Source organism: Girardinichthys multiradiatus, chromosome 14 (assembly GCF_021462225.1).
Source record: "Girardinichthys multiradiatus isolate DD_20200921_A chromosome 14, DD_fGirMul_XY1, whole genome shotgun sequence".
Lineage (NCBI taxonomy): Eukaryota > Metazoa > Chordata > Actinopteri > Cyprinodontiformes > Goodeidae > Girardinichthys > Girardinichthys multiradiatus.
Genome location: NC_061807.1, coordinates 39,257,697 through 39,329,785, shown reverse-complemented (window position 1 = coordinate 39,329,785; position 72,089 = coordinate 39,257,697). Strand labels below are relative to the sequence as shown.

The 72,089-nt window shown below is 40.8% G+C and overlaps 1 protein-coding gene and 4 long non-coding RNA genes across 7 annotated transcripts in view; 4 read left to right on the top strand and 1 right to left on the bottom strand.

Annotated features, from left to right (window-relative positions):
- Positions 1 to 14,447: 14,447 nt before the first annotated feature.
- LOC124881148 lies at positions 14,448 to 20,798 on the top strand. Its single transcript, XR_007041546.1, has 3 exons — positions 14,448 to 15,949; positions 16,463 to 17,096; positions 20,331 to 20,798. It is a non-coding gene; the product is annotated as an uncharacterized LOC124881148 (long non-coding RNA).
- Positions 20,799 to 24,117: 3,319 nt separating this feature from the next.
- LOC124880255 lies at positions 24,118 to 24,616 on the top strand. The gene is made up of 2 exons (XR_007041276.1): positions 24,118 to 24,179; positions 24,424 to 24,616. It is a non-coding gene; the product is annotated as an uncharacterized LOC124880255 (long non-coding RNA).
- A 9,513-nt stretch (positions 24,617 to 34,129) lies between these two features.
- On the top strand, positions 34,130 to 35,360 carry LOC124881382. Its single transcript, XR_007041639.1, has 2 exons — positions 34,130 to 34,500; positions 34,629 to 35,360. It is a non-coding gene; the product is annotated as an uncharacterized LOC124881382 (long non-coding RNA).
- A 9,906-nt stretch (positions 35,361 to 45,266) lies between these two features.
- On the bottom strand, positions 45,267 to 47,947 carry LOC124881350. Its single transcript, XR_007041631.1, has 3 exons — positions 45,799 to 47,947; positions 45,595 to 45,705; positions 45,267 to 45,502 (listed from the first exon to the last, which is right to left on the bottom strand). It is a non-coding gene; the product is annotated as an uncharacterized LOC124881350 (long non-coding RNA).
- Positions 47,948 to 63,489: 15,542 nt separating this feature from the next.
- LOC124880997 overlaps positions 63,490 to 72,089 on the top strand; it is an 11,298-nt gene continuing 2,698 nt past the window's right edge. The window contains exons 1-3 of one of the 3 annotated variants that reach the window (XM_047386474.1): positions 63,490 to 63,598; positions 66,796 to 66,920; positions 67,259 to 67,381. In XM_047386474.1, coding sequence (XP_047242430.1) covers positions 66,839 to 66,920; positions 67,259 to 67,381 — 205 coding nt within the window. In that variant the 5' untranslated portion in view covers positions 63,490 to 63,598; positions 66,796 to 66,838. Of the gene's footprint in view, positions 63,599 to 65,285; positions 66,051 to 66,563; positions 66,921 to 67,258; positions 67,382 to 72,089 lie in introns of those variants that run through there. The other 2 variants (XM_047386473.1, XM_047386472.1) reach the window with 2 other exon arrangements.

The window sequence follows — 72,089 nt, the reverse complement described above, 5'->3', positions numbered from 1 at the left end:
AAAACCGAGACCCCGAATCCCTCAATCCGTGGCGACCTGACTGCATAAACTTAGTAAGTTGTTCACTTATTCAACTTAGTAATTTATCTCTAGTTTTGCCTCATTAAGTTCTTTGTTTCACCAGTTCTCTTCCCCTTCCTTCCATACAGTTAGAGATTCACTTGTTCATGTTCCTGATTACTCGTTACACAATAAAACATTATTTTACCGATTTTCATTCTCCAGAGTGTACTTCTGTATGTGGGTCAGATCTATTCCGCAAACAGTGACAGAACACTCTCGCCAACCAGACCCAGCAGAAGCACTCCGCAGAACACTCTCAGGACGCGCTAATCAGATCCAATTTCATGATTCTTCACTCCGTTCCCTTTCAGAGCAACAACGACAAACAAATCAACAATTAGAACAGATTACCGCCATGTTACAGCAAACTCTAAAGTCTCAGTCCACCGTACAGGTAGATGGTGCTGCCGCATCGCCGGAATCACAACAACTTCCCCATTTTCGTGACGTCACCTCCCCTAACCAAGTTTTCTGGTGAGGTGGGTAATTGTAAAGGAGTTTTGCTCCAGTGTAACTTAGTATTCAACCGTTCTCCCCGATCTTTTCCCCATGATGATGTGAAAATCTCTATTGGTTTATTGTCTGGCAAGGCTTTGCAGTGGCCTGAAGCCCGTTTCTCTGATTGCAGAAATTTTGGTTGTTCTTCTGTGGATTTTGTCAAAGAATTTAAACAGACTTTTTCCCTGTAGAAGATAAGTCAAGTATTGGCCGACAGTTGAGAGCACTAAAACAACGTAATAGGCCACTCAATGAGTTTTCTATCGAATTTCGTACCCTGGATGTTGCCTCTGGTTGGAATAATGAAGCATTAAAGACTACCTTTTTCCACGCCTTAGACAATGCCTTAAAGGATGAGTTAGCCCTGATGGATGAACCCCCCACATTAGATGAAGTGATTACCTTAGCTACTAGAGTTGACAACAGACTAAGAGAGAGAAGAAGAGCCAGAGCGGTGAGGTCCGTTTACAAAACATTCAGTAACAACGAATTTTTCACCCTGTGTTAAAGCTCCTTCTCAGCAATCTACATCTGATCCTGAGCCCATGTTGTTGGGATGTACCCGTCTCACTTTTGAAGAGAAACAAAGACGTAGACCACAGTAAAAACACTGTCTAGTTACAGTGTTTTTACTGTGGTTCACCTGATCATTTCATAGCTAACTGTCCAACTGTTCCCGGGCCATCAAAAGACAGGGTCCACCAACTGTAAAGGGGGGGTTGGTGGACCACTCAATGACTATTAAGGCCCCCAGATTCAGCCTACCTGCAATTATTATAATAGATCAACATACTTTGTCCTTGTCTGCTTTAATTGATTCAGGATGCGAGCAGAACTTGATAGTCTCTGAGTTGGTTATCAAGGCAGGAATTGAGGTAGAGCCTCTCACTTCACCATATTCCGTCTTAGCCTTTGACGGAAAGAGACTGCAAAAAATATCTCAGCGTACCAAACCATTAGAACTTTTGTTGTCAGGCAATCAGGGAAATTATATCTTTTTTTGTGTTTCCAGTGTCCCACGTGCCATAGTACTAGGTTTTCCCTGGTTACAGAAACATAACCCTCATTTGGATTGGTCTAAGTGTCGTGTATAGTCCCGGTTCATTAAGTGTAATTCGTTTCCAGTCAGCCTTCTCCCCGAGCTCTCCCTTGCAGGTTAATAAAGAGGATGAAGAAATAGATCTATCTCATGTGCCATCCGAATATCATGACCTGAAGGGAGTTTTTAGTAAGAACAGGGCCCTTTCGCTACCACCTCACAGACCCTATGACTGCACGATCGATCTTCTTCCAGGTGCCCCTCTGCCCCGCAGTCCTGGATTGGCCTGTGCCAGACTCTCGCAAATCATTACAGCGCTTTCTCGGATTTGCAAACTTTTATAGACGATTTATCAAGGATAATAGTCTGATTACTGCACCTCTTACTGCATTAACCTCTTCCGAGGTCACCTTTTCCTGGACATCCGAAGCTGAAGCAGCCTTTCAGGCTCTAAAGGAGAAGTTCTCTCAAGCCCCCATCTTAGTTCACCCGGATTTTTCAAAACAGTTCATCCTGGAGGTCGATGCTTCTGACATCGTGTTGGAACTGTTTTATTGCAGAACTCTGGGGATGGGAGACTCCATCTGTGTGCTTTTTTTCCCTGCAGGTTCAGCAACGCCGAATTAAATTATGATGTGGGGGACAGAGAACTACTATGAATAAAACTAGTCCTTGAGGCGTGGCGCCACTGGCTAGAGGGGGCTGAGCAGCCTATCCAAGTCTGGACCGACCATAAGAACCTGGCTTACCTCCAATCAGCAAAGAGACTCAACCCACATCAGTCACGATAGTCATTATTCTTCTCTCGTTTTGATTTGTGCATTTCTTTCAGATCCGTATCAAAGAATGCTAAGCCTGATGCCCTCTCTAGACAGTTTGCCACTGATGACTCAGTGAAGGATCCAGCTCCCATCCTGCCGCCCAGATGGACGATAGGGGCACTCTGTGGGAGATAGAGGACACTACTATTCTTAGGGCCCAACAACAGGAACCTGACCCTGGCACTGGACCGTCCAACCGGTTCCATCTTAAGTCTGTTTTAGACTCACTGACTGGCTTCATACAGCCAGATTTTCGGCTCATCCAAGGTTAAGCAGGACTATAGCATTGGTTCAAAGGAGGTTTTGGTGGCCATCCTTACATAAGGATGTAAGGGAGTTTGTTGAGGCTTGTACAACCTGTGCTAGAAACAAATCAAGTAACCAACCACCTGCAGGTGTTCTCCAACCTCTCAGTATTCCTAACCGGCCTTGGTCTCACATTGCATTGGATTTCGTTACTGGACCACCATTCTCCACAGGTATGACAACCATTCTCATGATTGTTGACCGATTCTCTAAGTCATGCCATTTCATTCCCCTCAGGAAACTCCCGTCAGCTCTGCAAACTGCCAAATTACTCATTAAACATGGCTTTCGTTTACATGGAATCCCTCAAGACATTCTGTCTGACCGAGGTCCACAGTTCATCTCCCAGGTTTGGAAACAGTTTTGTTTAGCTCTTGTTTCATTTACTTCTGGCTATCACCCTCAGTCCAACGGCTAAACTGAAAGATTAAATCAGCAACTGGAATCCACGTTATGTTGTCTCACATCTGCAAATCCCACAGATTGGTGCTCCCATTTACCTTGGGTTGAGTATGCACTCAACTCGTGTGTATCTTCTGCTACTGGACGGTCCCCGTTTGAGGTTTCCCTTGGTTACCAGCCCCCCCTTGTTTTCAGCCGACGAGAAGGATTTTCCTCAGTCCATGAGCATGGAAATCTGCAAATCTATCTAGTCAGCTACCAACCAAGCTCTTCAACGTACCGCTCATCAAAACAAGCGTTTTGGTGACACCGACCTGCACCTGAATACCAGCCTGGACAGAAAGTATGATTGTCGGCACGTGATGTTCCCCTAAAGTCCATGTCCCAAAAACTGTCGCCTCGTTTCATCGGACCCTACGAGATAAAGACTGTAGTCAGTCCCTCTGCGGTTGGTCTTGGTCTACCTGCAAGTCTTCGCATACATCCTACGTTCCATGTGTCCCAAATAAAGCCTGTGATCCCAAGTGCTTCCCTATGCTGCCCAATGAATTGTGGACTCTCGTCGGCAGGGCCGTGGTTGGCAGTTCCTTGAAGACTGGGAGGGTTACGGTCCTGAGGATAGTTCTTGGGTACCCCGGTCAATCATTTGTGACTCTTCTCTGATTGATGATTATCATGCTTCCTTACCACCCACTTCTTCTGGGCCACCAGGCGGCAGCCGCTGAGGGGGGAATGATGTCAGGGTTTTGGTTTGTGTTTGTGTATTTTGTGCTTCCAACATTGTGTTCAGTTTCCCATATGGTGCTGGAGTTCTCAGGTGCGCTGGGGGACAGGTGCATCTTATTCTGCTGATTGCATGGAGGAGTATTTAAGCCGGAGGTGCCAGCACTTCGACGCGACAGTGGTAACGAACTCAGCCACCTCTAGTCTAAGCTTCACTTTGTGCTCCATGTAACTTTGTTTATGCTCCTTCGCAGGTTGAAAACCCTGATTCTTGGATTTACCTTTCTGAACTTAGACCACAGTCTCAGAAGCTCTGTGGGCTAAGACTTCCAACGTTTTTGAGGACTTTGTTTCCTGAATTGCTGACTTCAACTGGATTTCACTCTGGCTGGCAGCCTACCTAATTCCTTCATTTCCCGCATCAAGACATTAAGCGTACCCTGTCCACCCTCCCACGTAAGCCACTACATCTTGGATTACTACATGGTTTTTTCCAGTCTACCTCAAACAGCACTAGAGGATACATCAGAACGAACACTGCTCCAAAAACCGAGACCCCGAATCCCTCAACCCGTGGCGACTTGACTGCATCAACTTAGTAAGTTGTTCACTTATTCAACTTAGTAATTTATCTCTAGTTTTGCCTCATTAAGTTCCTTGTCTCACCAGTTATCTTTCCCTTCCTTCCATACAGTTAGAGATTCACTTGTTCATGTTCCTGATTACTTGTTACACAATAAAACATTATTTTACTGATTTTCATTCTCCGGAGTGTACTTGTATGTGGGTCAGATCTATTCCGAAAACAATGACACACACACAATCACGCATTTCCACCCTCATGCGTACACATAAAAACACTCATACCCACGCACCCAACGTAAAGACAAACAACAATGGACGTCGTACACTCACTCACACTCCCCATACAAACTCTATACTCCCAGGTCCAGGTGCTAATACCCCATAGGGACAACCAGCCCCTGGACCCAGGAGGTGGTCCCCTTCCCTCCAGGGGTGGAGACAGGCAGACTGCCCCAGCACCTGAACCTGGTCTGGGCTAGCCCGGGCTCGTGCCTGAACCTGAGCGACCCCGGCTCGGACCCCGCCTCCCCGCCCTGACCCCAGTCCCCAACACCCCCATCTTCATCCGGGGAGGGGGCCATGTACAAAAAAGGGTTCTAAATGGTCCAAAGAAGCCCGCCAACCAGAGCCGCCACAGAATAAAATAGTCCCAACCCCCAATGAATTTCGATCCCAACCCCATGGGCCCCCCACCCCCAATGAACCCCACATGAATCTCCCCACTGGGCCACCCTTAACCAGGACACAGATATCGAACAAATGCCCCAGAACCCAAACGCCATGAATCACCCCCCCACAGCACATGGGCACACCCCCACAGGAGAGCTCATCTCCGAAAAGCCAACGAAGCAACACCCACACAGTGCAAGCTCCACACGCAGTCCCGCTCCAAGCATCCCCGCCTCGTCCTGCCCCCACCACACAGCGCGCCGTGACAGCAAGGCAGATAAATGTTTCTCTAAAGATTCTAATATAAAGTTTAAAAAAAATGACACGCCTGGTAGTGTCTTCAGATCTTGAATCATCCCATGTGTATGCTGCTAAAGCTCCATGCTGCTCACTTTGCCTCCAAGTTTTTTCACTCAGTGCCGTATTTACTGTTACCCAGAATTTACACTGTATCTGCTCTGGATAGCAAAGCTATATTTGCTGCTTAATTTAGTGCATTTAATGTTTAATTGTTCGGTTTATAATACCTTAGTTAATGTATATAGCCAAATTGTAAACAATTGCTCATATATATATATATATATATATATATATATATATATATATATATAAAAACACGCACACACACGTGTATATAAATATATGCCTGTATTTATTGATATAGTGAGATCTACTCTGTCTTTAGAGAATAATTTTGAAAATCCAGATGTTGTTTTCATTCTGTTTCCTGTTGATGTGGTATGGTTCATTGTGATCTGGCATCTGGCAAAAACAGATTCTGGTCAAATTAGATGGCCGTCCGAACGTTGCACCACTTGTGCTCTACCATCTGATGACAGCTGAGTTTCTTCTCCTGACTGTGCTCTGTCTCTCTCTGCAACTGATTAAAAAAAATATCTAAATGAACATCAGATTCCTTGCTATGGTCTGTGTTGTCAGCCATTGTAGCAACAGTCAGTTTATGTGCCGGGGTTCCCCTTTTACGTCATAAAAGAATGCAAAGGAATAGTCTGGAAGCACCTTTTTAGTGAAATTTATGGCCAAATATCTCAACAACTGTTTATTTCAGCAGCATGGATTTACATTTTGAAATATTATCTTAATGTTTTCTTTCCATTAATGTAATTGGATTTATCATAATGATTTGATGTCACATTGCACTTTAAGAAAAGCTGCAAACACTCTACACAAAACAAAAATGTGCGAGACCACTAAGGGGAGTCATCCACAAAGGGCCAGAACCTTAGTAAAAATATTAATGTGACGCCCGAAAGAAACTTGGAGAGAGGTACATTTTCCTTCATGTCTTTTTTAAACAAGTGGCCGTAAGCATATTTAGGTTGGTAAGATTAGTGGTCGACTCCCCCCTTGTGGTCTAGTACACTTCTGTTTAGTGGAGTGAGTTTGCAGATTATCTTATCTCTGCATTTGTTTTGTTGTAGGTAGGTTTTTGCTTCTTTATTTACTGTGATCACAACATTTGTCTTTTGTGGTGTTATTCTGCTGCATTTGTGTGTTTTGGAGTTTGCATAATTGATTTTTTAGCGGCACGTTTAACACTTTGCAACTGGTTGCACCTGTCACCCACAAAATGAATAAATTAGAATAGAGCACTAGGGATAAAGGTGAAAATAATTGGTCTTTACAGAACACACATAAAATATTAATCCAGACAAGAAGCAGTCTTACCAATATTTAAAGCATTGTTTGTCTTCTAATCTGTGTATGAAACACAAAAGCTAATATTGTAGGGTCATGGCAGCACGGCCCTCATCATTCTCCAGCTGCTTCTGTCATACTCCCGTGTTCTCTCTGTGTTTCCTGGGGTTCCTCTCGGGTTTGCAGTGAAGTGGCTTCATTTTCAGATGCAGATGCAGCTGAAACTGAAACAACACCAATCAGCTTCACGACAGCTAATGTAGTGCTGTGTACAACCTGCTGCTACACTGTGGAACAGCTTTTTCAATACCTTTTGAATTCCTCTGAGCTTTAATCCCTGAGTGGTAGAGCCAGAAGAAGGCTGTGATGAGGGCCACGATGGGGAGGCATCTCAGAACAAAAGGGAGAAATTCTTCTTGGGGAACATCTGAAATTCCTGCAGAAGTTAGCTGAAACTGTCAGGTTATTGTTGAAATACAGGCTGTAATATGAAGTCCTTAGCTCAGAGAATAGACTTTAAAATACTTCTGTTAGTCTAGAAATCACTGAATGGCTTAGCACCAAAATACATTACAGACTTGTTGTCAGTGTATCAACCGCCCAGACCTCTCTGGTCTTCTGGCTCAAATCTACTCTGCATACCCAGAACCAGAACCGAACATGGAGAAGCACCTTTTAGTTCTTATGCTCCACTAATCTGGAATAAACTCCCAGAAAACAGTAAATGCACCAAAACCCGAAGTTGTTTTAAATCAAGATTAAAAACATATTTGTTTAGAGTGGCCTTTGACTGTGCCATCTAAACATTATTAAAGTTTGTATTTGAATTTTCCTTTCATTTTCTAATCCATCATTCTATTCTCTTTACTTTATTTTTATTTATTTTTTAAATTACCTCTGTTGTTTGATTTTCTGTATCATTGTAATGTTTTTCCTTATGTACAGCGCCTTGAGTGCCTTGTGGCTGAAAAGCGCTATATAAATAAACTTGACTTATCTTGTCCTGGGCAAAGGCCTTAGATGGGCCCATTTAGAGACATGAATAATCTTCTCTCTTAGAAAAGAAAAAAACCCTGACGTCTGATCGATTACCCTGCTGGGTAATGTCACTTTGTAAAATACATTTATAATCCTCTGCAGCACATGCCTATAAGGCAACATATTGTTGTGCCCCAGCCACGGGAGGAAATGTGGACTGAACTGTGGACAAACAAAGAGACTGGTAAAAACTTTGAATCCCTAAATGCCGGCTTTTAATACAGCTGAGGAAGGAGGAGTCACAGCTGGAATCACTTAATGGAGCCACGAACAAACCATCTCTCCTAGCCAGACCTCTTTCTCTTTTACCTGCGGCGATGCATCAGAGAGGCAGCTAACAACCACCTGAATGTCTTTGAAAATCACTGGGGAGTTCACATGATCTGTGATTCGTGTATCTGTCCATCAAAGAACGGCCAAAGTTAAGTCCTGATCTGCTATACAGGTCCTTCTCAAAAAATTAGCATATTGTGATAAAGTTCATTATTTTCCATAATGTCATGATGAAAATGTAACCATCATATATTTTAGATTCATTGCACACTAACTGAAATATTTCAGGTCTTTTATTGTCTTAATACGGATGATTTTGTCATACAGCTCATGAAAACCCAAAATTCCTATCTCACAAAATTAGCATATCATTAAAAGGGTCTCTAAACGAGCTATGAACCTAATCATCTGAATCAACGAGTTAACTCTAAACACCTGCAAAAGATTCCTGAGGCCTTTAAAACTCCCAGCCTGGTTCATCACTCAAAACCCCAATCATGGGTAAGACTGCCGACCTGACTGCTGTCCAGAAGGCCACTATTGACACCCTCAAGCAAGAGGGTAAGACACAGAAAGAAATTTCTGAACGAATAGGCTGTTCCCAGAGTGCTGTATCAAGGCACCTCAGTGGGAAGTCTGTGGGAAGGAAAAAGTGTGGCAGAAAACGCTGCACAACGAGAAGAGGTGACCGGACCCTGAGGAAGATTGTGGAGAAGGGACGATTCCAGACCTTGGGGGACCTGCGGAAGCAGTGGACTGAGTCTGGAGTAGAAACATCCAGAGCCACCGTGCACAGGCGTGTGCAGGAAATGGGCTACAGGTGCCGCATTCCCCAGTCCTGGGCTACAGAGAAGCAGCACTGGACGGTTGCTCAGTGGTCCAAAGTACTTTTTTCGGATGAAAGCAAATTCTGCATGTCATTTGGAAATCAAGGTACCAGAGTCTGGAGGAAGACTGGGGAGAAGGAAATGCCAAAATGCCAGAAGTCCAGTGTCAAGTACCCACAGTCAGTGATGGTCTGGGGTGCCGTGTCAGCTGCTGGTGTTGGTCCACTGTGTTTTATCAAGGGCAGGGTCAATGCAGCTAGCTATCAGGAGATTTTGGAGCACTTCATGCTTCCATCTGCTGAAAAGCTTTATGGAGATGAAGATTTCATTTTTCAGCACGACCTGGCACCTGCTCACAGTGTCAAAACCACTGGTAAATGGTTTACTGACCATGGTATCACTGTGCTCAATTGGCCTGCCAACTCTCCTGACCTGAACCCCATAGAGAATCTGTGGGATATTGTGAAGAGAACGTTGAGAGACTCAAGACCCAACACTCTGGATGAGCTAAAGGCCGCTATCGAAGCATCCTGGGCCTCCATAAGACCTCAGCAGTGCCACAGGCTGATTGCCTCCATGCCACGCCGCATTGAAGCAGTCATTTCTGCAAAAGGATTCCCGACCAAGTATTGAGTGCATAACTGTACATGATAATTTGAAGGTTGACGTTTTTTGTATTAAAAACACTTTTCTTTTATTGGTCGGATGAAATATGCTAATTGTGTGAGATAGGAATTTTGGGTTTTCATGAGCTGTATGCCAAAATCATCCGTATTAAGACAATAAAAGACCTGAAATATTTCAGTTAGTGTGCAATGAATCTAAAATATATGAATGTTAAATTTTCATCATGACATTATGGAAAATAATTAACTTTATCACAATATGCTAATATTTTTAGAAGGACCTGTATTTATTCCACTCTTTGCAGCGATTGTTACATGCAGATTACTCTATTAACAGAGGCACTACTGAATCATGTGTTTAAAAGCACAGTTATTCTTCTGAACTTAAAAGCCACTATTTAACAATTTGTTTTCATAAAATTATTATTATAAGATGGCAGAATGCTGCCATGCCAGCATTTGGTGTACGCATGTTTACAGGTGTGGTACAACTGCAATTCTCTCTTTCGTCTAGCCAACTTCCTTTATTGTTTACCAAATACTGTTAATGCTTACATTAGTATCAGTTCCAGATGTAGTGGTTTGTCACACATATGTTCTAGATCATCAAACCAATGTGAGAGGTAAGACAAAGATTACACAAGCTAACACAAATTTTTAAAGGGCATGCCATAGCATCTCACATGGTTTAAGGTCAGGACTTTGACTAGGCCACTCCTCAGCCTTGTTGTTTTCTTCTTAAGCCATTCAGAAGTGGACTTGCTGGTGGGTTCTGGATCATTGTCCTGTTGCAGAAGCCGAGTGAGCTTCAGCTTGAGTTCACAAACACACGGCCGAACATTTTCCTTTAAGATGGTTTGGTGGACAGTAGTCCTGAAGCAGCTACGTGGTAGATCACACTACCACCAACATATTTTGTTGATGGTATGATGCTACTTTTCTGAAATGCTGTGTTACTTTAATGATGGGACAGAAACCTTCCAAAACGTTCTACTTTTGTCTCGTTAGTCCACAGGGTATTTTCCTGGATAAGTCCTGGTGATCATCAAGATGTCTTCTGGCAAAACTGATAAGAGCCTTTAAGTTCCTTTTGCTCAGCAGTAGTTTTCGCCTGGAACTCTGCCATGAAGGCCGTTCTTGTCCAGTCTTTTTCTCATGGTTCATGGTGGAGTCATGAACTTAGTCACTGACTTTAACTGACTTTAAGTGAAGCCTCCAATTTTTTGGATGTTGTTCCGGGTCTTATGTAATCCCTTTGATGAGTTATTGGGTAATTTTGGTTGGCCAGCCCAATTCTGGGAAGATTCACCACTGTTCCATGTTTTCTCTATTTGTAGATAATGGTTCTCACTGTGGTTTACTGGAGTCCCTCAGCCTTAGAAGTGGATTCATAACCTTTTACAGGCTGATAGATCTCAGCTACTTGGTTTCTCAGCATGATGTCTGGCTTTAGAGGATCTTTTGGTCCCCTCCACTGTGTGGGTAGGTCTTTTTTCTTAATTGAGGACAGGTGTGGAAGTAATCAGGCCTGGGTATGGCTATACAAACTGAACTGAGCTGTTCTAAGATGCAACAACCACAGATAATTAATGTTACAAAATTACAATTTGTGTTATTATGGGGGGAAATGATATTGTCACCCTGGGCCATGTAGATTTGGATCCCCCCTTATAATAAATACAGTGGCGCAGTTGGTAGCACTGTTGCCTTGCAGCAAGAAGGTCCTGGGTTCAATTCTGGATTTTTGCATGGAGTTTGTGTTTTCTCCCCGTGCATGCGTGGGTTCTCACTGGGTACTCTGGCTTCCTCCCACAGTCCAAAGACATGCCTGTTAGGTCAATTGGTCACTCTAAATTGCCCTTAGATGTATGAATGAGTGTGTGCATGGTTGTTTGTGTGTTGCCCTGTGATGGACTGGCGATCTGTCCAGGGTGTACCCTGCCTCTCGACCATAGACTGCTGGAGATAGGCACCAGCTCCCCCATGACCCACTATGGAATAAGTGGTAGAAAATGACTGACTTATAATAAACACCTTCATTTAGAACCTTGTGCTATCATTATCTAACATTTAAATTTGTTTGATGATCTCAAACAGTTACATGTAACAAACATCAGAAAGAAATCACAAAGCAGGCAAAAAACGATTTCTTGCCACTGCAGTTGTTCACACCTCCTTTGACTTTCTTTCATTACCCTAAATCACATCCTTGCTTGCACAGTCAGAATTACTAATGATGACTTTCTTCATTTCCTCTTGATTTCAAGTCAGCCATAAGCAGCTGTTTATTTCTCTTTGCACCGATAAAGTTGGGAATGGCAATCTGTTAGACTTTAACTTCATTAAAAGAGAATGGTTTTTAATTCAGGCCTTGGTACTTTTGAGTCATTAGTAGACAGTGATGCTGTCAATTTGAAAAGGAAGAATATTCCTGAAACTATGGTAGTTAAACCAGGTATTGGTACTTCTGGCAGTGTATGCATGTGCCCTGCTGGTAAATGAAATTAACATGACTTTAGAAACTCCACACCGGACCTTAAGCAGATTATATTCAATGCCTCTCACCTCGTCCTCCAGACTCTGGGGCCTTAATTGACCACTGATCAACAGTCTGGTTTTTTTTCTCCTCATTCTAGTTAAACAGCTTCTGCTGCTGTCTCTTGTTCAGAACAGGAATGTCACATTCCTTGTGACTTGACACAAGGAATGTGACATTTTAGAAATCACTAATGTTTGAATAACTGATTGGACCATCGTTTTGTAGTTACAGCTTATAACCAGTAGGGATTGCTGCAGCCCCCTCAACATCCCAAATGTGTGCATATGTAAAATGCTGTCACATACTCATGAAAATCAACCAGATAACAGATGTATGCATGTTGTAACAATGAGCCACTGTTACATTTATATTTCAGATATCTTATTGTTAGTGATGCAGCAACTTGGATTTATCGGTTTAATTCATTATTTGGGACATGTGAGTGTATGTGTCTGGGTGTGTCTTTCACTGAGTTAGAGGTGTCTCATCTTAGCATTTCTTCTGTAAAAAGGTGAAAAGACAATAATTGTTAACTTTACCTTTCAGCATTTCAAGATATTATTGTTTTAACTGCAATAACATAAAAGCAAACTATTTTAAGGAACTAAAACATGAAGGTTCACTGTTTCCTTGAAAATACGAGATGGTGTTATATGATATGTTGATTGTGTAATAAATATTGGGATGAAATTAAAATATTTTCACTTTGTGCTGATGTCATTTTAGGCTTGTGTTTATTGCTGTCATTTGGTCCCACCTCCATGGCCCCCTCGACCAGTATGACAAGCTTGTAACTTATATGTATATATTAATGGCTGACATTGATGTAAACATCAAAACTTTTCAGAATACAGAGGTGACGCCAGCTGAAGTCCAGCACACCAAGGGCTGTTTTTAAATGAGCCGTTTTAAGGGTTATGACAAGTATAACATGTCAGAAAGTCTTCCACAATAGTAGAGAGAAGGCAATGAGAAAGAAGAAATGGGCCTCTGAGAGTGAGTTAGCAAACTGAGGATGTGGTTAACATCTACACATCCCACCAGCTACCAGTGAAGGTCTGCTTAAAGGACACACCAGTACGGGTCTACAACAGCTGACTGTCTAGATTAGTAAACCCCTTACCCTTTTCAATGAAAACAATCTAATGAAAAGTATAAAAAGAATGGCAGCTCATTGTTGCCACTATTATGATGTTAGTTTTAAGAAATGTGAAAGACTGCATGCTTTGAAGGAGGGCTGATTGTCATGGTGATAAAGCAGAACATTGCGTCTTCCATCGCACCATGATCTGTTTGTCGTGCACTGCGCTGACACAAGTCAACACAAGTTGTAGTTGGGTGAGAAATCCATGGACTACCGCAGGACTTCTACTAGGGAATCACAAAAGTTTGTCTGATGGTTTAATTTTTGTACGTTTGGTTCTCTTAAAGGTAATGAAATGAAAAGGTAAAAGCCAATGAAATCTGTTACATTTCTAAATGTTAGACGGCTAAATTCAATCTGTATTCTCAGGTATCAACAACAAATCATCTTCCTTGTTGCTGTACAAAGATAATGCCATCTCTATGTTTTTAACCACACACACTCAATAGTGTTCACTTTTCTTTGTTTAAAACGGTTTGCAGCTTGCCTGACCTCTTACCGATCTTTGAGTTTACAACCATCAAGTTCAAAATTATGCTAACAGCTATTTTCAACACTCCTATAAACCGTTGTTTCTCCCCTGCTGTCATCTATAATAGATTAGTAACTATTCCAACATTTGGGTCGTCTGTCTAATTATTTTAAAGCTTTTTAAGCAAAAACAAACTGGATTATTTTATTTTGTAGCTATGGTTACTCAGATGTAGGTCTAAGCAGAAGCCTGAGAGGTAAGCACAGAGTTAATTGTGGGCCTGACCACCAAACTTTAACACTAACCAGGAACCTAATTTTACTGAACTGCATAGGTGTGATTTCCTTTTTACACGTGTACTCTAGTACCCAGTGACTTCCTAACTTTCTGCTTGTCTTGAAAACAGGATTCAGTTCACATGATGGTAGAGAAGAAAATAAGCAAGAAAAAGATGAACAGAGAGGAGCTGAACAAGAATGTATATGCTAAGCGATTCAATTTTTGTCCAGGCTTGTTTCATGAGTCTATTTTTAAAAATAATTCTGTTGAAGCATGTTTAAAAAGCAATGTCTGACTTGCATTTGTTCATTTTCATAGAACTTTTATTCATTATTACCTTTGTCAGCTTCAAGTTATTTCTGTGACCATTGTGGGTTTTTCTTTCATTAACCGAGGGGTACCAACCATTTTGTCCACGTGTAAATATAAGGTAAACCTCCTCTATCATTGTGCCACACAGCCTCATGACCCAATTGCTTTCATTAAAAAAAGAAAAGCATCAATCTTTCATACTGATGCTAAAATAATCAAATATAATGATTACTGCAGTTAATTTATATTTTATTTTACTATATGTAGAATAAATACTCACCAAATTTAATGAATGCTTTTAATGCAATTGGCAGTCTGATCTTTTATAGTGCAACAATGAGGGTATAATAATAATATCTGGTTAATTATCAGGATGCTGCTCATAAATCATAAGATGTAGACTGAAAACCACGTTGCTTTAATTTGGGCGATAGGGATTGCTTCTTAAATTTCCACACTGTGACTGTCCGTGTTGTTTGCAACTGGAAATAATTCCCAAATGGCCTAAACTGTCTTTGTAAACATGTATAAGCCTTGTTCCAGCCAGCTGATCAGCAGTGTGCAGAAACAGGTGGGGGAGGAGCAGTTCAGGTGTAGTCTATGTTCTCTACAGCCGAAGAAAGACCCAGCTCTTTCAATGGCCTCTCATTGAAAGGACGTTAAACTGTGAGAAAGATATGGAGGAAATGTTTGGTGGTTTTAAAATCATAATTATTTAAAACTCCCAGTAACCGGCCCCTGCCCCAACCAAACTCTAAAGTAAAAATATCACTATTTGTGACTTAATTCCCAGGGGACAGGGACACTTATTATCAGTAATATGAATGTTTTTCCTAGCAACAGAGGTTTTCTGTTAGAGTGAAGATTTCACTGAATGACTTTGTGGCTGTAGGTTAAAAATAGTTTAGGCAGTTATAGATAGACTATTTGGTGACACTGGCTCAGGTGGCAGGGGTTCATCTTGTACCTGGTGGGGGCCGGTTCAAACCCCCGCTCCGTGCATCTTAGTCTTTGTGTCCTTGGGCGAGACACTTCGCCTGCCTTGCCTGCTGATGGTGGTCAGAGGGTGTCAATCTACCCCAAGGCAGCTGTAGCTACACTGTAGCTTACCACTGACAGTGTGTGAATGTGTGTATGAATGGGTGCATGACTGATTGTAGTGTGAAGCCCTTTGGAACCTTGGACTTAATTTCTTTTTGTCTGTGACTAGTGAACAGTTTGTATCTGTAAATCTGTGTAAACTTGTGATACTGTTTCAAAGAATGCGTGTACCAAACTAAAACTAATCACTACAACTAACATTAAACAGTCCTGCCATCATTTTTTACTTTTGTGACTTGATGTTTTACTTCATCTGTTCCCAGTATGTCTTAGGGATCTGCGATGCTAATAAATGAAAGAAGCACGAATCTCAGAGGCAGTTTCTGTGACTGATCTCTCTCACTGCTGTCAGTCTGAAGATGGAAAGAACAGACTCTGTCAGCTCAGACTTTTTTAAAAAAAAGCCATCTTTCTGTTTCTGTTGTGTGTGTGTTAGTATGAGAGGTTAGTGGGTGGTACTTAGAGCAGCAACAGGAGATGAATATCAGTCTTCAGTAATGAACTGAAGTGGAAAGATGAAGCTCCTGCTGAGAAGTCTGCTTCTTAGCTCTCTCTGCGCACTCTCATCCTGGAGTAAGTAGAAACACGACTCTCCATTTAATTTCACGTTTGAGCATAGCTATTTAAGCTTCAGACAAGACCAAACTACATTACCTTTGTACCTTCAGTAGGTGATGACTTTTTCATGACAAACACATTATTTTAACCATTTAGCATAGGTCCTTTAATTTAATTTGAAAGTTTTTAAATTTTTAGTTCCTAATATAGATTAATACAACATACAGCATTAAGCTCTTACATATGACCTTCCATTATTTGTGCAGTGTGTCTTTTTACATATGTTTTTTTAGGCCCACTTGTTACCCAGAGTTTGGATGTTTCAGTGAAAGCCATAAACAAATATGACGTTCATGCTCTGACCAGCACTGTATATTTTTTGTTGCCTGCAATTTAATAATTGAAGTTAAACCTTGTCGGTTCTACTAAAAAATGTAAAAGCACTTTCAGTTTCAGTGTTTGGCTCTGAAATCATACCGTTTGTGTTTGGTATGATCTAACATTATGCTCCATCATGTCTCTTTCCAGGCGTTTCTTCAGACACACTTGTCGTTACTCAGAGTCCTGATGTTTCTTTCCATGAAGGAGAGACAGGAAACATCTCTTGTTGCTGGAAGGGGAAGAATGGAAGAGTTCACATTAAATGGCTAAAAAACCAAACATTAGTAGAGAATAAGACTGTCATAAATCAGTCTACAAGTTCTCAGAATAAGCAGGCAAATAGCTGTACAGTTCTAATCTTTCCAAACTTTGCAATCAGAGATTCAGGGAGATACATCTGCAAGGTTACTGTGGAGATACCAATGTTAACTGAAGTTGAAGGAAATGGTACAACCATCACAGTTACAGCCAGAGGAAACACAACTAACTGCTTATCAGAAAGTAGGTGACTATAGAGCTACTACACATATTGCAGCCTACCTATGTTGTATCAATAATCTATTCATCACTTCACAGAAAATAAATTATCAGAAGTTTGTTTTGTTAAACAGAACAAATATATACTTATTGTTGTTCTCACCTTAATAAAATCATTCAGATACAAAGGATGAACATAAGCTGCAATCTGTGATTCTTGCTGTGGCTGTTGTCGTCCCACTCTTCCTCATTGCTCTCGCCTGTTTCTGCACTCTGAAAAGGAAAGAAGGTAAGAAGAAAACAGGTAAATCACTCCCTCAGACAAAGACAAAAATGTATTTTTTATTTAGCAAAAAAAGCATTTTTTCCTTCTTTTTTTATTTCAACTGAATTTAATAAAGATGCACAATAATTTTTTCCATATTAATGATGTTAAAATCCTGCACACACAAACAAATATTTTACTTTGGAGATCTACAAAAACTTTCATTGTATATTTTATGAATGATCATATAAAAGTTCAGAAAGACAATAATATTTATTTTATTTATTAATATTTAATTTGATGTAATTACCTCTGTGACTTTGCACAGTCGGCCTTTAAACAGTGATTCAGCTTTTGAGTATGCAACTGTTTGTGGTCATAGTTTCTTTGAAATACTGCCTCAGTTTTCTCTGTGCAGTCAACACTGTGAAATGTCTGAAAAAAACAGAACCTACGAGAAATTACACATGCAGCTTTCATCTAGTCTCCAATGAATGTTAGCGGTCATTTTTCCAAAAATTTAAATGGCCTCTAAACAACTAATCAACTTATACAATAACAAATCAATGATAAAGCATGGAAGACTACAGGTCCTTCTCAAAATATTAGCATATTGTGATAAAGTTCATTATTTTCCATAATGTCATGATAAAAATTTAACATTCATATATTTTCGATTCATTGCACACTAACTGAAATATTTCAGGTCTTTTATTGTCTTAATATGGATGATTTTGGCATACAGCTCATGAAAACCCAAAATTCCTATCTCACAAAATTAGCATATTTCATTCCGACCAATAAAAGAAAAGTGTTTTTAATACAAAAAACGTCAACCTTCAAATAATCATGTACAGTTATGCACTCAATACTTGGTCGGGAATCCTTTGGCAGAAATGACTGCTTCAATGCGGCGTGGCATGGAGGCAATCAGCCTGTGGCACTGCTGAGGTCTTATGGAGGCCCAGGATGCTTCGATAGCAGCCTTTAGCTCATCCAGAGTGTTGGGTCTTGAGTCTCTCAATGTTCTCTTCACAATATCCCACAGATTCTCTATGGGGTTCAGGTCAGGAGAGTTGGCAGGCCAGTTGAGCACAGTGATACCATGGTCAGTAAACCATTTACCAGTGGTTTTGACACTGTGAGCAGGTGCCAGGTCGTGCTGAAAAATGAAATCTTCATCTCCATAAAGCTTTTCAGCAGATGGAAGCATGAAGTGCTCCAAAATCTCCTGATAGCTAGCTGCATTGACCCTGCCCTTGATAAAACACAGTGGACCAACACCAGCAGCTGACACGGCACCCCAGACCATCACTGACTGTGGGTACTTGACACTGGACTTCTGGCATTTTGGCATTTCCTTCTCCCCAGTCTTCCTCCAGTCTCTGGCACCTTGATTTCCGAATGACATGCAGAATTTGCTTTCATCTGAAAAAAGTACTTTGGACCACTGAACAACAGTCCAGTGCTGCTTCTCTGTAGCCCAGGTCAGGCGCTTCTGCCGCTGTTTCTGGTTCAAAGGTGGCTTGACCTGGGGAATGCGGCACCTGTAGCCCATTTCCTGCACATGCCTGTGCACGGTGGCTCTGGATGTTTCTACTCCAGACTCAGTCCACTGCTTCCGCAGGTCCCCCAAGGTCTGGAATCGGCCCTTCTCCACAATCTTCCTCAGGGTCCGGTCACCTCTTCTCGTTGTGCAGCGTTTTCTGCCACACATTTTCCTTCCCACAGACTTCCCACTGAGGTGCCTTGATACAGCACTCTGGGAACAACCTATTCGTTCAGAAATTTCTTTCTGTGTCTTACCCTCTTGCTTGAGGGTGTCAATAGTGGCCTTCTGGACAGCAGTCAGGTCGGCAGTCTTACCCATGATTGGGGTTTTGAGTGATGAACCAGGCTGGGAGTTTTAAAGGCCTCAGGAATCTTTTGCAGGTGTTTAGAGTTAACTCGTTGATTCAGATGATTAGGTTCATAGCTCGTTTAGAGACCCTTTTAATGATATGCTAATTTTGTGAGATAGGAATTTTGGGTTTTCATGAGCTGTGTGCCAAAATCATCCGTATTAAGACAATAAAAGACCTGAAATATTTCAGTTAGTGTGCAATGAATCTAAAATATATGAATGTTCAATTTTCATCATTACATTATGGAAAATAATGAACTTTATCACAATATGCTAATATTTTGAGAAGGACCTGTATTTATTGTGGACTTAGTACGTGTTATCTTAGCACAGTTTGGGTCGGTATGTGTTGTTCACCTTCTGTAAAGGTGCAAAAATGATTAACAACCACAAGTGGTTTGAGCAAGTGAAAAACAACATAATGTGCACAGTGCAGATTTAATATTTCTGCCTCTTAAAAGTACTTTGATCGTTACAGTCCAACTGTAAAGATGGTCTGGATTGCATCATTGTTTCCATTTTCTTTTATATTCACACAATAAACATGTTTTCAATGTGGGCTACATCTCTCTAGGTTAGCTTTTCCATTCCAGATTAAAATGAAGATCCTTCCCTAGTTTACAAAGTTCTCGAGGAATGCATGTTGGGGTTTGTTTTCTTGCCACCCTGCAATAACTCTTTAAAGCTTAGGTGTTAAAATATTTTCTGTTTTTTTTTTTTAGAACTGAAATATTCTTTATTGTTATCCTTTATTATACAGATGTACCAGCAACAAAGCGACAGGCAAATGGAAGCACGATGATTCACACAGGATAAAATATAATAACAAATAATAGGAAATAACAGAGTTTACAGTGAGGGATTACAGACTGCATTTAGGCTTTCACTTTCAGTGTCAACATGAATGTTAATATCACCACTATAATGACCTTATCAGTATTCAACACCAAGAATCTTATCTAAAAACTCAGAGTAAAGGCCTGGTGGACGATGCAAAAGTACAAACAGAAGTGGTTTTAACGCTTTGCAACTTTGATGAGAAAAACAACCAGTTAGATATTCCAAAGAATTGTAGATATTAATTGCCTTGCAATCAATAAATCAATAAATCTGAGTGAAAGATGGTTGCTGCCCCTCCACCTCGGCCAGTATTTCAAGGAATGTGAAGATTTATATAATTATGAGTTGACTCATTAATACTAAGATAATCCTCCTGCTGCTTCACAAATCAAGTCATTAATTAACAAACTCTACAAACATAGATCAATGTTCAATAAAGCACATCTTATTGATTTTTTTTTTTCTAGTTCAGTTGAAGAGTTCAGAATACAAATTAACCTAACACGTATGTTTTTGGACTGTTGGGGAAGGTGGAGAACCGACACAGAACTCATGGGGAGAACATGCAAACTCCATGCAGAAAGACCCCAAGCTGGAATTTGACCCCAAGACCTTCTTGCTGCTGTCCATGGTGTACCCTGCCTCTCGCCCGTAGACCTGGTTTCCTGGTTTTAAAAGGGATATGGTGTTGATGTCAACACCATCTTTGTTTTTGAAGCGACAGCTCCAATATTTTGAAATGAGATTTTGTTCAGAGGTTACGAGCAGACAGCGTCTAACCCTGCTGGAGATAACTCCCCTGCTTTAATAAAACCATCGGTGTTCTTGATCTCGAACATGAACTAAACCAGGTTTCTGCGAAACAACTTCCAATTTACTGTTATGTTTGTTTTTACAGTTGTTGACTGATTTGTTTATAAACTCATCATGTGCTTGAATGTCATATTTTCATTTTTGACTCATTTAAACTTTATTATTTACAACAAACAACCACCAATATCTTTACAACCTTTTCCTCAAATAATGGATAAATGCAAATTTTGGAACTGATAAATCAGGTAACAATAAACTCCTTTATGTGTCTCCCTGCCCTGACCTCAGTCCTGCTTAAAATGTGGATGAAAGTTTGGTCAGTGCCAGGAAACCATCCAATTTAAATGAGCTCTACTAATTTTGTCAAGAAAATGCATTAAAACTCCAGCCAAAATTATGACAGAAGCTTGAATTCATTGCTAAAAAAGTGTTTGTTGCTGGAGGTGCCCCTTGCTAAGGTAGCATTAGTGACGTTGTATGTATATATTTGAGCATGTATGTATAATTCTGACCCTGTCTCGACCACAAATTCATATGAGTGCACCTTCTAGTTTTTTATAAAATCCATTGAAGTTGTGTGTTACAACCACTCTTCACTGATCAAAGAATGGTTTACATAAATAATTAAAAACGCAAGATTGACATGACATTCAATCCACATGATGGGTGTACATAAACTTTCTTCCTCAACATAAAAATTAATAGCACCTTCACTGAAACATTTCAAGGAACAGGTCCATTAGAGGGGTTTAAGTCAACCCACCGCTGTTACAGTTCTGACTCGCCAAACAAGGTAGTCACATCGGACTTGTGGATGCGTAAACCAGCTTTGGGGCCCGAGTGATTACCAACAATATGTGCAATTAGCTGGATGGAGGATTTAGGTTGAAAATGTTCGGAGTGCATCCCTGTGCGGTGGTGTGTATTTGATGCACATCGTTTCCGTCTTTAAAACACATTGGACAGGTTGCACTGAGGTGCGCCGAGACAAACCAGATCACTGAACTTTAGCCATGCATAGTTCCCTCGGTGATGTGGTTTGAGGTTGGACCAAAGCGCAGATAAGAGCTTGGAAGCAACATTTCAAAGCAGTCTTCAGCTTTATTCAAAATATCAAAAAAACTTAACAAAAAAACTGCTGGTATAAACCAGAGTCAGATTCAAACTCACATAAGTACTGCAGGTACTCAAGGCAAGGACGCGGGTAGTGCACAAGGTAGTGAACACGAGGAACCAACAAAGCATAATGAAACAAAACCAACTAATATACAGAGAGAGACAAAGGCAAGTAATCACAGGAACTAAGAACAGGTGAGACAAGGAGGCAGGAAGGCAGAGGGAACAAGTGAACCTAATAAAACTGAGACATGAGGAAAAGGACTAATTAACAAAACAGTGAAACAGACCTGAACGAAAACTATAGACCAAGATAAATAAAACATAGAATCAAGAATAAACATGAACTAAAAGGAAACTGAGAATCTAGAGGTAACCACCACCTAAGACCTAAGGACTAAACAAAGAAACCATTAAGAAACCCAGACTACAAAAGTAAACGAACCTAACCCGACACAGATAGAACAAACTGAGAATAAAGCAGATGAAACGAGGACAAACAAAGATGTAAACAATAGCAAAAGCTGACCTAACTAGAACTAAACCTAAGGGACTAAACTAGGAGAGGGAACAAAATGCCTAACATAAATAAACACAGAGAATCCAAGGGAGATACAGAACTATAATAATGACACACATAAAGAAACTATTCTAAGTGAAACAACTAAGCACAGAGTAAACAACAAAGTCACAAACAAAGTAGCTGGATGGAGGATTTAGGTTGAAAATGTTCGGAGTGCATCCCTGTGCGGTGGTGTGTATTTGATGCACATCGTTTCCGTCTTTAAAACACATTGGACAGGTTGCACTGAGGTGCGCCGAGACAAACCAGATCAATGAACTTCAGCCATGCATAGTTCCCTCGGTGAAAAAGTTTTTCCATACCCATAGGTACAGAGTCGTTGGCCTGCTTTTTGAATGCGCACACGTTCGTAATGTTGATTTGTAAAACACCAGAAGTAGCTCAAAGAGAGGCTCGTCTTTGCTGGTTTTTGATGGAACAATTTTGCGAAAGAGGCCTTCTATTGTTCTTTGCAAACAAAAGAGAATACAGAAAAAAACTTCTGTACAAAGAACAGAGGAAGAGGTTTTTTCTGTATTCTCGTGTAATATTGTTAACTGCACACATTGATTCTTTTGCCTCTGTAATTTTTCTCTTGGTAATTTTATTTCTAAAAAGTTCTCTGATCCATTGTTTTAAAAAGAGCCCCTTTGGTTGGTGGTGCTCAGTAAACACTGATGATAGCAGCTTGTCCTTAAGAAGAGGTTACAATTACTAAAAATTTCCAAATATCAAACCTGACGTAAATGATTTTGTTGTACTAACAATTTAATATAATGTATTATTTCAATGTGTAAAGGGCTAGTGTAGCCAAACTTCTTCTAAAGCTCTCATTCATTCATTTACTTGTAATATCTACTACATATAGAGTTTTAGTTACTGTTGTAGCTACTGGAAATTTTGATGCTAATAACAGTGTTAAAATCATGTGATCACCAGTGCCTGTTGAGCTGCAGCAATTGTATTTGCCACTTATGTTTTACTTCAATACAAAAAAAAAAAATTATATATATATATATATATATATATATATATATATATATATATATATATATATATAGGTTTCTAGCCAAAAGACTGTTTCCAGATGACAGAAATTTTAAATTAATCTCGTTGGTGAGCAAAGGGAAAGTGTTACTAGGGCAGATAGACTGTAGCCACTGCTTTTATTTCCTGTCCTAACACCCAGTTTTATGAAGCTTGGTATATTTTGCAACCATCTATAGTGGTCAGCTATCATTGATATATGTTGACAAATGGCAAAATATATTGAGAAAAACAACTCTTGAGAATCATTTTGAACTCTTTCTAAGCCACATTTTCCTAAGATTTGGTTTGACACACATAAAACAATTTGCTTTATAGCTTAAAAGTCAGTTCAAGGGTCAAAATATTTCATTAGGAGTACCGATTTTCATTAAGGTTCCTGAAGTAATTTATTTGACAGGTTTGAATATTAGTAAAGAAAAAAAAGGGACCAAAGCTTGCTGCCTGTGGTACACCATTTACACAGATTAGGATTAAGCAGCACATTTTTAGCCAGACAAAGTCAACAAAATAATTTCCTGCTGCAGTTCCTGCCATGAGCTTATGTCTATGGCCCCCAAGACTGTGACCAGAGTTGTTCTGTTGGCTGTATAAGCAATATTTATATGGTAATATCAGTGATATTAATTCTCCTTAGAAGTTAAAACTTAACATTTTAATCGAATTCTTTAGATTAAAAAAGAATGGTTCCTTTTTTTCCTGTAATTATGTGAAAATGTTTGTGTGTTTTTGTGTGTCAGGACAAGCAGCCAGAGTGACCTATAAAGTTTCTAACACTGACTCCTTTGAAGCAGAAATGGACAAGCACAGCACCGGTTCTTCCAGGGGCTCAACTCAGTGGGTGAGTATGAATCAGTTTTAATGTTCTGAGAAACCATCAAAAACCCTCCAATGTTTGTTGTTTGTTCTTTTATTCGGGCTTCACTTTCTGCATTGAGAAAAAATGTAAACACTCCCGATTTGACTAAAGTACTTTGTGTCTGTTGCCTGCGTCCAATCAGTTCTTTATATGCAAATGAGAAAACGTCTTTGTTGAACATCTTAAGCTTTGTTTGACTGACGTAACTTGTTTCTATCTGTTTTAGTGTGAGGTGGCTATGTATGATTACTTGGATTACTTCGAGCGAGTGGAGACCAAAGGAAGTAAATAAAATCTCCTCCAATGCATTCCTGCTCGTCATTTTGTAAATAATGTGCATTTCTTTATCTGAATTATATAAGTCATGTTATGTATGTAAATATTACATATTTTCATATTAAACCATGTCTTCTCCATCATCATGGCTATTTCCTTTATTCACTTTGTCATTAAGCATACAATCACGTTCAATAAGTTGGAATATTTTTATTCATTTATTTCAGTGACTCAGTTCACTAAGTGAAACATATTATATAGATTATTTGCACACAAGCGATTTAATATGTGCTTTCAGAGTGTTTTTCTCTTTTAAAATGTACTTCAAATCTAACAAACGAGCCTCATCAGAACACATTTCCTAATTCATGAAATATGACTGTATGTGTACAAACATGATGCATGTACCTTTATGAGGATAAATGTGTCAAATGTATCTTTATGATGACTTGACCACATTGCCTGCAGCTCCATAGCGCTAAGACAAACTAATTCTACAGCTGGAGGCAAAGTTTCACAATAAGGACCCTGAAAGGAAAGTGTGGTGTTGCTGTGCTGCAGCATAATAGGTCAAAGGCAGGAAGTTGAAACAGCGTCTATGACGGTCAGAATCTGGCTTTGAGCCTCTACTCCAAACCAGTACATTATTGACTTATTTTGCTGTGACCGTGCCTTAGTGATGTTATTGTCCAAAACACTCAGTACAGGTGTTCCTAAATGCAGATTGTATGTTATCTGACTGAAACGTCTATAACGCAACTAGTAAAACACTCACTGCAATGCTGAACTTAGAACTACAACACAGAACAGCAGGGAAGTTCCTAAGACTTGTTCTTGTTGTCTGAAAAAGCAAGAGGACAGTACTAACAGTTTATATAAAGGAACTAGCCTCTTCATAAAATGTTTGCTAAATACTTTTATGCAAACTGATTTCTAAGAACCTAAAACATAAAAGCCTTCTTCAAGCTAGTTAGATAGCAGTCACTGTATGATAAAGGAGCGAGCTGCTAAATGAAACCTGAAAAAAGGGAATGAGCTTGAACAGGACCTTTAAATGCAACTTTTAAGAGTTAGAAGTCATTTTGTGCACTTTGTTTTACATATTGTTGTCTAGTCACAGAACGTGTTGTATTTCATCCTGGGCTCTGTCAGCAAAACTGGGGATATCTTTGGTTGTGTTTATAAATGCAAGATTAAGAGAATGTCAGGTGCGGTGTAACGGAGGACCCCAGAATGCAGACAAGCAGGCAGCATGATGGTGGGTGAATAAACTGATTTAATAAATGAAACTTACATCAGAAGGTGGTGGCAAATACAGGTATGGAAAGGCTTGGCATGAACAACAAGACGTAGCAGAAAACAAAGTGACATGATCCGAATGTTTCCACGAGGAGCGACCATAATGGCAGAGTATATATAGGGCATGACACAAGAGAAGCAGGTAGACTGATTGACATGGTGCAGGTGAACCGAATAAAGTTAATTGACAGGAGAGAACAAAACGTGACTGGAGCAAAACAGGAATTCAAGGATACAAACTAATAGAAACATAAGTAGAAAAACATGAAACTAAAGCATAACCAAATCCAAAAACCTAACTTGACAAAACATGAACTAGAAGACAAAAACTAAAGCATGACCAGGAAAATAATAAACAGAAGCATGATTCAAAACCTTAACTGTGAGAAACATATGAGGAAAAACCCACAAACAAAAATAAAACAACCCCAAATCATAACAGAGAAAGAATCCTGGCTTCATGGTTAGATTTAGATATGCTCCATGGCAGAAGTACAAAATGTAGATGGGAGAGGGAGTAGAAGGAACAAGGACTTCAGAAGGTAATGATAGTTTTTAAAATGAACTCTAAGTTTAAATGTTGGTAAAGTGGTCTAAAAGCTCCCACATCCAGCAACAACATTACTTAGTATCACATAAGTTTCACTGCAGAGTAGGGACATTAAATATTGTTTATGTGAAGTCACAACAAACAGCACAATTACATATGAGCTTATTCTTTTGGAGAAAAACAAGTCAAGAACATATGAAGGTCACACAGAAGATGAAAATGAATAAAACAATAAAAAAAAAATAAAGTTACTTTCTGTGAGCCTTCCTGTTACTATGAAGGGTCAGTATCTCTCCTCTGAAGAACTTTAGAGATCTCCGCTCAGTTATTAATACTGCAACAATCCAACAAAACTTCAACCACTCTAAATGTTTGCACAAAACACAGCAAATATCAATTATGTTTCAAAACTAAAGTCCCAGAAGATGATGCTGAGAAGAAATGTTCACTCTGCAGCTGGGAGACTCTGTGATGACAGTGGGTACTGTTGGGATTATGATTATTGATTAATTAATATTTATCAAGAATTATAGTTAAATATCATAATTTGAGAAAATTAATTTCTTAACCATAAATCCTCATTTATGAATCAAAATCAGAGATGTCTTCTGGTGTTGTAATTGTGGCTCAAAGCCCTTGATAATTACAATTATTGAATTCTCAGTAATAGTTGATAACTATTATTAGATGTCACTGTTTAATCAACCGTTTCTACCGAAACGTGGTGAAATTTAACCTTATTTTGACTGACAAATCACTCTTGCACAAAATAAACGTGAATATTTATTAAATCAACAGCCCTGATACAACTCGCTCTTCTGATTCAATAATCTTCACCTAATCAAACATGCAAAGTCCTACACAAAAAGGGGTAAAATACCTTAATAAACCAAATAAAACAAAACAGAACAAAACAACATGGAGTGTGTATGAAAATCCAACCACCAGTTATGGCAACAAGTGATAATATGGTGGTGAGCGGAGCTTCGGGAGCCCCCCCCACCCAAAGTTTGGCTCAGTGGGACACAGGCAGTCATAAAACTTTCCCAAGCTAAGTTGTAAACCCAGGGGACAAAGGATAATAAAACTTTTGCCGGCAAGCTAGCAAAGCATGAACTTGAAGACAAAGAAAATAGTTGATTTTCACCATAAGGTTATTATAGCAGTTCAGTTCCACAGCGCACCTGCGCTCAGGTGTCCAGACAGTAAAAACACAACTTGTGAGGATGGATTTTACTTGATATTGTTTCCCCCGAGCAGATGGAGAGAGAAGGAGGGGGGGGGGGGGGGGGGGGGGGGGGGGGGGGGGGGGGGGGGGGGGGTACAAGTGTCCGCGGATACTTAGCAAAGCAGTCCGTTTTTCGTCCTTTGTGACCTCCTTGGCAGAAAGGTGAAAAAATATGACGGACTGTCACTAGTCGACTGGAACAAAAAAAACAAGGAGGAAAAATTGCATCTCCTTGAAAACTCAGTGTTTTTTTGGACAAAGTAACAATTCCTAAACTATCAGAAAATCAAGCGATGGACCTGGATGTACCACTGACTTCAGCCGAATATAATTATAATATAATAGCCAAATATAAATTCTGCCAACATCACTCTCTTGTGAAAACCAGGAAAAGACCCAGTACTCCCTACCAGCTACCGACCCATATCCCTTATTAACGTCAATCTCAAAATAATCTGTAAAGCCCTCGCAAAAAACACTAGAAAAGGTTACGCCTCTCATAATACATCCCGACCAAACTGGTTTTATTAAACGTAGGCATTCATCCACTAATTCACGCAGATTAGTTAATCTAATAGACTATTCCTACAGTAAAAATATTGAGACCAATATATTATCTCTAGATGCAGAAAAAGCATTTGATAGAGTTAACTGGAAATTCTTGTTTGCAACCTTGACTAAATTTGGTTTTGGAAGCTCTTTCATAAACTGGATAAAAATATTAGACAGTTCCCCAGCGGCATGTATCAAAACAAATAAACAAACATCTTCCTGCTTCTGTCTTCAGAGGGGCACCAGGCAGGGATGCCCACTTTCCCCCTCATTATTTGCTATTTTTATTGAACCACTAGCAGCAGCAATCAGACAATCTAAAGGTATTAAAGGCATAAAATGCAGGAATATTGAACATAAAATATGTCTTTATGCAGTTGATGTATTACTCTTTCTCCAGCATTCGCAAACCTCTGTCTCTCAGGTAATTGGATTGATAAATTCTTTCTCAAGAATTTCCGACTATTCTATAAATTGGTTAAAATTGACAGTTCTTCCAATCAATTGTTCTTTCCACAATTTTCCTAATATACAACTACAGTCAGGGAATATTACATATTTGGGCATTAACGTGTCTCCTAGATTGGGAGATTTAACAAAACTAAACCACATCTCGCTCTTAAAAAAAGTAGAAGATGATCTTGCTAGATGGAAATCTCTATCCATATCACTCATGGGCAGGGTTGCTTCAGTAAAAATGATGGTCTTGCCAAAAATCAATTACTTATTCTCAATGATTTCGAATAAACCATCTGACTGGTTTAGATCTCTGGACTCCTCCATCACTAAATTTATCTGAAAAGATAAGCACCCACGTATTAGCCTCTAAACACTGCAAAAGACCAAAGATAAAGGAGGACTAGATCTGCCTATCTTTCATCTTTACTGCTTAGCTAACAGGCTACATTACATCTCAAAATGGTTTAAATACAGTCCTCTATTGAACCCTGGCTAGACGTAGAACAGACATAATGCAATAATATAAAGAAAGTTGGCTGGTTGGACTGCATGGTGGGCCGTGGTGCGCCATGCGGGGGTACGGGTGGCCGGCGAGCTGGGGCGCCCCCGGGGTTTGGGGGTGGGGTGGGGGGGGTGCCTGGTAACTGGTGCTGCCGTGGCCTTCTTCCACTGCTTCCTTCTGTGGTTCTGGCACATGGTCGAGCGCGGTCGGGTGGGTGGGGCGGCAGAGCACATCTTGTGACTGCACCGGGGCGGCTGGTGGGTTGTGCTTGGCCTGGAGCGGTTGGCCTGCGTGGCCCAGGTACCTGGCTGGTGCATGTATCCCTCTCGTGGACTGGTGGGCTGGGGCTGCTGGCGCTGTCTGGGGGGGTTGGGCGGGCTTGGTGGTGTGCTGCTCTGCTGGCTGTCGTGTGGGGGGGGGGGATTGGGGCGGTGGGTGGGGGGGTGTTGTGGAGGGGGTGCAGCGTGTGGGGTATAGGGGTTGTATCCACTTCTGGAATGTGGGGTCGCCGGCGTTTGGATCTGCTGGGCGGCGATGGTGGAGCTGAGCTGGATAGTGCTTTTCCTTGGGTGGTCGTTGCAGTGGCAGAAATGTAGTGTTTTTTGTTGTTGTTTTTTTCTGTGGCTGACGGGGGCATTGTGGGGGCATGGTGGGGGTCACTGGCCCCGGGTACCGGGTGGGTGAGTTTGTCCCATCATGATGCGGGGGTCCTGTTGTGGGTGCGGTGCTTGGTGGGGTCTGCCCAGTTACGCCGGTGGGCGGGGGTGGTGTTGCGCGATGCCCTTGAATTGCCGTTGCAGCGTGCTGTGTGGTGGGGGAGCGGGGTGCGGCAGGGGTGCTTAGAGCAGGGCACAGTGTGGGTGGGTGTGGCTTCATCGGCCTCTCAGCTATGGAGTTCACCTGTGGGGGAGGGGATTGGTGGCGTTTGGGTCCGGAGGCATGTGTTCGATATCGGTGTCCTTGTTGGGGGTGGCCCTGTGGGGAGGTTCATGTTGGGGTTCACTGGGGGTGGGAGGCTCATGGGGTTGGGATTGGAGCTCATTGGGGGGTCGGGACTGCTCTGTCCTGGGGCGACTCTGGTTGGCGGGCTGGTTTGGGCCATGTGGACCCCTCTTTTGTACATAGCCCCCTCTCCGGAGGTGGATGGGGGTTGTTGGGGACTGGATTCGGAGTGGGGGCCGGGCCGGGGCCGCCCGGGTCTAGGCGGTGCCGGCGCTGTCTGCCTGTCTGGAGGGAAGGGGACCAAGGGCTGGTTACCCCTAAGGGGTACCAGCGCCTGGACCTGGGAGTATAGAGTATGCATGGGGAGTGTGAATGAGTGTATGACGTCCATTGTTGTTTGTCTTTACTTTGGGTGCGAGTGATTTTATGTGTATGCATGAGGGTGGGAGTGGGTGATTGTGACTGTGAGTGCCTGTTTTTTTTGTTGTTTTTTTTGTGTGACAGGTTGGGTCTTGGACTGCTCCCTCTCCTGGATCAGCCTAGGCCCCCCCATCTAATGTGGGGCCTATTTCCTCCCCGCCACACTACCTGCCGGTGGTTGGAGTCTCTGCCCGCTGGTGTACTTGGGGTTCTCGGTGTCCGGGGCTGGGTGCTTTGGTGTTTGCTGGCTCACTCCCGGTAGCTGCTTGCCGGGGCCTGGCCCCCTGGGCTCTGTCGGGCCTCTGCTTCGGGGGTGGTGTGTCCCGGGGTCTTGGGTCTCTGTGTCCATGGCTGGATCTGCTCGGGCATGGACGGCTGCCGGCGGGGCCTGTGGGCTTGTCGTTGCGGCTCTCTGGGGCTTCTGCATTGTCGCTGCTGGGTGGCTCCCCTGGGACTCTCCACTGCTCTTCTCTGGGGGGGTTGCGGTAGTCCCGGCAGTGGTTCTCCTGGGGTTCCTGTGCTTTGGGGGGCCTTTGGATGTCTGTGGCTCGGATCTCCTCAGTGTCCGCCCGGGGACCATGGGGCAGGTCGGTGGGTCCTCAAACTCCCTATTGCATATTTTTGTGGAGAAACCTTGTATACAAAGCGCATCCACACTCATACTCACAGGTGTTAAGCTTCAGGTGTTGACAGATACACAGATGTTTTTATATTGGGCTGCACCTCTCACTAAGTACATTTTACATTCATAAATACTGTGTGCTATTTTGTAAAAAAAACAAAAAACAACTGCAGGTGTTGTTGAGAATTAAAATCATGTACTTTCATGCTATTAGTTTAGTTGGCATGTGAGAACATTAAACTGAGATTTAACATGAGTGAGCCTTGAGGAGAGATGACAGATCACAGCAGGGGTCAGGATGGCACAAGGGTGAAACAAAGGTTGGAAAGTTTTCAACAGCTGCAAGCAGTAAAAGCTGGCTGTAGGGACAAAAAAGCAATAAAGGTCAACTTTTGGCCATGGTATAGATGCCACAAGGGAGCTTGGCTGATTTACATCACCAGACTGCAAAAGGGGGAGGCACTGTCAGTAAGCTTTGAAGTCAATAGTATAAAGATGTTCTGGAACTTGTAAATGGGAAAGACATCGGGGTAAAGACAGCCATGCTTTGCTGAAATCTGCGATCTCTCTCCGTAAGGGCCCTTATGGAAAATTTTCTTTCCTTTATGTAATTTCCTTTATGTAATTTTGTATATTCATTTTGCAGTCGAAATCATTGGACTTATTATCTTCCAAATTAAACTTGCGTTAATCTTAATTTCCTGCTCTTCATCTGTTCTTTCTCACGACATCCGGACTGGGAGAGGTTGAGGCCGCAAGGTTATCAATGATAGCATTATTTTACCTCAACAGTGTATAAGCAAGCAGGGTGTAATCTTTTATTCTCTTCATCCTTCTTTCTCTCCTCCACTCTTTTCTTCTTTTCTCCCCTTTTTCCCTTTTGCCCCGTCTCTCTCTTTTTCAAGTTTCTGTTTTCCTTTTCATTTCAGTCTCCGTGTCTGTAACAGTTGAAATATTCCCAAAGAAGTTTATAATAAAGTTTCTTTTATAAATATAAAGCAGAGCTTTAAAACATTAGCTGTGATGCTCCGCTTGTGAAAGTAAATCTGTTGGGCAATTTCTTTGCACTCAGACAACAATTCTGAGCGATACTCTGCCAGACAGGTAAAACAAATAAAATAAAATAAAAATCCGTGTTTTTTTGTTACGTGTCTTCGATCGGTAAAGTTGAAAACTTACAAGCCTTCTTACTCCTGTAAGCTTAATTCGTTTAGTTTTCTCATTGGCCAATGGGGAGAATGAATGAAAGTCAACGTGGGATTTCTTCTCCAGAGTGAAGCTCCAGTAGCGAGTTAACCGCGTCTCGGTCCCAAGCTGAAAGCAATGGTGGGCAGTCTCATACTCTGTAATATAGTTGACTGTTGCATCAGAGATGCGACGCCCCCATCCTATCAGCCGCGGTGGCCGCTGGGATTTGTAGAAGCGGACTGTGCTGGTATACAAAATGGCCGATGATGTCAGTAGGCATCCTGGTGTCCAGCAACTTACAAATGGTCCAATATTACGTAAAACATGGTCCAACAGTACCATAACAAGCTCTATCTATTAAATCTAATATATCTATATGAAACATTTCTGTTTTCACTGTGACAAGCAACGCACATCCCAGAGGTTATGGAGGAGATCCACAGGGTGTAGTTTGAAAATAGAAAAAGCTGTATTCAGTGTAATCTGCAATGTTGGACCGGGGATAGGCAGTTTATGAGTCCATGGTACAAGAAAAACTCAATGTCAACACAAACAACAAGGTGAACTAAAATAAAAGAACTGTTTTACGATACACACTTGGAGGTGTTATGATGATGGTGATGTGCAGAAGTTGATCAAGTAATGCAACAAATGCAAGCGCTGCTAAAGTTTCAAAGAGACCTCACCAACGGATATACAAAGAAAGATGATCAGATTATAAGAAAGAGGCGCCCTCAAAAACACCCATAGAGGCATTAACAATAGTATCTCTCTAATCCATACGAGGCTGTAAATAAAATTATCTTTGTGTTCTAACTGCCTTTAGAATGACTAATTTGAGGTAAAAAACTAAGTCACAAAAGATCAGCGTCTTTTTCAGCCTCATGTTATAACTTATTATGTAATTCCTTTGCCTGCCCTTAATTTTACTGTCGAACACAAAGTATTTTTTTTATCTGCCAGGAATGGGTTTCTGATCTACAGGTCCAGTAAAAAATATTACTTATACTCATTATGGGCTTTTAATTGTCCTTTTAATTGTGTGGTTTCAGTAATTTATCTAACCTGTTCTTGAAATGATTATACAAAAATAACTTTCAAAGAGCTTTCAAAAAACTACAAATGTGCTTCAGATATTTGATATTATTGTCAAACGTATCACAATATATTCCACCTATGGCTACTTTTTTCACAACTCCTCTTGTTGGAAAAGATAGAGTTCATCTAAATGTGTTTCTTTCCTGATAGGAACGGGCTTTTAGGCCTAGTCCACAAATTTCCTATAGAATTTAGATTGGGGCTTTGGAAACCCTACTTCATTCATTTTAAAATGAGGTTTGTAGTGAGCTATCATTGTAAACTGGAACACCAGCTTTGTGTCCAGGTCTTAACCATCTAGTTGCTGTCTTGAAGCCGAAGAATGTAGAGGTATTCCAGCTTTTTCGTTATTCTACCTTCTGTGAGCAATGCACAAGTAATTCGAGGAGCAAAATAGCCCCACAGCATAATGCCATCACCACTGTGCCTAAAAACTGGTTCAGTGTTTTTAGTTTTTGAAAACCTGACATTGAATTTTTCAAATGTCATTGTGTCTACACCCCAAAGCTCAAACCCTTTTGCCCATTTCTAGACAAAACGAAAAAACCACGACTTCAACAATTTTGTCAACAATAGTGTTCAAACCTCGGGTAAGAATTATACTATAAGCTTGCTGATGAGTGCAAGAAGTGTGTGGTCAGGGTGAAACTTCCTACAGTACATTCACCCACATTTTACCCAAAACAACACCTAAAGACCTGCAGGCCTCATCAGGTCAAGATTCAACAATATGAAAGTGACTGAGCAGCAATAGCATTTAAGTTCCCAGGATAAAACGACTGGTGATCCAAAAAAAAAAAAAAAACAAAGGCCTGTCTAAGATGTTTCAAAAAACATCTTAATGAAACCAAAGACTTTGAACTAGTTTATTTTTGTGTGTTAGTTCTGTTGGAATTCCTCCCTGTTTCTCTCTCTGTTCTACTTCTGCTCACGACTTTCCTTCCCCAGCTCTCTCTTCCTTCATTGAACTCAGCTGTTCCTCATTTTCCACCTGATTACTCTCACCGGGTTTTGCCATGCCATCTCCACACTTGTCCCTGTATTTAAGCTCTCCGGTTTTCACTGCTCTTCACTGTGTCTTTCCGTTTCTATGCCCGTTACACTTCCTGTTTTGTGCTGAATGTGACTTTGCCTGTGTTCCCTGCTCTGATAACCTTGTGCCAGCCAGTAAGTTTTTTCATCATTATTAAAATTACTTTTCACTCAGAATTCTGCCTCCTGCATTTTGGCTAGAAATAGAAAGTCTAGGGCCTGCAACTGTTTTTCAAACACTGCAATTAAACTTTTTGTTTCAGTGTTGCGCTCAGACTGCCGGTGTTCTGCGTCCCCTGCTGATCCATTGATTTGTCTTTGATGAAGCTGATTCTGGAGGAGCATGTGATAATGCTCCATATGTTTTTGCAGAAGAACTTCACATGTCCATCTGAATGACATCAGTATTACAGGGTATCTAAAGAAGCCTCTGACTGAAAACACTGTTGTCCTGACAGTCTCATGATCTCAGGGTTATTCATTATGTTCTTCATTTTTTGAAGAATCCTTCTTTGCATAATCATCAATAGTGACTCAAGAACATATTAGAGAAAAGTCCCAGCTTTTAATCATCTTGCTGAGCTTTTTTAAGTCCCTGGCTCTAAATGCTGCTACCTGAACAGAAGAGATCCCACTCTCCATAACAAACTTTGCAAACTTGCTCCAAACACTTACCGGACCGGAGGTTCCTCAAGAAGTAAAGTCTGCTCTGTTTCTACTTGTAGAAAGCTTTACTGTTAAGCCTCTGGTCCAGTCTGTTGTCCAGGTGAACAGCAAGATATTTATGTATAGTCCCCAACCATCTCTGCTTTTTCACCCAAGATGGAAACAATGTTTGACATTTTCCAGCTTTCTGTTCTCAGCCTCTTGTCCATCTCTGATGCACCCGACGGCTGCGGAGTCATCCGAGTATTTTTGCAGATGACAAGACTCTCTTGTACTGGAGATCTGAGGTGTACAGAGTTAAAAGGAATAAAAACTGTGCTCGCTCTGTCTGTCTGTCTGTCTGTCTGTCTGTCTGTCTGTCAAGTAGTCGTCAAGTAGTTGTTGATCAAGGTGACTAAAATCAAAAACACAAAATTGGAGCCTTTACACCATAACTAAGTCAAGAGTTTTCCCCCAGCACTCCAACCCAAAATATTTTTTTCACCATTGTTTAAACCTTTAACTGAGACTGGCAGTTCTGTTGTGCTGAAAATGTAATGTTAATCCAAAACATTTTGACATGTTTTTATCTTGTAGCTCATTGCCAGATAAATAAACTATATTTAATTCTTTCTTGCTGATAGCTGTGAGTTTGTAGCTGGGATTCTAGTCAAGTTTTAATCTTTTATGATCTTTTGACCCTTAGGTTGGCTCTCTGAATCATGTAACCATTTCCTGTCAAGCTGAAAACAAAAACCAAAAAACAAAAGGGCAATGGTTTTTTTTTTGGTAAAGTGTTCACAGAAAATACAACCCAATTGCAGACAGCCGCAACACACAGTAGTAACAAGTAAAACTGAGCTAAACCACAACCATGGAAAACGGCAGCACATGCTGTAGTCATACTAAGTGGTGAAAGCTGCTATTATGGCTCTGAACTTTTTGTTGCAGGGAAACATGAACAGAAAGTTCACCAGATGGTAGCAAAAGGTGGTTTTTGAACTAACGTCTTGCTCCACTTGTGACATGAAATTCAAATGTCATTTGAAACCAAATCCAAACTGTGTGGAGGTAACGTAAATTTAAAGGGATGGTTCAGATTTATTGAAGGAGGGTTCTTTGAAGAGACGATGAGGTCTGCAGCAGAAGACTTTCTGAAGGATTCTTCTTTAATACTGGTACTAATGGATGGTCAAAGAATTGCCCAGTCAACAGCATATTTGTAATTTTGAATCTTTAAACAACACCTTTCTCAGTCATTATTACAAGCACTTTAAATGTTTAAACAGTTGTAACATTTACATTTAATTTTTATTGGCAAAAGTAAATAATTTCACCCAGGATAGTCATTTTAATGCAAAGAGACAGAATAGCAACAAAAATGTCTGAAAATAATTCATTTTATAAAAGGAAATGGGTTGCATGCTACCAAGTGAAAAAGCCTGAGCTCAAACTTTTCATTAAAAAGAAACTAACATCAAAACTGAAGACTGAGGTTTTATTTGTAATGGAGTAAACTATAAAAATCAGCAGGGGATCAAATTTTTATTTCCCCCACTGTAGACGAACAGATGCTTATATGAACATGGCAGTTTCACAATTGATACTATATGATGTATTCGCAGATGTCATGGAGGACTCCTACACTGTTTCAGAAAGACGCTGAGAGACAGCATGCTGCTCCTTGCACCCTGTTTGAAAACTTGGATATCTGAACAACTGACCACTATTAAAGAAAACTAGCATTAAAAATCGTGATGCAAAGGAGATCGAACCACCACAAAAATGACAAAAAAATCCGAAAAAAAAAATTTCTACCACCATCTTCCAACAGAACAATACGCAGGAAGCTGCTGCAACCTAGTGTGAAAAGCACAGAAGGAAGTGGTAGGTGGGAAGCTGTTAACATTTATCCTGAGCTCTGAGTCATTAAAGTAACTGATTATCTCTTGAGATATTTTCCACAATATCTGCTGAGCGACACAGCAGTAAAGGTCAAATCTACATCTTGGTGTTCAGCGAACTGAATCACGACTCTGTACCAGTAAATATTTGGACTAAAGCAAAGTGAAAATTAAAAATTATTATTGAAACTGAAAAAAAGATTAATTTACAGATGTGAACCTATCTGTTGGACCCGGTAGCAAAAAACCCGTTCATGGGACCTAACACATTAATGTGGGGAGCTGAAGGCTCCAGCAATACTTAAAATACTAAGAAACCAACTTTATTTTCAGCTTGTGGCGTTCATCAGGATCCTTCAACTAACACATTAAACCAGCACTTTTCATACTGTGATCTGACATGCAGTGATGATGGCCAAACACGTTGCCTCCTGATGAAATGGATCAAAATAGTCACCAAGGGTCAAATAATCGCTACAGAGAAAAGTAGTGGATCAGAAATAATCTTTGTTTCACCTTAAGGATTTTTTGAAAATCATCCTAATATCACTACACCACATAACCAGCCTTCCAGCTGTTACTAACTACATGACTGTTTAACATGACTGCTGTGTTATGCTTATTTCTGCTTGCTCTTCTGCGTGCAGCTCTGTCAGAAAGTCTCACTAGTAGACATCACCCTGTTGGAGGACATCAACAATCCATCTGATTAGCTTAACCATACTGGGCGTCATTTTTGACGTGATAGTTCATGCTTGTGTGTTTTATTGTTCTCTTTACATCTAGAGTTAATACCTATTAGATTCATTCTTGGGTTTCTTATGTTTCTTCTCAGCTCATATGTGTTAATTAGCCACTCTTCTTCTGTTGTTCTCGACTATCTCTGCCACAGCTGCTCCACAATTCGTCTGATTAGCTCCTCTGGTTTAATGGTCATTCCTCCACCCTGCTTCTGTATTACACTTCCTTTGTTTGCTCACTACTGGATGGTCTGTTTACCTGCATTTCTGCCATCTGTTGCCTGCTCAGGGCTTGTTGCTCTGGTTACCTGCTCCAGGACTAATCCGTTTCCATTCTCCATCTTGTAAATTATCCTTTTATTTATTAAAGGATTCATCTCCACCATTTGAGTCATTCAAAAAAACTGAATCATGACAGTTGCTTTATCTTTTTTAATTTGAAGAGTGTCTAATACCAATGTGCGACATCACAGTTGTTCCACAGGTAAACAGAAAGTCATGGATCATACAAATTCCTCAAAAAGTCATGTTAAAATCACATACTCCATGTATGTAAATAATTACAATATATTCCTCAGAAAGGGATACATGAAGCGCTGCATAAATATTGTATTCTGCAAATCTAAAAATTGCTGCAGCCGTACAGACAACACAGAGCTCTAAATAATCTTAGGGTGAGAATAAGTGTGAAGGAACTAACTAACTAAAATGTGATGATGTGAAGAAACTGAAGGGACTGGCCCAGGTACTGATCATTTATTAATGTATGTTTGTAAAAATACAGGCTGTCATTTAATGAAATGTAGAGGATCTTCATGTCAGGGCTGTGGCTGCTATGTGTTTATGAGGTTTGAGGTTTGTCTTCCTGTTTGTCTCTGTCATTGCACGGTCCAAAGGAGAGCATAAGGCCATTTCCGTTAAGCAGACCTGATAAAGAAATAAAACAAGAAATCGGGTGTCTGTACAGAGCCTGTAAACAACATGGTCTGTAACTTAATCTGTTTTTTAATTCTGAGAATGGAACAACTGTTTTTCCTTCATTGAATTTAGCTCTTACAATCTCTATGATAATTACTGCTATTCGGCAAACCTGCCTCAGTGGCAATTTTTAGACCTTTTTTAACACCCTGATATTCAGTCAAACATAAAAATCTTGAATTCCCAAAACAAACATTTGGATCGCAGTAAAAACATTTGGCCCTTTGAAGACATGTTGGAGTCCAAATCACGGAACGTTTCAACCAAGAAAAAAATTGTGTGAACCCAATCAATGTTTTACTTTTTGTTCAAGTCAAAGCTGCATACAAGCTCCAAACACTGCTAGTAAACTATTATAACACTGAATGTGTCAGTAGATGGGTTTATTGATACCATCGGTAGTTAGAGGCCAATGATAGAAGTTACACTGACAAGAATAATGATGACATTGTCTGATGGTTAGCTCCAAGTCTTAATACCGGCTCTTTTATCAGCTGGCCTTTAAACACACATAAACACATTCATCAATTGACATCATAAGCTGAATGTGACTGCTTTGTGTAATTGGACTGATTTGCTTCTATATTTAAGAAAATAAATCAGATGCTTGTAAAGTTCCTTAAGATGAGACCTGTTGGAAATCAATGCTGTATAAATAAACAGAAATAAATAGAATGAAACAAACAAATCTATTTGGATGGAAAACTGGAAAGAAAGGAAAACTTCAATAACATGGTTTCATGAGTGTACATTACACTTCACTGAAGCACCTTAATTACAGCCATTCAGTCTTCTTTAGTGGGAGTCTTTCACCCTGCAGCAGCTGAAGAAAAGCAAGTTCAGAGCACAATGCTGTCACCTCCATGTTCTAGTGTGAGTCTGGTGTTATTTTGGTAATAGACAGTGTTGTTTTTGTGCCAAACAAACAAAATTAACTGAAACTGTGTCCCAAATAGTTGGAGTTTCATAAAAGCTTCAGAATACAGGTCCTTCTCAAAATATTAGCATATTGTGATAAAGTTCATTATTTTCCATAATGTCATGATGAAAATTTAACATTCATATATTTTAGATTCATTGCACACTAACTGAAATATTTCAGGTCTTTTATTGTCTTAATGCGGATGATTTTGGCATACAGCTCATGAAAACCCAAAATTCCTATCTCACAAAATTAGCATATTTCATCCGACCAATAAAATAAAAGTGTTTTTAATACAAAAAACGTCAACCTTCAAAGAATCATGTACAGTTATGCACTCAATACTTGGTCGGGAATCCTTTGGCAGAAATGACTGCTTCAATGCGGCGTGGCATGGAGGCAATCAGCCTGTGGCACTGCTGAGGTCTTATGGAGGCCCAGGATGCTTCGATAGCGGCCTTTATCTCATCCAGAGTGTTGGGTCTTGAGTCTCTCAACGTTCTCTTCACAATATCCCACAGATTCTCTATGGGGTTCAGGTCAGGAGAGTTGGCAGGCCAATTGAGCACAGTGATACCATGGTCAGTAAACCATTTACCAGTGGTTTTGGCACTGTGAGCAGGTGCCAGGTCATGCTGAAAAATGAAATCTTCATCTCCATAAAGCTTTTCAGCAGATGGAAGCATGAAGTGCTCCAAAATCTCCTGATAGCTAGCTGCATTGACCCTGCCCTTGATAAAACACAGTGGACCAACACCAGCAGCTGACACGATACCCCAGACCATCACTGACTGTGGGTACTTGACACTGGACTTCTGGCATTTTGGCATTTCCTTCTCCCCAGTCTTCCTCCAGACTCTGGCACCTTGATTTCCGAATGACATGCAGAATTTGCTTTCATCCGAAAAAAGTACTTTGGACCACTGAACAACAGTCCAGTGCTGCTTCTCTGTAGTCCAGGTCAGGCGCTTCTGCCGCTGTTTCTGGTTCAAAAGTGGCTTGACCTGGGGAATGCGGCACCTGTAGCCCATTTCCTGCACACACCTGTGCACTCTGGATGTTTCTACTCCAGACTCAGTCCACTGCTTCCGCAGGTCCCCCAAGGTCTGGAATTGGCCCTTCTCCACAATCTTCCTCAGGGTCCGGTCACCTCTTCTTGTTGTGCAGCGTTTTCTGCCACACTTTTTCCTTCCCACAGACTTCCCACTGAGGTGCCTTGATACAGCACTCTGGGAACAGCCTATTCGTTCAGAAATTTCTTTCTGTGTCTTACCCTCTTGCTTGAGGGTGTCAATAGTGGCCTTCTGGACAGCAGTCAGGTCGGCAGTCTTACCCATGATTGGGGTTTTGAGTGATGAACCAGGCTGGGAGTTTTAAAGGCCTCAGGAATCTTTTGCAGGTGTTTAGAGTTAACTCGTTGATTCAGATGATTAGGTGCATAGCTCGTTTAGAGACCCTTTTAATGATATGCTAATTTTGTGAGATAGGAATTTGGGGTTTTCATGAGCTGTATGCCAAAATCATCCGTATTAAGACAATAAAAGACCTGAAATATTTCAGTTAGTGTGCAATGAATCTAAAATATATGAATGTTAAATTTTCATCATGACATTATGGAAAATAATGAACTTTATCACAATATGCTAATATTTTGAGAAGGACCTGTAGAGTCTTCCACAGGATGTTGGGAGATTTAGCCATGTATAAATGTTACTGAGATATGTACACTCTTGTATGTCTCCACTTCTGATAAAAGACTGTGCTGCCAATTTGTTAAATCACAGGTCTTTATTCTCATTATTTTTATCATAGTGGTTCTAAAAAGTGCTAATTTCTCAGTTAAAAAGCCAGAAATTTGCATTAAAAAAATGTAAAATGTGAAATGGCCATGGTGGCCTTATTGCTAAGAGAGCATTTCATTGGGTTTATCTAAGCAGGGAAACATCGGAGCGTTAAACATTTGTCCTCCATATACACTGACTCCTATATGTTATAAGCAGTATCTGATGACAGAGAACAGAATGATGTAGAATCATACTCTGAACAGTGAGTGCTGGCTGGTGATATCTCACCATCCACACACAGTTGGCTCTAAATCACACCTGCATGATTTGCTCCAAACTGGATATGAATGACCTTTGTCAATCTACAAACAGGTCAATTGGATTACATTGGAATTTGAATCAACTGTGCCCACTACGTATACATCCCTGATGCATTTTCAGATCCACACCAAATTTTGCGTACTTCCTCAGGAACCAGTGTTCAACACATTGGTATGGTTGATTGATGACATCATTTTAGCCCCGACCACTGAGAACAAAGTCACAGGTTTCTGTGGTGAATGACCCTCCATGAAAGAAGCTTCAAACTTAGCCTAATAAATGTCATTTTCTATCGCTTCCTCATAGTGGGTTGCGGGGAAGCTCGTGCCTTTCTCCAGCAGTCTATGGGAGGCAGGGTACACCATGGACAGGTCGCCAGTCGATCACAGGGCAACACAAACAGGACAAACAACCATGCAAACCTCATTCACACTCATTCAAACCTTAGGCCAATTTAGAGAGACTAATTAACCTAACAGTCATTTTTGGACTGTGGGAAGAAGCTGGAGTACCTGGAGAGAACCCACGCATGCATGAGGAGAACATGCAAACTCCATGCAGAAAGACCCCCGGCCGGGAATCGAAACCAGGACCTTCTTGCTGCAAGGCAACGTCTGCGCCACCGTGACTTTTTCAAAACACTACAGGAAGTCTTCATCAATCCCTCATCACCATACAGGAAGTGACTACAACTTCCATCTGTACTGAACGTAATATCAGGGCTTGCTTATAGTGCTCTCTAGAGGTGATGTGTGGAATTGAGTGGCTGGCTTGCTGGAGGCGTTGAGGTGGTGATTTGAGACAGCCGCTGATGCAACATACCCAGGACTATTATTTAAAACAGGTGGAACAATTATAAATCATTAAAAAAAAAACTTTAATGAATCAATAAAACGGGAACTGGGCACAAAAGTTTGAATTTGTTGTGGAGCTCTCTAATTATCAACAGGTCAAATATATACATACGAGCTCAAATATATACAGTACCAACACCCTCACCAATATTTAAATAAATGTCTCTATGTTACCAACAAAGTTCTGGTGTAATTTTGACCTCTCTAATTATCAGGAGTGGTAGAGCTCATTTAAACTGGTTAGTTCCTGATCATGAACAAGACGATACTGGAACACAAATGTCACTGTCTACCGTGAAGTTTGTTTAACCTCAACTATGACTGACAGTGAGATAACCAGAAATAAGTCAGCTCCAAAACTTGAGACCTTCAAGCATGACTGACACTTGCAGCTGTCCACATGGACAAGCCAAAAACCTTCTGGAAAAAAGGTTTTACAGGTACACAGTACTAAGATCTCACAGACATCATCCCATAGTGATGTCACCAGTTACTGACGAGTACATGTTTTTCGAGAAAATCGACATACCAAGGCCTTACAGAATATTTGTATCTTTTGTGACATTGAATTTGAAAGCAAGGATATCACTGGCTTGAGTGGATGTTCTCCTCAAAAATAAAATAATATGTTTGCAATAGTATAATAATGAATGTTTAATAGATTTAGACTTTCCTCCAAAGTCTGTGTGATTAAAAATAATTTCAGTTCAATGTAATGTCATGGAGGCCTTTTCAACAGTCCTTGTCAGAGTGTGATATGTCTACATTAAGGTCAGATTCCATAATAACACCAAACTATAATGAATATATATATACATATATATATATATATATATATATATATATATATACACATATATATATATATATATATATATATATATATATATATATATATATATACATACATACAGGTCCTTCTCAAAATATTAGCATATTGTGATAAAGTTCATTATTTTCCATAATGTCATGATGAAAATTTAACATTCATATATTTTAGATTCATTGCACACTAACTGAAATATTTCAGGTCTTTTATTGTCTTAATACGGATGATTTTGGCATACAGCTCATGAAAACCCAAAATTCCTATCTCACAAAATTAGCATATTTCATCCGACCAATAAAAGAAAAGTGTTTTTAATACAAAAAACGTCAACCTTCAAATAATCATGTACAGTTATGCACTCAATACTTGGTCGGGAATCCTTTGGCAGAAATGACTGCTTCAATGCGGCGTGGCATGGAGGCAATCAGCCTGTGGCACTGCTGAGGTCTTATGGAGGCCCAGGATGCTTCGATAGCGGCCTTTAGCTCATCCAGAGTGTTGGGTCTTGAGTCTCTCAACGTTCTCTTCACAATATCCCACAGATTCTCTATGGGGTTCAGGTCAGGAGAGTTGGCAGGCCAATTGAGCACAGTGATACCATGGTCAGTAAACCATTTACCAGTGGTTTTGGCACTGTGAGCAGGTGCCAGGTCGTGCTGAAAAATGAAATCTTCATCTCCATAAAGCTTTTCAGCAGATGGAAGCATGATTTGCTCCAAAATCTCCTGATAGCTAGCTGCATTGACCCTGCCCTTGATAGAACACAGTGGACCAACACCAGCAGCTGACACGGCACCCCAGACCATCACTGACTGTGGGTACTTGACACTGGACTTCTGGCATTTTGGCATTTCCTTCTCCCCAGTCTTCCTCCAGACTCTGGCACCTTGATTTCCGAATGACATGCAGAATTTGCTTTCATCCGAAAAAAGTACTTTGGACCACTTTGGACCACTGAGCAACAGTCCAGTGCTGCTTCTCTGTAGCCCAGCTTCCGCAGGTCCCCCAAGGTCTGGAATCGGCCCTTCTCCACAATCTTCCTCAGGGTCCGGTCACCTCTTCTCGTTGTGCAGCGTTTTCTGCCACACTTTTTCCTTCCCACAGACTTCCCATTGAGGTGCCTTGATACAGCACTCTGGGAACAGCCTATTCATTCAGAAATTTCTTTCTGTGTCTTACCCTCTTGCTTGAGGGTGTCAATAGTGGCCTTCTGGACAGCAGTCAGGTCGGCAGTCTTACCCATGATTGGGGTTTTGAGTGATGAACCAGGCTGGGAGTTTTAAAGGCCTCAGGAATCTTTTGCAGGTGTTTAGAGTTAACTCGTTGATTCAGATGATTAGGTTCATAGCTCGTTTAGAGACCCTTTTAATAATATGCTAATTTTGTGAGATAGGAATTTGGGGTTTTCATGAGCTGTATGCCAAAATCATCCGTATTAAGACAATAAAAGACCTGAAATATTTCAGTTAGTGTGCAATGAATCTAAAATATATGAATGTTAAATTTTCATCATTACATTATGGAAAATAATGAACTTTATCACAATATGCCAATATTTTGAGAAGGACCTGTATAGATATATATATATATCTATCTATCCTAAATGTAATATATATTTTATTGATATTATAGTTATCGTTTCTGTACTATTTTCCAAGGTTGTTAAGAGTGAAATGCATTTCAGGAATGATAGGAGCTACAATATTTGCAAGAAACCAAATTTATTGCAATTAAAAAAAACTATTTACATAAGTGCCTGAGTTGTATGACTCAACACTGAGGGAGACAAGTACAGAAGGACCTTGTACTGAGAAGAGGGATGGAGTGCCATGGAGAGAAGGAACGAGAGGAAGTTTAGGTTCATCCCTGGAGAAACTGCCACATGCATAAAAATGACACATTATTCAGGGTCCACATGGTCCAAATTTAGCACAACTGTGCTATCTTCAAAAATCATTTGCAATAATTTCAGCTTTATTAATTCCTGTTTATCTAGTTGCAGTCTTTCCAGGGATGGAGCTAAACCCAGGAGGAAGTGTTCCATGGAGGAGTAGACCCGCGGGGGTGGAGGTGGTGGCCGGTTTCGGAGAGCTTCCAGAAGCTCCCGTTCCACCTCAGATGGCTCCTCCCGGGGTCGCACTGTCCTCCTCCTCCTCCTTCCTGCAAGATTACACAGTTCTTAAATTAGATACCACACTGAGCTATTGTGTTGATGTGCAGGTCTATTCCTGTATACTTTGACATGTACACACCTACGGGAGGTTGGGCAGCAGCAGAGGATGAAGGAGCAGAGTCGGAGACAGATGAGGCAGCAGGTGCTTCGGATGGAGTGGACCTCTCCTCTGTGTCATCACCATTTGTGTCTGTCAAAAAAGACATGGCAAGATAGTGCAATATTAACATTAGTCAAAGTTAATGTTTTTCTTTTCATTATTAAATGTTTTTTGGCAACGTACCTTATGTCTCCGATGTCTCCTCTTCTGGGGGTGGAGCAGGTAGGTCCTCTGCCATCTCCTCGACTTGGCCCATGTTGCTGGTGGTGGGCCGTGGAGCCACAAAGGGGTCGAGGAATGAGAGGACGGCAGAGAACCTGAACTTTTTTCCCGCACCTGCTGCTGCTCCACTCCTCCTCTTCTCCAGCTCCTTCCTTCTCTCCTTCAGGTACGTGTCCCGCAAACCCTTCCACTTTTTTCGGCACACGTCCTCTGAAAATATAGGGTTTTTTTGTGAGATGAAGTCACATGAATATTTGTGTATTCCAGAAAGAGGCAATCGGCGACAAGCAGGTTTTCCCTCTATTTTTTGGGGGCGGTGAAGTGCAGTTGTAGCCTGTCTGCGGTTGCCATTTCACGGATGAATCGTGATATTGTCTTAAGAATACATCTAAACAAATCTTATGCTTTTATGAGTTTTACTTTTAAAAGTTATAGAGAATATATCCCCCTTTTAAAAATTAGCCCAACGACAGACAGGGTACAGCTTCACATTCGCAAGTGACTTGCCGATATAAATTAGCCAAAAGACAGTAGTACAATGGCGCTATTTTAAAGTTTTACCTGCTACTCCAGTCTCCTCACTGACTCTTCTCCAGGCCAGGTCCTTCCTGTACTTGTCTCTGTAGTAATAATTAGTTGAGTCATACAACTCAGGCTTGCCGCGCACCGCCACTATAATTTTGTCCTCCATCTTTCACGGACAACCGCTTCTTCTCCGCTGCGGTCTTTCACCCTATGTCACAGCCACATCCAGTCCCTGATTGGTTGATGCGACGCGAGTTTAGGAAAAAGTTCAGATTTATCAACTCGTCCGTCGCGCCGCTCCACTCCCGCTTCACTCCCGCTTCGCTTGCCGCGCCTTCTGAACTTAGACCTCAGTGTCAGAAGCTCTGTGGGCTAAGACTTCCTACGTTTTTGAGGACTTTGTTTCCTGAATTGCTGACTTCAACTGGATTTTGCTCTGGCTGGCAGCCTACCTGATTCCTTCATTTCCTGCATCAAGACATTAAGCGTACCCTGTCCACCCTCTCACGTAAGCCACTACATCTTGGATTACTACATGGTTTTTTCCAGTCTACCTCAAACAGCACCAGAGGATACATCAGAACGGACACTGGTCCGAAAACCGAGACCCCGAATCCCTCAATCCGTGGCGACCTGACTGCATAAACTTAGTAAGTTGTTCACTTATTCAACTTAGTAATTTATCTCTAGTTTTGCCTCATTAAGTTCTTTGTTTCACCAGTTCTCTTCCCCTTCCTTCCATACAGTTAGAGATTCACTTGTTCATGTTCCTGATTACTTGTTACACAATAAAACATTATTTTACCGATTTTCATTCTCCAGAGTGTACTTCTGTATGTGGGTCAGATCTATTCCGCAAACAGTGACAGAACACTCTCGCCAACCAGACCCAGCAGAAGCACTCCGCAGAACACTCTCAGGACGCGCTAATCAGATCCAATTTCATGATTCTTCACTCCGTTCCCTTTCAGAGCAACAACGACAAACAAATCAACAATTAGAACAGATTACCGCCATGTTGCAGCAAACTCTAAAGTCTCAGTCCACCGTACAGGTAGATAGTGCTGCCGCATCGCCGGAATCACAACAACTTCCCCATTTTTGTGACGTCACCTCCCCTAACCAAGTTTTCTGGTGAGGTGGGTAATTGTAAAGGAGTTTTGCTCCAGTGTAACTTAGTATTCAACCGTTCTCCCCGATCTTTTCCCCATGATGATGTGAAAATCTCTATTGGTTTATTGTCTGGCAAGGCTTTGCAGTGGCCTGAAGCCCGTTTCTCTGATTGCAGAAATTTTGGTTGTTCTTCTGTGGATTTTGTCAAAGAATTTAAACAGACTTTTTCCCTGTAGAAGATAAGTCAAGTATTGGCCGACAGTTGAGAGCACTAAAACAACGTAATAGGCCACTCAATGAGTTTTCTATCGAATTTCGTACCCTGGATGTTGCCTCTGGTTGGAATAATGAAGCATTAAAGACTACCTTTTTCCACGCCTTAGACAATGCCTTAAAGGATGAGTTAGCCCTGATGGATGAACCCCCCACATTAGAAGAAGTGATTACCTTAGCTACTAGAGTTGACAACAGACTAAGAGAGAGAAGAAGAGCCAGAGCGGTGAGGTCCGTTTACCAAACATTCAGTAACAACGAATTTTTCACCCTGTGTTAAAGCTCCTTCTCAGCAATCTACATCTGATCCTGAGCCCATGTTGTTGGGATGTACCCGTCTCACTTTTGAAGAGAAACAAAGACGTAGACCACAGTAAAAACACTGTCTAGTTACAGTGTTTTTACTGTGGTTCACCTGGTCATTTCATAGCTAACTGTCCAACTGTTCCCGGGCCATCAAAAGACAGGGTCCACCAACTGTAAAGGGGGGGTTGGTGGACCACTCAATGACTATTAAGGCCCCCAGATTCAGCCTACCTGCAATTATTATAATAGATCAACATACTTTGTCCTTGTCTGCTTTAATTGATTCAGGATGCGAGCAGAACTTGATAGTCTCTGAGTTGGTTATCAAGGCAGGAATTGAGGTAGAGCCTCTCACTTCACCATATTCCGTCTTAGCCTTTGAGGGAAAGAGACTGCAAAAAGTATCTCAGCGTACCAAACCATTAGAACTTTTGTTGTCAGGCAATCATAGGGAAATTATATCTTTTTTTGTGTTTCCAGTGTCCCAACGTGCCATAGTACTAGGTTTTCCCTGGTTACAGAAACATAACCCTCATTTGGATTGGTCTAAGTGTCGTGTATAGTCCTGGTTCATTAAGTGTCACTCGTTTCCAGTCATCCTTCTCCCCGAGCTCTCCCTTGCAGGTTAATAAAGAGGATGAAGAAATAGATCTATCTCATGTGCCATCCGAATATCATGACCTGAAGGGAGTTTTTAGTAAGAAGAGGGCCCTTTCGCTACCACCTCACAGACCCTATGACTGCGCGATCGATCTTCTTCCAGGTGCCCCTCTGCCCCGCAGTCCTGGATTGGCCTGTGCCAGACTCTCGCAAATCATTACAGCGCTTTCTCGGATTTGCAAACTTTTATAGACGATTTATCAAGGATATAGTCTGATTACTGCACCTCTTACTGCATTAACCTCTTCCGAGGTCACCTTTTCCTGGACATCCGAAGCCGAAGCAGCCTTTCAGGCTCTAAAGGAGAAGTTCTCTCATGCCCTGATCTCAGTTCACCCGGATTTTTCAAAACAGTTCATCCTGGAGGTCGATGCTTCTGACATCGTGTTGGAACTGTTTTATTGCAGAACTCTGGGGATGGGAGACTCCATCTGTGTGCTTTTTTTCCCTGCAGGTTCAGCAACGCCGAATGAAATTATGATGTGGGGGACAGAGAACTACTATGAATAAAACTAGTCCTTGAGGCGTGGCGCCACTGGCTAGAGGGGGCTGAGCAGCCTATCCAAGTCTGGACCGACCATAAGAACCTGGCTTACCTCCAATCAGCAAAGAGACTCAACCCACATCAGTCACGATAGTCATTATTCTTCTCTCGTTTTGATTTGTGCATTTCTTTCAGATCCGTATCAAAGAATGCTAAGCCTGATGCCCTCTCCAGACAGTTTGCCACTGATGACTCAGTGAAGGATCCAGCTCCCATCCTGCCGCCCAGATGGACGATAGGGGCACTCTGTGGGAGATAGAGGACACTATTCTTAGGGCCCAACAACAGGAACCTGACCCTGGCACTGGACCGTCCAACCGGTTCCATCTTAAGTCTGTTTTAGACTCACTGACTGGCTTCATACAGCCAGATTTTCGGCTCATCCAAGGTTAAGCAGGACTATAGCATTGGTTCAAAGGAGGTTTTGGTGGCCGTCCTTACATAAGGATGTAAGGGAGTTTGTTGAGGCTTGTACAACCTGTGCTAGAAACAAATCAAGTAACCAACCACCTGCAGGTGTTCTCCAACCTCTCAGTATTCCTAACCGGCCTTGGTCTCACATTGCATTGGATTTCGTTACTGGACCACCATTCTCCACAGGTATGACAACTATTCTCATGATTGTTGACCGATTCTCTAAGTCATGCCATTTCATTCCCCTCAGGAAACTCCCGTCAGCTCTGCAAACTGCCAAATTACTCATTAAACATGGCTTTCGTTTACATGGAATCCCTCAAGACATTCTGTCTGACCGAGGTCCACAGTTCATCTCCCAGGTTTGGAAACAGTTTTGTTTAGCTCTTGTTTCATTTACTTCTGGCTATCACCCTCAGTCCAACGGCTAAACTGAAAGATTAAATCAGCAACTGGAATCCACGTTATGTTGTCTCACATCTACAAATCCCACAGATTGGTGCTCCCATTTACCTTGGGTTGAGTATGCACTCAACTCGTGTGTATCTTCTGCTGCTGGACGGTCCCCGTTTGAGGTTTCCCTTGGTTACCAGCCCCCCCTTGTTTTCAGCCGACGAGAAGGATTTTCCTCAGTCCATGAGCATGGAAATCTGCAAATCTATCTAGTCAGCTACCAACCAAGCTCTTCAACGTACCGCTCATCAAAACAAGCGTTTTGGTGACGCCGACCTGCACCTGAATACCAGCCTGGACAGAAAGTATCATTGTCGGCACGTGATGTTCCCCTAAAGTCCATGTCCCAAAAACTGTCGCCTCGTTTCATCGGACCCTACGAGATAAAGACTGTAGTCAGTCCCTCTGCGGTTGGTCTTGGTCTACCTGCAAGTCTTCGCATACATCGTACGTTCCATGTGTCCCAAATAAAGCCTGTGATCCCAAGTGCTTCCCTATGCTGCCCAATGAATTGTGGACTCTTGTCGGCAGGGCCGTGGTTGGCAGTTCCTTGAAGACTGGGAGGGTTACGGTCCTGAGCATAGTTCTTGGGTACCCCGGTCAATCATTTGTGACTCTTCTCTGATTGATGATTATCATGCTTCCTTACCACCCACTTCTTCTGGGCCACCAGGCGGCGGCCGTTGAGGGGGGAATGATGTCAGGGTTTTGGTTTGTGTTTGTGTATTTTGTGCTTCCAACATTGTGTTCAGTTTCCCATATGGTGCTGGAGTTCTCAGGTGCACTGGGGGACAGGTGCATCTTATTCTGCTGATTGCATGGAGGAGTATTTAAGCCGGAGGTGCCAGCACTTCGACACGACAGTGGTAACGAACTCAGCCACCTCTAGTCTAAGCTTCACTTTGTGCTCCATGTAACTTTGTTTATGCTCCTTCGCAGGTTGAAAACCCTGATTCTTGGATTTACCTTTCTGAACTTAGACCACAGTCTCAGAGGCTCTGTGGGCAAAGACTTCCTACGTTTTTGAGGACTTTGTTTCCTGAATTGCTGACTTCAACTGGATTTCACTCTGGCTGGCAGCCTACCTAATTCCTTCATTTCCCGCATCAAGACATTAAGCGTACCCTGTCCGCCCTCTCACGTAAGCCACTACATCTTGGATTACTACATGGTTTTTTCCAGTCTACCTCAAACAGCACTAGAGGATACATCAGAACGAACACTGCTCCGAAAACCGAGACCCCGAATCCCTCAACCCGTGGCGACTTGACTGCATCAACTTAGTAAGCCGTTCACTTATTCAACTTAGTAATTTATCTCTAGTTTTGCCTCATTAAGTTCCTTGTCTCACCAGTTCTCTTTCCCTTCCTTCCATACAGTTAGAGATTCACTTGTTCATGTTCCTGATTACTTGTTACACAATAAAACATTATTTTACTGATTTTCATTCTCCGGAGTGTACTTGTATGTGGGTCAGATCTATTCCGAAAACAATGACACACACACAATCACGCATTTCCACCCTCATGCGTACACATAAAAACACTCATACCCACGCACCCAACGTAAAGACAAACAACAATGGACGTCGTACACTCACTCACACTCCCCATACAAACTCTATACTCCCAGGTCCAGGTGCTAATACCCCATAGGGACAACCAGCCCCTGGACCCAGGAGGTGGTCCCCTTCCCTCCAGGGGTGGAGACAGGCAGACTGCCCCAGCACCTGAACCTGGTCTGGGCTAGCCCGGGCTCGTGCCTGAACCTGAGCGACCCCGGCTCGGACCCCGCCTCCCCGCCCTGACCCCAGTCCCCAACACCCCCATCTTCATCCGGGGAGGGGGCCATGTACAAAAAAGGGTTCTAAATGGTCCAAAGAAGCCCGCCAACCAGAGCCGCCACAGAATAAAATAGTCCCAACCCCCAATGAATTTCGATCCCAACCCCATGGGTCCCCCACCCCCAATGAACCCCACATGAATCTCCCCACTGGGCCACCCTTAACCAGGACACAGATATCGAACAAATGCCCCAGAACCCAAACGCCATGAATCACACCACCACAGCACATGGGCACACCCCCACAGGAGAGCTCATCTCCGAAAAGCCAACGAAGCAACACCCACACAGTGCAAGCTCCACACGCAGCCCCGCTCCAAGCATCCCCGCCTCGTCCTGCCCCCACCACACAGCGCGCCGTGACAGCAAGGCAGATAAATGTTTCTCTAAAGATTCTAATATAAAGTTTTTAAAAAATGACACGCCAGGTAATGTCTTCAGATCTTGAATCATCCCATGTGTATGCTGCTAAAGCTCCATGCTGCTCACTTTGCCTCCAAGTTTTTTCACTCAGTGCCGTATTTACTGTTACCCAGAATTTACACTGTATCTGCTCTGGATAGCAAAGCTATATTTGCTGCTTAATTTAGTGCATTTAATGTTTAATTGTTCGGTTTATAATACCTTAGTTAATGTATATAGCTAAATTGTAAACAATTGCTCATATATATATATATATATATATATATATATATATATATATATATATATATATATATATATATATATATATATATATATATATATATATACACACACACACGTGTATATAAATATATGCCTGTATTTATTGATATAGTGAGATCTACTCTGTCTTTAGAGAATAATTTTGAAAATCCAGATGTTGTTTTCATTCTGTTTCCTGTTGATGTGGTATGGTTCATTGTGATCTGGCATCTGGCAAAAACAGATTCTGGTCAAATTAGATGGCCGTCCGAACGTTGCACCACTTGTGCTCTACCATCTGATGACAGCTGAGTTTCTTCTCCTGACTGTGCTCTGTCTCTCTCTGCAACTGATTAAAAAAAATATCTAAATGAACATCAGATTCCTTGCTATGGTCTGTGTTGTCAGCCATTGTAGCAACAGTCAGTTTATGTGCCGGGGTTCCCCTTTTACGTCATAAAAGAATGCAAAGGAATAGTCTGGAAGCACCTTTTTAGTGAAATTTATGGCCAAATATCTCAACAACTGTTTATTTCAGCAGCATGGATTTACATTTTGAAATATTATCTTAATGTTTTCTTTCCATTAATGTAATTGGATTTATCATAATAATTTGATGTCACATTGCACTTTAAGAAAAGCTGCAAACACTCTACACAAAACAAAAATGTGCGAGACCACTAAGGGGAGTCATCCACAAAGGGCCAGAACCTTAGTAAAAATATTAATGTGACGCCCGAAAGAAACTTGGAGAGAGGTACATTTTCCTTCATGTCTTTTTTAAACAAGTGGCCGTAAGCATATTTAGGTTGGTAAGATTAGTGGTCGACTCCCCCCTTGTGGTCTAGTACACTTCTGTTTAGTGGAGTGAGTTTGCAGATTATCTTATCTCTGCATTTGTTTTGTTGTAGGTAGGTTTTTGCTTCTTTATTTACTGTGATCACAACATTTGTCTTTTGTGGTGTTATTCTGCTGCATTTGTGTGTTTTGGAGTTTGCATAATTGATTTTTTAGCGGCACGTTTAACACTTTGCAACTGGTTGCACCTGTCACCCACAAAATAAATAAATTAGAATAGAGCACTAGGGATAAAGGTGAAAATAATTGGTCTTTACAGAACACACATAAAATATTAATCCAGACAAGAAGCAGTCTTACCAATATTTAAAGCATTGTTTGTCTTCTAATCTGTGTATGAAACACAAAAGCTAATATTGTAGGGTCATGGCAGCACGGCCCTCATCATTCTCCAGCTGCTTCTGTCATACTCCCGTGTTCTCTCTGTGTTTCCTGGGGTTCCTCTCGGGTTTGCAGTGAAGTGGCTTCATTTTCAGATGCAGATGCAGCTGAAACTGAAACAACACCAATCAGCTTCACGACAGCTAATGTAGTGCTGTGTACAACCTGCTGCTACACTGTGGAACAGCTTTTTCAATACCTTTTGAATTCCTCTGAGCTTTAATCCCTGAGTGGTAGAGCCAGAAGAAGGCTGTGATGAGGGCCACGATGGGGAGGCATCTCAGAACAAAAGGGAGAAATTCTTCTTGGGGAACATCTGAAATTCCTGCAGAAGTTAGCTGAAACTGTCAGGTTATTGTTGAAATACAGGCTGTAATATGAAGTCCTTAGCTCAGAGAATAGACTTTAAAATACTTCTGTTAGTCTAGAAATCACTGAATGGCTTAGCACCAAAATACATTACAGACTTGTTGTCAGTGTATCAACCGCCCAGACCTCTCTGGTCTTCTGGCTCAAATCTACTCTGCATACCCAGAACCAGAACTGAACATGGAGAAGCACCTTTTAGTTCTTATGCTCCACTAATCTGGAATAAACTCCCAGAAAACAGTAAATGCACCAAAACCCGAAGTTGTTTTAAATCAAGATTAAAAACATATTTGTTTAGAGTGGCCTTTGACTGTGCCATCTAAACATTATTAAAGTTTGTATTTGAATTTTCCTTTCATTTTCTAATCCATCATTCTATTCTCTTTACTTTATTTTTATTTATTTTTTAAATTACCTCTGTTGTTTGATTTTCTGTATCATTGTAATGTTTTTCCTTATGTACAGCGCCTTGAGTGCCTTGTGGCTGAAAAGCGCTATATAAATAAACTTGACTTATCTTGTCCTGGGCAAAGGCCTTAGATGGGCCCATTTAGAGACATGAATAATCTTCTCTCTTAGAAAAGAAAAAAACCCTGACGTCTGATCGATTACCCTGCTGGGTAATGTCACTTTGTAAAATACATTTATAATCCTCTGCAGCACATGCCTATAAGGCAACATATTGTTGTGCCCCAGCCACGGGAGGAAATGTGGACTGAACTGTGGACAAACAAAGAGACTGGTAAAAACTTTGAATCCTTAAATGCCGGCTTTTAATACAGCTGAGGAAGGAGGAGTCACAGCTGGAATCACTTAATGGAGCCACGAACAAACCATCTCTCCTAGCCAGACCTCTTTCTCTTTTACCTGCGGCGATGCATCAGAGAGGCAGCTAACGACCACCTGAATGTCTTTGAAACTCACTGGGGAGTTCACATGATCTGTGATTCGTGTATCTGTCCATCAAAGAACGGCCAAAGTTAAGTCCTGATCTGCTATACAGGTCCTTCTCAAAAAATTAGCATATTGTGATAAAGTTCATTATTTTCCATAATGTCATGATGAAAATGTAACCATCATATATTTTAGATTCATTGCACACTAACTGAAATATTTCAGGTCTTTTATTGTCTTAATACGGATGATTTTGTCATACAGCTCATGAAAACCCAAAATTCCTATCTCACAAAATTAGCATATCATTAAAAGGGTCTCTAAACGAGCTATGAACCTAATCATCTGAATCAACGAGTTATCTCTAAACACCTGCAAAAGATTCCTGAGGCCTTTAAAACTCCCAGCCTGGTTCATCACTCAAAACCCCAATCATGGGTAAGACTGCCGACCTGACTGCTGTCCAGAAGGCCACTATTGACACCCTCAAGCAAGAGGGTAAGACACAGAAAGAAATTTCTGAACGAATAGGCTGTTCCCAGAGTGCTGTATCAAGGCACCTCAGTGGGAAGTCTGTGGGAAGGAAAAAGTGTGGCAGAAAACGCTGCACAACGAGAAGAGGTGACCGGACCCTGAGGAAGATTGTGGAGAAGGGACGATTCCAGACCTTGGGGGACCTGCGGAAGCAGTGGACTGAGTCTGGAGTAGAAACATCCAGAGCCACCGTGCACAGGCGTGTGCAGGAAATGGGCTACAGGTGCCGCATTCCCCAGTCCTGGGCTACAGAGAAGCAGCACTGGACGGTTGCTCAGTGGTCCAAAGTACTTTTTTCGGATGAAAGCAAATTCTGCATGTCATTCGGAAATCAAGGTGCCAGAGTCTGGAGGAAGACTGGGGAGAAGGAAATGCCAAAATGCCAGAAGTCCAGTGTCAAGTACCCACAGTCAGTGATGGTCTGGGGTGCCGTGTCAGCTGCTGGTGTTGGTCCACTGTGTTTTATCAAGGGCAGGGTCAATGCAGCTAGCTATCAGGAGATTTTGGAGCACTTCATGCTTCCATCTGCTGAAAAGCTTTATGGAGATGAAGATTTCCTTTTTCAGCACGACCTGGCACCTGCTCACAGTGCCAAAACCACTGGTAAATGGTTTACTGACCATGGTATCACTGTGCTCAATTGGCCTGCCAACTCTCCTGACCTGAACCCCATAGAGAATCTGTGGGATATTGTGAAGAGAACGTTGAGAGACTCAAGACCCAACACTCTGGATGAGCTAAAGGCCGCTATCGAAGCATCCTGGGCCTCCATAAGACCTCAGCAGTGCCACAGGCTGATTGCCTCCATGCCACGCCGCATTGAAGCAGTCATTTCTGCCAAAGGATTCCCGACCAAGTATTGAGTGCATAACTGTACATGATTATTTGAAGGTTGACGTTTTTTGTATTAAAAACACTTTTCTTTTATTGATCGGATGAAATATGCTAATTTTGTGAGATAGGAATTTTGGGTTTTCATGAGCTGTATGCCAAAATCATCCGTATTAAGACAATAAAATACCTGAAATATTTCAGTTAGTGTGCAATTAATCTAAAATATATGAATGTTAAATTTTCATCATTACATTATAGAAAATAATGAACTTTATCACAATATGCTAATTCTTTGAGAAGGACCTGTATGCGCATCCAGCAAATCACAAGGGTAATTAAGACAAGCTGTTAGAAATCTTTCCTTCTCATCTTCTGCTGAAAAGGAATCTGATCCAGAGGTTTCCCACCAGAAGAGAAGAAGAAGAGTTTCTCTAATCTAAGCGGTTTTCCCCTCAGCCCGAAGAAGGCATCAAAACCACAGATCTCCACTCTTGATGTGTGCCGATCCAGCGGACGCTCATCCCGACACCGCACGGCACCTGTTTCTCCAGGCATCTAGAGCTAGCTCTATACCTGCCAGACCATGCCACTCAATTTCCTTTGGACCTTCTTCACTCCTGTTCATCAGAACAGTTTATGTAAGAGGTGGTTTATTGGGCAGAGAAAATTAGTTATGTTAGGAATAACATTTATTAATATGCTCATAGCTGTTTTTCCCATTTATACTATAGTGAAATAAAATATAAGTTCTAATGTTTCCCTTTTGTTAGAATAGGATAAGAATGCTCATAGACATAGAGTACAAGGAGAAATGGCCCAAGGTTTGTCATAAATGACCTGAAGCTGGGGCACTGGGTTTGATGGTGGAGCAGCCGATATAACTGGGTTGATTAGAAACCTACTTAGATTAAGGATGGACACCCGCTACTACACAACCTAACAGATAGACACCACAATGGTGACACATAGTCTACTGATAATCACTGAGGGAGGGAACATCCATTGCATTGGAGAGCCAGATATAAAAACTGTATGTGACCTTCTATCGGAGCTCTTCGTCATCCTCTAACAGACAGTAACGGTCCGAGACGGGAGCCTCAGCGCTGATCTCTGTAATCATTCCTCTGCCTTAATTTAGATTAAAAGAGCTAAAAGTTAGAAACTGGTTGAGAGTCGTTCCTTTAAGAGTCTTTAGATAGAGTGGTGACTGTTTATGGGATCCAAGCACCGGTGGAGCTCCGAGGCCTCTGACCGCCAACAGGGTGCGGTAACTCGGACAGTAGCTAAAATATCAGGCTTCTCTTTTTCTTCACAAACAGGTCCATTTTGAAAAAAGACCACATTTGATGGTTGAAAGACCCAGTTCCGGGCCCATCCATCCACCTTGGGCCCAGAACAACCCGGTTGCCTGCCTGCCCGCTCTCTGTCAGTGGCTGTGGTTAGATGGCCAAACGTCAGTTTAACGCCTTGCTACTTTGTACAATTCTTTTTGACCCTTGGGTTCCATTTCATACTGGAAAACTAACCATTTCATATCTATGTTCTTAACCATTGTAAATCATTTTATTTCTTGTGCAGTTAGTTCTCTGATGAATGATAAAAATAATAAAATAAATAAACATATTAGAATCTGACATATACTATTGTTGTACAGTCATATGCTAAAAATCTGATTATGAATATTTTATTTAAATAATCTTTAAGCAAGTATAAAACATACCTTTCAAAAAGCCCACATTTCTGTATCAAAAATGTTTTATTATTGGTCTGATTTAACATTCAAATCTTAAACGTAATGTTTTAATTAGCTGTATGCAGAAAATCATCATAATTACCAGAAATAAAGGCTTGAACGAATCAGTTTGTATGTATATAAAAAGATATATTAGTATTAGTATTTTACATACCACTTAAATTGTGATGATCTGTGATGACAGCTCTGGCTGTAACTGTGATGGTTGTACCATTTCCTTCAACTTTAAGTAACATTGGCATCTCCACAGTAACCTTGCAGATGTATCTCCCTGAATCTCTGATTGCAAAGTTTGGAAAGATTAGAACTGAACAGCTATTTGCCTGCTTATTCTGAGAACTTGTAGACTGATTTATGACAGTCTTATTCTCTACTAATGTTTGGTTTTTCAGCCATTTAATGTTAACTCTTCCATTCTTCTCCTTCCAGCAACAAGAGATGTTTCCTGTCTCTCCTTCATGGAAAGAAACATCAGGACTCTGAGTAACGACAAGTGTGTCTGAAGAAACGCCTGGAAAGAGACATGATGTTCGTCAGAGGGCATTTTTAATTTATTAATTAATCATTTTATATGTATAAGGATGCGGGAAGAAGCAATAAAAAAAATGAATTAACATGGCTCATGAAATACTTTCCTTATTTCTACTGATGAAACATAACATGCATTTGTTTCAGACCAAATAAAAAAAACAATGTTGAACCGTTTCAAAAGGCTGAAGACAACGAAATGTTCAAACAAAGCTACTGAAACAGATTTACCAAAATGAAAACTGTAAGACAATAATGCTGCCTGTTTATTTAGAGCCTGCGGGTCAGCAAGTCTTTCCCCCACAGAAAACTTCAATAGCAGGTTGTCTAATAAAGCCCTGCACCTGAACTGCTCTTAATTCATTTCACAGAATTAATTTTTACGGTTAAAAAATTCTCTTTAAACAAACTTTTCTCAGCTTTTTTCCCCCCGCAAAGGTTTTATTCAATAAACTATAATATGCATGTAAATTATATATATAAAAAATTGGAGTCCATATAAACACACTGAATTTGTAAAACTTTCTAAAGTTGCATTTTGTGAAATAAATGTAAAACATTTGTTGTTACTTACTCCAAGTCAAGCGGGCGCAGAGCAGCAGCCGACAGCTCAGTAGAAGCTTCATCATTTCACTTTGGTCTACCGCCAAACACTGGCAACTCTTTTCTCTGTTTGACATCTATCACATTTAATAGAAACAGGCGGTGTCTCCATATGCAGGGTTTTTACACTTTAAAATAGTTCTCTAAAACCACAGACCACTCTTTCCTCCAGAAAAGTAGGCAGCACACAATCTTTCTGTACTTTTATTATTAAACACATAAACAATGTCCTTCTATCTTCATGTAAATAAAACATGTACAGGTCCTTCTCAAAATATTAGCATATTGTGATAAAGTTAATTATTTTCCATAATGTCATGATGAAAATTTAACATTCATATATTTTAGATTCATTGCACAGTAACTGAAATATTTCAGGTCTTTTATTGTCTTAATACGGATGATTTTGGCATACAGCTCATGAAAACCCAAAATTCCTATCTCACAAAATTAGCATATCATTAAAAGGGTCTCTAAACGAGCTATGAACCTAATCATCTGAATCAACGAGTTAACTCTAAACACCTGCAAAAGATTCCTGAGGCCTTTAAAACTCCCAGCCTGGTTCATCACTCAAAACCCCAATCATGGGTAAGACTGCCGACCTGACTGCTGTCCAGAAGGCCACTATTGACACCCTCAAGCAAGAGGATAAGACACAGAAAGAAATTTCTGAACGAATAGGCTGTTCCCAGAGTGCTGTATCAAGGCACCTCAGTGGGAAGTCTGTGGGAAGGAAAAAGTGTGGCAGAAAACGCTGCACAACGAGAAGAGGTGACCGGACCCTGAGGAAGATTGTGGAGAAGGGCCGATTCCAGACCTTGGGGGACCTGCGGAAGCAGTGGACTGAGTCTGGAGTAGAAACATCCAGAGCCACCATGCACAGGCGTGTGCAGGAAATGAGCTACAGGTGCCGCATTCCCCAGGTCAAGCCACTTTTGAACCAGAAACAGCGGCAGAAGCGCCTGACCTGGGCTACAGAGAAGCAGCACTGGACTGTTGTTCAGTGGTCCAAAGTACTTTTTTCGGATGAAAGCAAATTCTGCATGTCATTCGGAAATCAAGGTGCCAGAGTCTGGAGGAAGACTGGGGAGAAGGAAATGCCAAAATGCCAGAAGTCCAGTGTCAAGTACCCACAGTCAGTGATGGTCTGGGGTGCCGTGTCAGCTGCTGGTGTTGGTCCACTGTGTTTTATCAAGGGCAGGGTCAATGCAGCTAGCTATCAGGAGATTTTGGAGCACTTCATGCTTCCATCTGCTGAAAAGCTTTATGGAGATGAAGATTTCATTTTTCAGCACGACCTGGCACCTGCTCACAGTGTCAAAACCACTGGTAAATGGTTTACTGACCATGGTATCACTGTGCTCAATTGGCCTGCCAACTCTCCTGACCTGAACCCCATAGAGAATCTGTGGGATATTGTGAAGAGAACGTTGAGAGACTCAAGACCCAACACTCTGGATGAGCTAAAGGCCGCTATCGAAGCATCCTGGGCCTCCATAAGACCTCAGCAGTGCCACAGGCTGATTGCCTCCATGCCACGCCGCATTGAAGCAGTCATTTCTGCCAAAGGATTCCCGACCAAGTATTGAGTGCATAACTGTACATGATTATTTGAAGGTTGACGTTTTTTGTATTAAAAACACTTTTCTTTTATTGGTCGTATGAAATATGCTAATTTTGTGAGATAGGAATTTTGGGTTTTCATGAGCTGTATGCCACAATCATCTGTATTAAGACAATAAAAGACCTGAAATATTTCAGTTAGTGTGCAATGAATCTAAAATATATGAATGTTAAATTTTCATCATGACATTATGGAAAATAATTAACTTTATCACAATATGCTAATATTTTTAGAAGGACCTGTATTTATTCCACTCTTTGCAGCGATTGTTACATGCAGATTACTCTATTAACAGAGGCACTACTGAATCATGTGTTTAAAAGAACAGTTATTCTTCTGAACTTAAAAGCCACTATTTAACAATTTATTTTCATAAAATTATTATTATAAGATGGCAGAATGCTGCCATGCCAGCATTTGGTGTACGCATGTTTACAGGTGTGGTACAACTGCAATTCTCTCTTTCGTCTAGCCAACTTCCTTTATTGTTTACCAAATACTGTTAATGCTTACATTAGTAGCAGTTCCAGATGTAGTGGTTTGTCACACATATGTTCTAGATCATCAAACCAATGTGAGAGGTAAGACAAAGATTACACAAGCTAACACAAATTTTTAAAGGGCATGCCATAGCATCTCACATGGTTTAAGGTCAGGACTTTGACTAGGCCACTCCTCAGCCTTGTTGTTTTCTTCTTAAGCCATTCAGAAGTGGACTTGCTGGTGGGTTCTGGATCATTGTCCTGTTGCAGAAGCCGAGTGAGCTTCAGCTTGAGGTCACAAACACACGGCCGAACATTTTCCTTTAAGATGGTTTGGTGGACAGTAGTCCTGAAGCAGCTACGTGGTAGATCACACTACCACCAACATATTTTGTTGATGGTATGATGCTACTTTTCTGAAATGCTGTGTTACTTTAATGATGGGACAGAAACCTTCCAAAACGTTCTACTTTTGTCTCGTTAGTCCACAGGGTATTTTCCTGGATAAGTCCTGGTGATCATCAAGATGTCTTCTGGCAAAACTGATAAGAGCCTTTAAGTTCCTTTAACTATGGTAGTTAAACCAGGTATTGGTACTTCTGGCAGTGTATGCATGTGCCCTGCTGGTAAATGAAATTAACATGACTTTAGAAACTCCACACCGGACCTTAAGCAGATTATATTCAATGCCTCTCACCTCGTCCTCCAGACTCTGGGGCCTTAATTGACCACTGATCAACAGTCTGGTTTTTTTTCTCCTCATTCTAGTTAAACAGCTTCTGCTGCTGTCTCTTGTTCAGAACAGGAATGTCACATTCCTTGTGACTTGACACAAGGAATGTGACATTTTAGAAATCACTAATGTTTGAATAACTGATTGGACCATCGTTTTGTAGTTACAGCTTATAACCAGTAGGGATTGCTGTAGCCCCCTCAACATCCCAAATGTGTGCATATGTAAAATGCTGTCACATACTCATGAAAATCAACCAGATAACAGATGTATGCATGTTGTAACAATGAGCCACTGTTACATTTATATTTCAGATATCTTATTGTTAGTGATGCAGCAACTTGGATTTATCGGTTTAATTCATTATTTGGGACATGTGAGTGTATGTGTCTGGGTGTGTCTTTCACTGAGTTAGAGGTGTCTCATCTTAGCATTTCTTCTGTAAAAAGGTGAAAAGACAATAATTGTTAACTTTACCTTTCAGCATTTCAAGATATTATTGTTTTAACTGCAATAACAAAAAAGCAAACTATTTTAAGGAACTAAAACATGAAGGTTCACTGTTTCCTTGAAAATACGAGATGGTGTTATATGATATGTTGATTGTGTAATAAATATTGGGATGAAATTAAAATATTTTCACTTTGTGCTGATGTCATTTTAGGCTTGTGTTTATTGCTGTCATTTGGTCCCACCTCCATGGCCCCCTCGACCAGTATGACAAGCTTGTAACTTATATGTATATATTAATGGCTGACATTGATGTAAACATCAAAACTTTTCAGAATACAGAGGTGACGCCAGCTGAAGTCCAGCACACCAAGGGCTGTTTTTAAATGAGCCGTTTTAAGGGTTATGACAAGTATAACATGTCAGAAAGTCTTCCACAATAGTAGAGAGAAGGCAATGAGAAAGAAGAAATGGGCCTCTGAGAGTGAGTTAGCAAACTGAGGATGTGGTTAACATCTACACATCCCACCAGCTACCAGTGAAGGTCTGCTTAAAGGACACACCAGTACGGGTCTACAACAGCTGACTGTCTAGATTAGTAAACCCCTTACCCTTTTCAATGAAAACAATCTAATGAAAAGTATAAAAAGAATGGCAGCTCATTGTTGCCACTATTATGATGTTAGTTTTAAGAAATGTGAAAGACTGCATGCTTTGAAGGAGGGCTGATTGTCATGGTGATAAAGCAGAACATTGCGTCTTCCATCGCACCATGATCTGTTTGTCGTGCACTGCGCTGACACAAGTCAACACAAGTTGTAGTTGGGTGAGAAATCCATGGACTACCGCAGGACTTCTACCAGGGAATCACAAAAGTTTGTCTGATGGTTTAATTTTTGTACGTTTGGTTCTCTTAAAGGTAATGAAATGAAAAGGTAAAAGCCAATGAAATCTGTTACATTTCTAAATGTTAGACGGCTAAATTCAATCTGTATTCTCAGGTATCAACAACAAATCATCTTCCTTGTTGCTGTACAAAGATAATGCCATCTCTATGTTTTTAACCACACACTCAATAGTGTTCACTTTTCTTTGTTTAAAACGGTTTGCAGCTTGCCTGACCTCTTACCGATCTTTGAGTTTACAACCATCAAGTTCAAAATTATGCTAACAGCTATTTTCAACACTCCTATAAACCGTTGTTTCTCCCCTGCTGTCATCTATAATAGATTAGTAACTATTCCAACATTTGGGTCGTCTGTCTAATTATTTTAAAGCTTTTTAAGCAAAAACAAACTGGATTATTTTATTTTGTAGCTATGGTTACTCAGATGTAGGTCTAAGCAGAAGCCTGAGAGGTAAGCACAGAGTTAATTGTGGGCCTGACCACCAAACTTTAACACTAACCAGGAACCTAATTTTACTGAACTGCATAGGTGTGATTTCCTTTTTACACGTGTACTCTAGTACCCAGTGACTTCCTAACTTTCTGCTTGTCTTGAAAACAGGATTCAGTTCACATGATGGTAGAGAAGAAAATAAGCAAGAAAAAGATGAACAGAGAGGAGCTGAACAAGAATGTATATGCTAAGCGATTCAATTTTTGTCCAGGCCTGTTTCATGAGTTTATTTTTAAAAATAATTCTGTTGAAGCATGTTTAAAAAGCAATGTCTGACTTGCATTTGTTCATTTTCATAGAACTTTTATTTATTATTACCTTTGTCAGCTTCAAGTTATTTCTGTGACCATTGTGGGTTTTTCTTTCATTAACCGAGGGGTACCAACCATTTTGTCCACGTGTAAATATAAGGTAAACCTCCTCTATCATTGTGCCACACAGCGTCATGACCCAATTGCTTTCATTAAAAAAAGAAAAGCATCAATCTTTCATACTGATGCTAAAATAATCAAATATAATGATTACTGCAGTTAATTTATATTTTATTTTACTATATGTAGAATAAATACTCACCAAATTTAATGAATGCTTTTAATGCAATTGGCAGTCTGATCTTTTATAGTGCAACAATGAGGGTATAATAATAATATCTGGTTAATTATCAGGATGCTGCTCATAAATCATAAGATGTAGACTGAAAACCACGTTGCTTTAATTTGGGCGATAGGGATTGCTTCTTAAATTTCCACACTGTGACTGTCCGTGTTGTTTGCAACTGGAAATAATTCCCAAATGGCCTAAACTGTCTTTGTAAACATGTAGAAGCCTTGTTCCAGCCAGCTGATCAGCAGTGTGCAGAAACAGGTGGGGGAGGAGCAGTTCAGGTGTAGTCTATGTTCTCTACAGCCGAAGAAAGACCCAGCTCTTTCAATGGCCTCTCATTGAAAGGACGTTAAACTGTGAGAAAGATATGGAGGAAATGTTTGGTGGTTTTAAAATCATAATTATTTAAAACTCCCAGTAACCGGCCCCTGCCCCAACCAAACTCTAAAGTAAAAATATCACTATTTGTGACTTAATTCCCAGGGGACAGGGACACTTATTATCAGTAATATGAATGTTTTTCCTAGCAACAGAGGTTTTCTGTTAGAGTGAAGATTTCACTGAATGACTTTGTGGCTGTAGGTTAAAAATTGTTTAGGCAGTTATAGATAGACTATTTGGTGACACTGGCTCAGGTGGCAGGGGTTCATCTTGTACCTGGTGGGGGCCGGTTCAAACCCCCGCTCCGTGCATCTTAGTCTTTGTGTCCTTGGGCGAGACACTTCGCCTGCCTTGCCTGCTGATGGTGGTCAGAGGGTGTCAATCTACCCCAAGGCAGCTGTAGCTACACTGTAGCTTACCACTGACAGTGTGTGAATGTGTGTATGAATGGGTGCATGACTGTAGTGTGAAGCCCTTTGGAACCTCGGACTTAATTTCTTTTTGTCTGTGACTAGTGAACAGTTTGTATCTGTAAATCTGTGTAAACTTGTGATACTGTTTCAAAGAATGCGTGTACCAAACTAAAACTGATCACTACAACTAACATTAAACAGTCCTGCCATCATTTTTTACTTTTGTGACTTGATGTTTTACTTCATCTGTTCCCAGTATGTCTTAGGGATCTGCGATGCTTGTGTTCTAATAAATGAAAGAAGCACGAATCTCAGAGGCAGTTTCTGTGACTGATCTCTCTCACTGCTGTCAGTCTGAAGATGGAAAGAACAGACTCTGTCAGCTCAGACTTTTAAAAAAAAAAGCCATCTTTCTGTTTCTGTTGTGTGTGTGTTAGTATGAGAGGTTAGTGGGTGGTACTTAGAGCAGCAACAGGAGATGAATATCAGTCTTCAGTAATGAACTGAAGTGGAAAGATGAAGCTCCTGCTGAGAAGTCTGCTTCTTAGCTCTCTCTGCGCACTCTCATCCTGGAGTAAGTAGAAACACGACTCTCCATTTAATTTCACGTTTGAGCATAGCTATTTAAGCTTCAGACAAGACCAAACTACATTACCTTTGTACCTTCAGTAGGTGATGACTTTTTCATGACAAACACATTATTTTAACCATTTAGCATAGGTCCTTTAATTTAATTTGAAAGTTTTTAAATTTTTAGTTCCTAATATAGATTAATACAACATACAGCATTAAGCTCTTACATATGACCTTCCATAATTTGTGCAGTGTGTCTTTTTACATATGTTTTTTTAGGCCCACTTGTTACCCAGAGTTTGGATGTTTCAGTGAAAGCCATAAACAAATATGACGTTCATGCTCTGACCAGCACTGTATATTTTTTGTCGCCTGCAATTTAATAATTGAAGTTAAACCTTGTCGGTTCTACTAAAAAATGTAAAAGCACTTTCAGTTTCAGTGTTTGGCTCTGAAATCATACCGTTTGTGTTTGGTATGATCTAACATTATGCTCCATCATGTCTCTTTCCAGGCGTTTCTTCAGACACACTTGTCGTTACTCAGAGTCCTGATGTTTCTTTCCATGAAGGAGAGACAGGAAACATCTCTTGTTGCTGGAAGGAGAAGAATGGAAGAGTTAACATTAAATGGCTAAAAAACCAAACATTAGTAGAGAATAAGACTGTCATAAATCAGTCTACAAGTTCTCAGAATAAGCAGGCAAATAGCTGTTCAGTTCTAATCTTTCCAAACTTTGCAATCAGAGATTCAGGGAGATACATCTGCAAGGTTACTGTGGAGATACCAATGTTACTTAAAGTTGAAGGAAATGGTACAACCATCACAGTTACAGCCAGAACTGTCATCCCAGATCATCACAATTTAAACGGTATGTAAAATACTAATACTAATATATCTTTTTATATACATACAAACCGATACTTTCAAGCCTTTATTTTTGATAATTATGAGGATTTTCTGCGTACAGCTAATTAAAACTGAAGTTTTAATTAGCTGTACAACCATCACAGTTACAGCCAGAGGAAACACAACTAACTGCTTATCAGAAAGTAGGTGACTATAGAGCTACTACACATATTGCAGCCTACCTATGTTGTATCAATAATCTATTAATCACTTCACAGAAAATAAATTATCAGAAGTTTGTTTTGTTAAACAGAACAAATATATACTTATTGTTGTTCTCACCTTAATAAAATCATTCAGATACAAAGGATGAACATAAGCTGCAATCTGTGATTCTTGCTGTGGCTGTTGTCGTCCCACTCTTCCTCATTGCTCTCGCCTGTTTCTGCACTCTGAAAAGGAAAGAAGATAAGAAGAAAACAGGTAAATCACTCCCTCAGACAAAGACAAAAATGTATTTTTTATTTAGCAAAAAAAGCATTTTTTCCTTCTTTTTTTATTTCAACTGAATTTAATAAAGATGCACAATAATTTTTTCCATATTAATGATGTTAAAATCCTGCACACACAAACAAATATTTTACTTTGGAGATCTACAAAAACTTTCATTGTATATTTTATGAATGATCATATAAAAGTTCAGAAAGACAATAATATTTATTTTATTTATTAATATTTAATTTGATGTAATTACTTCTGTGACTTTGCACAGTCGGCCTTTAAACAGTGATTCAGCTTTTGAGTATGCAACTGTTTGTGGTCATAGTTTCTTTGAAATACTGCCTCAGTTTTCTCTGTGCAGTCAACACTGTGAAATGTCTGAAAAAAACAGAACCTACGAGAAATTACACATGCAGCTTTCATCTAGTCTCCAATGAATGTTAGCGGTCATTTTTCCAAAAATTTAAATGGCCTCTAAACAACTAATCAACTTATACAATAACAAATCAATGATAAAGCATGGAAGACTACAGGTCCTTCTCAAAATATTAGCATATTGTGATAAAGTTCATTATTTTCCATAATGTAATGATGAAAATTTAACATTCATATATTTTAGATTCATTGCACACTAACTGAAATATTTCAGGTCTTTTATTGTCTTAATACGGATGATTTTGGCATACAGCTCATGAAAACCCAAAATTCCTATCTCACAAAATTAGCATATTTCATTCCGACCAATAAAAGAAAAGTGTTTTTAACACAAAAAACGTCAACCTTCAAATAATCATGTACAGTTATGCACTCAATACTTGGTTGGGAATCCTTTGGCAGAAATGACTGCTTCAATGTGGCGTGGCATGGAGGCAATCAGCCTGTGGCACTGCTGAGGTCTTATGGAGGCCCAGGATGCTTCGATAGCGGCCTTTAGCTCATCCAGAGTGTTGGGTCTTGAGTCTCTCAATGTTCTCTTCACAATATCCCACAGATTCTCTATGGGGTTCAGGTCAGGAGAGTTGGCAGGCCAGTTGAGCACAGTGATACCATGGTCAGTAAACCATTTACCAGTGGTTTTGGCACTGTGAGCAGGTGCCAGGTCGTGCTGAAAAATGAAATCTTCATCTCCATAAAGCTTTTCAGCAGATGGAAGCATGAAGTGCTCCAAAATCTCCTGATAGCTAGCTGCATTGACCCTGCCCTTGATAAAACACAGTGGACCAACACCAGCAGCTGACACGGCACCCCAGACCATCACTGACTGTGGGTACTTGACACTGGACTTCTGGCATTTTGGCATTTCCTTCTCCCCAGTCTTCCTCCAGACTCTGGCACCTTGATTTCCGAATGACATGCAGAATTTGCTTTCATCTGAAAAAAGTGCTTTGGACCACTGAGCAACAGTCCAGTGCTGCTTCTCTGTAGCCCAGGTCAGGCGCTTCTGCCGCTGTTTCTGGTTCAAAAGTGGCTTGACCTGGGGAATGCGGCACCTGCAGCCCATTTCCTGCACACGCCTGTGCACGGTGGCTCTGGATGTTTCTACTCCAGACTCAGTCCACTGCTTCCGCAGGTCCCCCAAGGTCTGGAATCGGCCCTTCTCCACAATCTTCCTCAGGGTCCGGTCACCTCTTCTCGTTGTGCAGCGTTTTCTGCCACACTTTTTCCTTCCCACAGACTTCCCACTAAGGTGCCTTGATACAGCACTCTGGGAACAGCCTATTCGTTCAGAAATGTCTTTCTGTGTTTTACCCTCTTGCTTGAGGGTGTCAATAGTGGCCTTCTGGACAGCAGTCAGGTCGGCAGTCTTACCCATGATTGGGGTTTTGAGTGATGAACCAGGCTGGGAGTTTTAAAGGCCTCAGGAATCTTTTGAAGGTGTTTAGAGTTAACTCGTTGATTCAGATGATTAGGTTCATAGCTCGTTTAGAGACCCTTTTAATGATATGCTAATTTTGTGAGATAGGAATTTTGGGTTTTCATGAGCTGTATGCCAAAATCATCCGTATTAAGACAATAAAAGACCTGAAATATTTCAGTTAGTGTGCAATGAATCTAAAATATATGAATGTTACATTTTCATCATGACATTATGGAAAATAATGAACTTTATCACAATATGCTAATATTTTGAGAAGGACCTGTATTTATTGTGGACTTAGTACGTGTTATCTTAGCACAGTTTGGGTCGGTATGTGTTGTTCACCTTCTATAAAGGTGCAAAAATGATTAACAACCACAAGTGGTTTGAGCAAGTGAAAAACAACATAATGTGCACAGTGCAGATTTAATATTTCTGCCTCTTAAAAGTACTTTGATCGTTACAGTCCAACTGTAAAGATGGTCTGGATTGCATCATTGTTTCCATTTTCTTTTATATTCACACAATAAACATGTTTTCAATGTGGGCTACATCTCTCTAGGTTAGCTTTTCCATTCCAGATTAAAATGAAGATACTTCCCTAGTTTACAAAGTTCTCGAGGAATGCATGTTGGGGTTTGTTTTCTTGCCACCCTGCAATAACTCTTTAAAGCTTAGGTGTTAAAATATTTTCTGTTTTGTTTTTTTTAGAACTGAAATATTCTTTATTGTTATCCTTTATTATACAGATGTACCAGCAACAAAGCGACAGGCAAATGGAAGCACGATGATTCACACAGGATAAAATATAATAACAAATAATAGGAAATAACAGAGTTTACAGTGAGGGATTACAGACTGCATTTAGGCTTTCACTTTCAGTGTCAACATGAATGTTAATATCACCACTATAATGACCTTATCAGTATTCAACACCAAGAATCTTATCTAAAAACTCAGAGTAAAGGCCTGGTGGACGATGCAAAAGTACAAACAGAAGTGGTTTTAACGCTTTGCAACTTTGATGAGAAAAACAACCAGTTAGATATTCCAAAGAATTGTAGATATTAATTGCCTTGCAATCAATAAATCAATAAATCTGAGTGAAAGATGGTTGCTGCCCCTCCACCTCGGCCAGTATTTCAAGGAATGTGAAGATTTATATAATTATGAGTTGACTCATTAATACTAAGATAATCCTCCTGCTGCTTCACAAATCAAGTCATTAATTAACAAACTCTACAAACATAGATCAATGTTCAATAAAGCACATCTTATTGATTGTTTTTTTTCTAGTTCAGTTGAAGAGTTCAGAATACAAATTAACCTAACACGTATGTTTTTGGACTGTTGGGGAAGGTGGAGAACCGACACAGAACTCATGGGGAGAACATGCAAACTCCATGCAGAAAGACCCAAGCTGGAATTTGACCCCAAGACCTTCTTGCTGCTGTCCATGGTGTACCCTGCCTCTCGCCCGTAGACCTGGTTTCCTGGTTTTAAAAGGGATATGGTGTTGATGTCAACACCATCTTTGTTTTTGAAGCGACAGCTCCAATATTTTGAAATGAGATTTTGTTCAGAGGTTACGAGCAGACAGCGTCTAACCCTGCTGGAGATAACTCCCCTGCTTTAATAAAACCATCGGTGTTCTTGATCTCGAACATGAACTAAACCAGGTTTTCTGCGAAACAACTTCCAATTTACTGTTATGTTTGTTTTTACAGTTGTTGACTGATTTGTTTATAAACTCATCATGTGCTTGAATGTCATATTTTCATTTTTGACTCATTTAAACTTTATTATTTACAACAAACAACCACCAATATCTTTACAACCTTTTCCTCAAATAATGGATAAATGCAAATTTTGGAACTGATAAATCAGGTAACAATAAACTCCTTTATGTGTCTCCCTGCCCTGACCTCAGTCCTGCTTAAAATGTGGATGAAAGTTTGGTCAGTGCCAGGAAACCATCCAATTTAAATGAGCTCTACTAATTTTGTCAAGAAAATGCATTAAAACTCCAGCCAAAATTATGACAGAAGCTTGAATTCATTGCTAAAAAAGTGTTTGTTGCTGGAGGTGCCCCTTGCTAAGGTAGCATTAGTGACGTTGTATGTATATATTTGAGCATGTATGTATAATTCTGACCCTGTCTCGACCACAAATTCATATGAGTGCACCTTCTAGTTTTTTATAAAATCCATTGAAGTTGTGTGTTACAACCACTCTTCACTGATCAAAGAATGGTTTACATAAATAATTAAAAACGCAAGATTGACATGACATTCAATCCACATGATGGGTGTACATAAACTTTCTTCCTCAACATAAAATTAATAGCACCTTCACTGAAACATTTCAAGGAACAGGTCCATTAGAGGGGTTTAAGTCAACCCACCGCTGTTACAGTTCTGACTTGCCAAACAAGGTAGTCACATCGGACTTGTGGAAGCGTAAACCAGCTTTGGGGCCCGAGTGATTACCAACAATATGTGCAACTAGCTGGATGGAGGATTTAGGTTGAAAATGTTCGGAGTGCATCCCTGTGCGGTGGTGTGTATTTGATGCACATCGTTTCCGTCTTTAAAACACATTGGACAGGTTGCACTGAGGTGCGCCGAGACAAACCAGATCACTGAACTTTAGCCATGCATAGTTCCCTCGGTGATGTGGTTTGAGGTTGGACCAAAGCGCAGATAAGAGCTTGGAAGCAACATTTCAAAGCAGTCTTCAGCTTTATTCAAAATATCAAAAAAACTTAACAAAAAAACTGCTGGTATAAACCAGAGTCAGATTCAAACTCACATAAGTACTGCAGGTACTCAA